General features: G+C 31.5%; 4 protein-coding genes, 2 long non-coding RNA genes and 1 pseudogene across 6 annotated transcripts; 5 read left to right on the top strand and 2 right to left on the bottom strand.

Moving 5' to 3' along the window:
* Positions 1-2,672: 2,672 nt before the first annotated feature.
* LOC11442270 (low affinity sulfate transporter 3) lies at positions 2,673-8,309 on the top strand. The gene is made up of 12 exons (XM_003614918.4): positions 2,673-3,527; positions 3,620-3,668; positions 3,915-4,122; positions 4,220-4,412; positions 4,928-4,993; positions 5,091-5,321; positions 5,434-5,560; positions 5,913-6,199; positions 7,097-7,290; positions 7,371-7,453; positions 7,558-7,634; positions 8,007-8,309. The coding sequence occupies exons 1-12, from the start codon at positions 3,222-3,224 to the stop codon at positions 8,148-8,150; spliced, it is 1,965 nt and encodes a 654-aa protein (XP_003614966.1). The 5' UTR covers positions 2,673-3,221; the 3' UTR covers positions 8,151-8,309.
* A 2,530-nt stretch (positions 8,310-10,839) lies between these two features.
* On the top strand, positions 10,840-11,340 carry LOC112422126 (uncharacterized). The gene has a single exon (XM_024784887.1). The coding sequence runs from the start codon at positions 10,840-10,842 to the stop codon at positions 11,338-11,340; it is 501 nt and encodes a 166-aa protein (XP_024640655.1).
* Positions 11,341-17,861: 6,521 nt separating this feature from the next.
* Positions 17,862-20,106, top strand: LOC11442269 (zinc finger CCCH domain-containing protein 15 homolog). Its single transcript, XM_003614917.4, has 2 exons — positions 17,862-18,019; positions 19,621-20,106. Exons 1-2 carry the CDS (start codon positions 17,930-17,932, stop codon positions 19,753-19,755), a joined length of 225 nt encoding a protein of 74 aa, XP_003614965.1. The 5' UTR covers positions 17,862-17,929; the 3' UTR covers positions 19,756-20,106.
* Positions 20,107-31,022: 10,916 nt separating this feature from the next.
* On the bottom strand, positions 31,023-31,612 carry LOC11433030 (uncharacterized). The gene is made up of 2 exons (XR_003012254.2): positions 31,480-31,612; positions 31,023-31,369 (listed from the first exon to the last, which is right to left on the bottom strand). It is a non-coding gene; the product is annotated as an uncharacterized lncRNA (long non-coding RNA).
* A 14,900-nt stretch (positions 31,613-46,512) lies between these two features.
* Positions 46,513-47,153, bottom strand: LOC25494791 (uncharacterized). The gene is made up of 2 exons (XR_003012296.2): positions 46,967-47,153; positions 46,513-46,857 (listed from the first exon to the last, which is right to left on the bottom strand). It is a non-coding gene; the product is annotated as an uncharacterized lncRNA (long non-coding RNA).
* A 5,768-nt stretch (positions 47,154-52,921) lies between these two features.
* On the top strand, positions 52,922-58,897 carry LOC11437074 (agamous-like MADS-box protein AGL104). The gene is made up of 11 exons (XM_024783311.2): positions 52,922-53,395; positions 53,965-54,018; positions 54,175-54,207; positions 54,354-54,372; positions 54,741-54,802; positions 54,923-54,950; positions 56,331-56,392; positions 56,489-56,588; positions 56,705-56,755; positions 57,059-57,159; positions 58,398-58,897. Exons 1-11 carry the CDS (start codon positions 53,211-53,213, stop codon positions 58,744-58,746), a joined length of 1,044 nt encoding a protein of 347 aa, XP_024639079.2. The 5' UTR covers positions 52,922-53,210; the 3' UTR covers positions 58,747-58,897.
* A 2,965-nt stretch (positions 58,898-61,862) lies between these two features.
* Positions 61,863-67,701, top strand: LOC112422125 (22.7 kDa class IV heat shock protein-like; annotated as a pseudogene).
* Positions 67,702-72,089: the final 4,388 nt, after the last annotated feature.

Genomic DNA, 72,089 nt, shown 5'->3' with positions numbered 1-72,089 from the left:
CCATCCTACTTGGAAGTGTGCATCACCAGATGTTCGAGTGAGATATATATACAAAATTGTCCCAACCTGTCTTGTGGACACCTTAATATTCTTATTTGTTTTACTTTAAATACTATACCTTTTCCCAAGTTTATTCTCACTCCTTAGCATGGCGGTTCTACGCACCAAAATCAAACACATTTCTATTTCAATGTACTACATTTAACCAATATAATAAGTTTATAACTTTCACGTTCTAAATAAGAACATAATTATGAGTTCATTATATAAAAATGAATACATTGTTTACAAATGCATTTCTAAAATATAGTAATATCTGTTGGTAGTATGCATTAGTGGATCCGGAAGCTGTTTTTAGTGTTGGAAAAAAATATATATAGTCCATAATAATATTCTCGTATAAAATGTTTATACATCATACACAACGTTAAGAACAAAACTCCCCGTAATAGTTTATAAAGTAGGACGATATTCCTTTTTAAAATATCATGTATTTCCTATAATTGTGAGTTCAAAGTGTTAAAAAATTAGGAGTTTGCTAATGAGTATCCCAAACAATCTGGATTTCAAAATAAGAAATTATTCTTTAAGAAATTCAAATATTATAATTTTTAATATATTAATTATAGAAATATTCATAATATGTTACTATTTAAATGTCTTAAGAGTGTTCCGAAGACATTCATAGTATTTTTTAAAATTGATAAAAATTAGAAGGATAAATGAATATCACTTTATTTTGTTTTATCTCTTATAACTACTTTCTACATTTAGTTTCATTAGAAAATTTAAATAAAAGGGAAATATCTATTTTGAGGAATGCTAGCAACACTCTCTTTATCACTCACTCTTTTATTGTGTGAAATCAATGTATGTCCTACCACTTCGTATGAGTTCTATTTTCAAAGTGTAGACCCACAATAATTTAAACCAATAAGAGAATGAATATTAAAGAGAGTGTTGCTATCACTTCTCTACCTATTTTTTATAGCGAAAAATATAACTTATTAGACATTTTTGAGCAATTTTTTATTTGGAGGGATAAAGCCTCCTACTAACTATTGCTATTGTAACTCACTTGAGTTGGTATAGTGATGAGTTTGAGACATAAAAGAGTGCTACTCTCAATATCTTATATCTGATTCTTCTCGGTGTCAATTGTTTTGGTTGACTAAGTATTCCTTACCTCCTAAAAAATATCTATTGCAATTGTATCGGCCACGGTTGGTGTGTTGAGTGTAAATTAAGAGTTCCACATAGATGAAAATTTTGACCTTAAGCATCGTATAAGTGAGAAAATCTAAAATCTATATATTAATGTTTTGTTGGTGTGGTGTCAAAACCACTTGTGTGGTTAATGTAGTCCAATTGCTTGTTAATTAAGTTGATTAAAAAAGAATTTTTTTGTTTGTTATTTTTTCGGTATATAGACGAAATAATAAAGTCGTTGTAAACTCACGTACACAAGTGTTGGGGTTCAAACCTTAGTCATGATGTTTGGCTGACTAAAAAACAGTTTTTATGTTGGTTAAAAGAAACATATTTTACAGTTAATTATTTCTTAAGTCGAATGTTCTTACATATCTTAAACAAAAATATACTACAAAATGCATTATGGTCCTTCAAAAAAAAAATGCATTATGGTATTTTTTTTTTGTCTGAAGTTCAAACCTCGGACCTTGCATATATTATGCATTGTTTTTATCAACTGAACTAAAATCGCAGAGACAATTTGATTGAGTACTTGCTTAAAAAAAACAAAATTGTTTCGTGTAAAAGCTCTGAGAGAACTTGTTCAATTTTTTGGTTAAAGAACATTCTCCAAATTAAAATAGGTTGTTTAATAAAAAAACAAATTTAAAAGGTTTATACTTTCCTCTTAGAATTTTTTTTGAAGAAATTATTTCTCTTAAAATTAAAAATTACTAGATTAGCAGGCAAAATATAATCTCCATGAGCCATTCTGACCACATTAGATCTAATTAACCCAACCAAAAGTCACACAAATCTCACCCTTTCAACTGATCACACAGTCACACATTTAGTTACAAATAAAATTTACCATATCAAATTACCAAGTAACCAACCATTCTCAATTAAAAAGAGCTTGAAACTCAATAAATTAAACAAAATATGTGTGAGGTCAACCTGAGCTGCATGCATCTCATTTTCATGGTTGAAAATCATTGACCCAGCTATTCCGAATCAGTTGTTTAAATCATCAATATCACTCAAAACAATGTGCTGCTGAATACCATGACATTGAAATTCATGTACATTTTAACTGTTTTCAAAGTTATTTATAAATAAAAAACAAAAAAAATATTAAATTTTGTTACTTTTCATAAAATTACTTAGCTTTATTTACAAGAGTCTTTTTTTTTAAGGGGTTTATTTATAATAGTCTCAACTATTTTTGTCAAAAAAACATAGTCAACTATTTATTATTCCATTTCACACTTTTCTCTCTTTAAAATTACTAACAAAATAATAATTAATACTACTTTTCCTTAAAAAAAAAAAAGTTAAGAAACTTCTTTTTCCTTTTAAAAAATCAATATTAAAAAAGGAACAAGGTAATTTAAATTTGACTTGAATAAAATTTTGACCTTCAATTTTACTTCATTGAATATTTTAGTTCCTCCAGTTTTTCTTTTTCGTTTCTCATAAGTTCTCTTCACCTAAGATAATATTATTTGAGGCGAGTCAAATATTAAACGTGAATACCACTCTTAGATTGAATTCAAACCTTGGACCACTAAGTTGTGGGTAGTCTATAGAGGAAATTTATTGCATTCCTAGAAGTTGATGAACCACATATAATTGCTTACATTTTACCTCAAATTACATGCAAATTTCTGTTAGAATTGAAATTTGACAAGACACATAAAAAGCCAATTTTTCCCTGTCCAGAATATATGCTTCCCAGTGGAATCATATTAAAGGGGTGTTAACGTGTTCATATACCATCTTATTATGGTATCAACTTTTGACACTAACCAATGAATGTGGTAACATAACCACCCCTCAAATAGCATACACACTTTTCTATTTAGAATTTAGAGCCCTCTTTCTGCCACCACCCCAATTAATCAATCATACACATAAATTGATCCCAATGCAAATTGAATGATGTTAGTGGTATTTATTAACCGATCATAAAGTTATTGTACAATATTAAGTACTAGTGTGACAAGAGAGTTCACCCAAACACTTCAACTATGAGAGATCAAAGAGTCCTTCATATTGAAGATAGTACTAGTCAAATAGAAAGGTCTAAGTGGGTTTTGGATTCTCCTAATCCACCACCTTTATGGAAGAAGCTATTTTCTTCATTGAAAGAGACCCTTTTGCCTCATGGAAACAAATTATGTTTCTCATCCAAGAACAAAAGTTTTCTTGCACTTGCTTACTCATTCTTGCAGAGTTTGTTTCCAATCCTTGTTTGGTTAAAAGATTACACTATCTCTAAATTTAAAGATGATCTTTTAGCTGGTTTAACTCTTGCAAGTCTTTGCATACCTCAGGTATGTACTAAGAAACATTATTTTTGTCTTGCATGTGAAAAAGCAACATTTATATTCATATTATTCTTCAATTTTTCATTTGAATGTTGCAGAGTATAGGTTATGCAAGTTTGGCAAAAGTTGATCCTCAATATGGCTTGTGTAAGTGTTTGCATCTGCGTCTGTTATTACTTACTCGCTCTCTCTGTAACAAAATATAAGCAAAATAATTCTAAAAAGTCAAATGTATCTGGTCTGAATTTCAGACCAGATACATTTGACTTTTTGAATTTTGTTTTTGCTTATTTTTTGTATCACACTATGTGCATGTTTGAAATCAAGATGTCTAGTTTTTGTCTCCGAATGTGATTCTGACATCGATGTTTGTTTGGTTTTGTTTCTATACAGATACGAGTATTGTTCCTCCTCTTATCTATGCTGTGATGGGAAGCTCAAGAGACATTGCAATTGGACCTGTAGCTGTAGTGTCTATGCTTTTATCTTCCTTGGTCACCAATGTCATAGATCCTGTTGCTAATCCTCATGCCTATAGAGATTTTATCTTTACCGTCACCTTCTTCACCGGAATTTTTCAAGCTGCATTTGGTATTTTCAGGTGCTGGTTTTCTCATTAGCATGCAAAATTTTTGTAAATTTTCTGTTTTGTCCTTATAAACCAAATAGTTTGTTTATTTATCCTTCAATATTTACAGGTTGGGTTTTCTTGTGGATTTTCTTTCACATGCTGCACTAGTTGGATTCATGGCAGGAGCAGCAATCATTATTGGTCTTCAGCAGCTCAAGGGTCTTTTGGGGATTACTCACTTCACCACCAAAACAGATGCAGTATCAGTATTGGTTTCTGTTTATAAGTCATTACATCAACAAATTACTTCTGAAGAAAAGGTGAGTTGGTTCCACCATTTTATTTATGTTCTGATAAAGTTTAATTAATTTTGGCTTAAATGTGTTCTTGGTCCATGCAATTTTTTTCTTTACTTGTTCTACATGCAAATATACCACCTTTTGCTTTTCGTCCTTGTTGTTTTATTTTAGCCGATGTAAACCGTGTTAATGTTGGAATCTGTCCCTATAAAATATGTCTGATATTTACTAGATGGAATAAAATCAAAGGCTTTACATATATTACAGGAATCAATCTAACATAAACAAATATTTTAGGGACTAAAATAGAAAAACAAGAACCAAAATCAAAAAGTGGTATATTTGCAAGGACTAAAAATATAGAAATATTTTTTACAATTACTAAAAGCAAATAATGATATATTTACAGGACCAAAAACATATTTAAACCGTAATTTTTTTCCTTTCCAAAAAGCATTACACAGTTTCCTATTCATAAATTGGTTTAGTTATTCTTGTTGGTATTTGATATTACTCTTTGTTTACTATTGTGACAGTGGAGTCCTCTGAATTTTGTCCTGGGATGTTCTTTCTTGATTTTCCTGCTAGTTACCCGCTTTATAGTAAGTAACGAAAATTCTGGTATTAGCATATGATTTACCTCACTATAGATGAATTTGTTATGATGTATTATTGTATAATGATATTATATCATTTCAGGCAAGAAAGAAGAAAAAACTTTTCTGGTTGCCTGCAATTGCTCCTCTTCTATCAGTTATACTATCAACTTTAATTGTGTATTTATCAAAAGCTGATAAACAAGGAATTAATATAATAAAGCATGTTAAAGGAGGCCTGAATCAGAGTTCAGTTCACCAGTTACAATTTCATGGTCAAAATGTCGGGCAAGCGGCTAAAATCGGATTAGTCTGTGCAGTTATCGCCCTCACTGTAAGTGAATATTAACCGTTTTCCTATCTTTCTTGAAATTATTGTTTTCTCTTTTTACAGTTTGTTGTCGTGTTACCGTGACTAGTGATTGCCATATGAACTTGTGATTCAGGAAGCAATGGCTGTTGGCCGATCTTTCGCTTCCATCAAAGGATACCAACTTGATGGGAACAGAGAAATGTTGTCAATGGGAATCATGAACATTGCAGGATCCTTAACTTCATGTTATGTAGCAACTGGTAATGTCTTTTGTTTAATCATTAATCTTTGTTTATAAAATTGCAATACTTCTCTTTTGTAACAACTGAATGACTGTTTCAGGTGTGTCTAAACAGCTTAATTAAGTGCTTATAGCATGATAAAAGATAATATAAAGTCAGATTGTTTTTGTATAAGCTATAACTATAAGCTGTTTTCATAAGCTATCCAAAAGGTCTTGTGAAAATAAGTTGAAAACAGCTTATAGACATGTCACAAGTTGTTTCTGTAAGCTCACCTAAATGATCTCACAAGTGCTTATGTTAGTAGATAAGTTCAAATAATTTAATCCAAACAGGCTTTAAGATTCTTCTTTATATTTTCTTGATGCAGGTTCATTTTCAAGAACAGCAGTTAATTTCAGTGCAGGATGTCAAACAGCAGTATCAAATATTGTGATGGCAATTACTGTGATTTTGTTCCTGCAATTATTTGCAAGGCTATTATACTACACACCTATGGCTATCCTTGCTGCTATCATCCTCTCCGCACTTCCTGGATTAATTGATATAAACGAGGCTCGCTATATCTGGAAGGTCGACAAATTAGACTTTCTTGCCTGCATCGGTGCTTTTGTTGGCGTCTTGTTTGCATCCGTAGAGATTGGTCTGCTAGTTGCAGTAAGTCATAGACCAATTTCAAATTGTGTTCCTTTATTGCACAATAACTAGCATCCCTATAAGCAGTAACTAAAGTAAAATTCATGAATATTTACACTATCAAGATTTCAATGTCATTCTGATATTTTAAATTTGGCCGCATTTTCATAACCTGTATGATTAAATTTGTTATGTTATTTCTAAGATTTTAATTGCTATCAATCGACAGGGTAAAAACGTTTTACACAAACGTGGTTCAATCATATTTCGCTGTGGCATCATATCATAATTGTATTTTCTAAAACATCCGAGTTTAATGAGTCGTTTTTGAAATTTAAGGGACTAACTTGGTAATTCACTCTTATACTTGTGATATGGATCTCATAAAGATCCGAGGTTGTTTGTTTTGGAGGAAGTTCTTCCTCGGAGATATGTCAGAATTTTCCTATTGCTCACTTTTCTTCCAATTATAGTAATTTATTTGTTATATTCTTAGGGTAAAACTTAGACGCAGTTCCTTACCTACTATTGGTATTGTGCTACACACATAAAAAGAAATTATTTTCATTTTACATACTCTCTCTGTCCTTTTTTATAAGCATCCATTTTATGGGTGCAAAATGGCGATTATAAAAAGGGACCAAGGGAATATAATATATATTAAAATATTTTACAATGCGCCTATTGAACTAGTTATTAACAGTTGTTTTGGGTTTTTAGTGTAGAACAATATGAACCGTAGATGAGGAATCACATATAAATTTTACCCATATTCATATGGCTAATGACTCAACAAAATGTTGTCGATGTAAACAGAACTAAAGATGAATTAGTTAACTGAGAGATGCATATTGTATAAGTTCTAGTATTCATGATTCAAACATTTCAATGATTTTTTTTTTCTTCTTGGATGTGCAGATCTCGATCTCATTTGCGAAGATCCTAATACAATCGATTCGACCTGGAGTAGAAATTCTAGGAAGAGTTCCAAGAACAGAAGCCTTCTGTGATGTTACTCAATATCCGATGGCAATAAGCACACCAGGCATCGTTGTGATTCGCATAAGCTCCGGCTCACTCTGCTTTGCAAATGCCAATTTTGTCAAAGAAAGGCAAGCACTTAACAAATGATCTAGAAAGGGATTTATCCCTTAATAACAGCACTGTATGAAACTTTTTTCACTTGTTCCAGAATACTGAAGTGGGTCGTGGAAGAAGATGACATTCAAGAAACTGCTAAAGGAAATGTCCGTGCCATAATTATGGACATGACAAGTGAGTTTTGTTACGATTTCTACAATTCAGATTTAGACATCTAATTTCTAAACATTCTTACAATTGGTATGACTCAAATGATCTTCCTAATTTCTGTTTAATAGACCTCATGAATGTTGATACTTCTGGAATTCTAGCACTTGAGGAATTGCATAAGAGGTTGCTTTCACGCGGCGTAGAAGTGAGGCTACCATAACTTTTCATTCATTCTAGTTGTGTTATTTGAACATATGAAATTTGACAACTTTTGTGATAGCAATGTAAGTGGTTATCACAGTTCAAATGTATGATAGATTACACTCACTAGATGGTATAGATATCAAAACTCATTAACCATCAAAGTAATTTCATTTACTACAAATTTGGACATGATTGATGAAGTTACGCTGGTGCTTAATGAGTTTCGATACTTGGTATATCCATTAACCACATATTTGAACTGCATTAACCACTTACAAAGTTTGTACAAAAGCTATCTAAATTGCTTGTAAGAAAAACATTTCTCTATATCAAACGCGTATGGTGTAACACTTTTGCTTTATGATTTTTACAGTTAGCTATGGTCAACCCAAGATGGCTAGTAATTCACAAGCTCAAGCTTGCACATTTTGTGGACAAAATTGGGAAACAATGGGTTTTTCTGACTGTTGGAGAGGCTGTAGACGCGTGTCTCTCTTCCAAAATTGCTACTGCTTGATATTGTATGTCTCTGGATTTACAATAGTTTTGCTTATTGTTACAACTTTAATACATAATTGCATATCTAAGCACATAAACTTGTATGCTCTTAAGGGATTTTACTGAGTATCTTATTATAATATATCAGTTTTGGAAGTTAGTGATGTTTATATGAATATATGGTCACCTTTCACTTATATATTATTCCAATACAAATTAATGTATAACTCAACTTTAAGTTTTGATATATTAAAAGAAAATGCATGATCCTTACAACAACAAACAGTTACACCAGAAGCTTTTCCTACTAGGTGGGATAAACTACATGCATAAATCAAATGAGGTCAAATTGTTTTATCGTTTTCTAGGCCTCCCTCTAGTGTTAATCTTCTGTACAGATATTCTAATCAATCTCGTTAAATGGCGGCCATTGCGACTCCATGGCAGATTTTTTGGACAAACAAGATAATGTAATTTGTGAAGGGATGTCTATCATGGCGTTGCCATTGTCCGCAATAGTGTTTTTATAAATAATATGGCAGATTTTTAGCCTTCTATCATATTCTGCAATCAACCATCCACAACATTGGTCCAAAGCACCTAGTTATAGCAAATTTTCTACAAATAGAACTATCCATACTTTCTGTCAGTGATATTATTCTGAATCCTCTCTTATTAGTATTCTCATTTCAGCAAAAAATGATGTAATTTTTTTTGTTTGTCTTTAACTGTCTAGACCAGAATCCAATTCCATAAAGTATTACAAACTATGTAATACTGACACGGTTCTGATAGAAAGCTTGTCCGGACATGAAAAATGTGATTCCGTTCCCTTAATTTATTTTCTCATATTTTTATTGATATCGATTTGTTAACGTGTGTCCATGATTGTGTTTGTATATATGTAGGTGTTTCACGTATCATAAGTTTTTTTTTGCTTCATTGGCCTATTGACACATACTCAAATAAACACACACGAGGAAGTGTGGAGACTTGGGATTCCACATAAAACGTCTTCCAACTCCAAGTCAAAGTTCTAAAAACATTATGTTAACGTCAAAATAGCTGCAAAATTGGTTATAATTTGTTTCCGTTTTAACAGAGTAAACAAAACAACGGCGACAAAAAGTTGTTACACACCGAAATGCCCTTCCGCCTATGACAAAATGCGTTTCCTAAACAAAAAGAGCAAGAATTTATGGATAAAATAAATTTTTTACTAACCTTATCTCTCTCTGGTTTTCTCTCATCTGTTGTTCTATGCGTGCTTGCTTATTCTTCCTATTTGAGTGTTTTATGGAATCTGTGTGATAGTAAAAATAATTTTCTTCTATTAAGTAGGACGTGAAAGAACAATCACACAAAATTAAAACAATATGTTCCTTCTCCATAAAAAACTAAGTTGTTCCTTGCTAACCAAAAACCCACACAATTTATAACCATACGATATGCTTCCACTTTCTCCACAACAACTTCTATTGAACAGGCTTATTAAAAAGGTTGAATGAATTTGGGATTGAGTCTAATTACCAATGAACTGACAAGCTTACACGAACAATGGCATTGTGCCTTGGCCTTTAAGAAATCGCTGGATCAACTGCATGGCAGATGAAATATTTTCAAAAAAGGTAACCATTGTGCATATAGAGTGGCTATTTTGGATCTTCATTTCAATGGACTTCATTGGTGGAATCAAATTCCTACTTAGACGGGTATGAAGGACCATACCATGCAGGGGCAGAGCCAGTGGCGGAGCCCTTCATGGGCTGGGGTGGGCCACGGCCCATCCGGAAAAATTAAAAAATCAACGATTATAGATCTATTTTGCAAGATTTTATGTAATTTTGTATCGGTTTTATGTTTTGGTTGATCTAAATTCCTGCAAAGTGGTGTAGTGGCCCACCCGAAAATTTAAATAATTCAATTATAGGTCTATTTTGCGAGATTTTATACAATTTATGTCGGTTTTAGGTTTCGGTTGATCCAAATTCCCACAAATTGGTGTAGTGGTCCACCCGAAAAATTTAAATAATTCAATTATAGGTCTAATTTTTTAGACTTTAAACAATTTTTCAATAGTTAATTTTAGTGGCCCACCCTGACATTTTTTCTGGCTCCGCCACTGGGCGGAGCTACACTATGTTGAGGGGATTCAAGTGAACACCCTGAACTCGAAAAAAAAATACCCGTAAATCTAATATATTTAACTTTTTGAACCCCCTCAAATATTGTTCTTGCACCTTGACTCAAAGAACCTAAGAGAAGAAACAACACCAGAGATGGTAAACAGAGGATATGCAGGCAATGAAAAAAAAAACATCCCGTAGATGCAGGCAATGAAAAAAAAAGGAAGTGTGAGCGGTGGCCAGTTAGCAAGAAGACTATTTAGGGTTTTCTATAGTCCACTTTGCTTTTCAATATCTGGCCCATTTCTTTTTTACCAAAATGTGGCCCACGTGTTATGTCTATTTGTGTTTCTTTTAACCGAAGAAAACAAAACAATGTATTTTTTTTTTTTTTTTTACCTAAAACAACGCTTCATGATGCTGTTGTGGGGGCTTTGGAACAATAGAAACGATATGATTTGGAACCAAAAGCATTTAAGTGCACATGATATATGCTTGAATGTTAACCGGTTTTGGTAGGAGTGGTATGTGGTCCAGGATTTGCGTAACAGTGGCAGACAACGAGCTAATATTGACTCTAATATGAGGTGGCAAATTCCAGAATATGGCAGACTTAAGTGTAATGTCGATGCTAGTTTCCACCGAGCTTCGGACAGAGCCGGGATAAGTTGTTGTGTTCGTAACGATGCAGGTCTATTTGTTTCAGCATTAACCTCTTGGATGCGACCGAAACTGTCTCCACATGAGGGTGAGGCACTGGGGTTGTGGCATGCTATGTCTTGGGCTTTGAGTAGCGGCTTCCATAATGTGATATTTGAAACAGACTCCAAGATGCTTGTGGATGTTGTTCATTCGGATAATGCAGGTATTTCTGAATTTTATGTCATTGTTTCTAAGATTAGAGGTTTGTTAGCATTACATTACAACTTTGAGGTCAAGTTTGTTCGACGTCAAGCGAATATGGTTGCTCATACCTTAGCAAATGTAGCCATTTTAAATGCTAGTCGTCATATTTATGATTATGCTCCTCTTTGTATTCAACATTATTTAAGAAATGATATGAGCTGCGTTTTGTTTGTTTAAAAAAAAAAGTGTGTTAATTGCATTTAAAAAACATACTCTTGATTAAAAGATAAAATATTGCTGGATAAGGCAGATTATTTTCGAGTATTTTGTGAAAATAGTTAAACTAATTGCTTGAATCATTTAGATTTATAAAAGAACGATTTATTTAGTCTTCACAATATCTTTTTTTTTTTTTTTATATTTGATTATTTGTTATTATTAAATTTGTAAAGATTATATATGTGAATTTTTTACACATACATGTAGGGATGATATTGAGTATCTATGGGTAAAATAATATGATATTTCTGCTCATTTCGTTGAATAAATCTAACTTGTGTTTACTTCATATCCTTGTGATTATCCGTTAAAAGGATAATCAACAAATTTAGAGGTGCGAGATTATGAACTTTCTAATTTCTTAGTTGTTTTTGTTGTCGTAGAAGATTATGAAGAAAAAAAATTAAGAGAAAAATACTGTAGTATGAGCATGAATTTATTTATCAACATCATATTCATGAAATTATCAGTGTTCTTTTTACATGAAAAGTTTGAACCCCCTAGACCGGGGTCCTGGCTACGCCACTGATACCATGTGGACTCTACTATATACCGACTATTCAACGTGTACAACTTAACTTGATCGTTCAGGTCACAAGAGCTCCACATTATTCAACATGCATAGCTCGGCTTGATCGCTCAGGTCATATGAGCTCCACCTACAATATGCCTAGCTCAGCTTGATCATTCAGGTCACATGAGCTCGACCTTCAACATGCGTAACTCAGCTTGATTGTTCATGTCACATGAGCTCGATCTTCCACATGTGTAGCTTGGCTTGATCGTTCAAGTCGCATGAGCTCCACCTTCAACGTCACCTGCTCTTTCTCAAGTTATTGTCCAAGTAACATTACGATCCTTTTCTTGAAGGTATCTCATAACGTCCCACACGTCTTTCATGCATGTACAAGTGACATGAGCTGCATGCCCTAACTCCACGCGCCTTGTACGGACAAGCAGTGCAAAGGAAAAGTGACCGGCTCCACGCGCCACAGTACATGTACGAACGAGCTATGTGGATCTCAGAGGGTTAATGGGCCTGAACATCGAAAGAGAGGTCCATTAGATCAAGGAAGTGAGGCCTATAAAAGGAAACATTTAGAGAGCAGCAAGAGGGATCAAGATTTCTCTTGAACAACGTATGTTTCATCTAATTCTTTTTCAGAGTGCTCTTAGAATTTTTCTTGAGATATTTCAGTGGGCAGTTCATCTATTGTTATTATATTGTGCTTGCATATTTGATTCCATTTTCCTTAGGGTTTTAATGGAGTCTATATACTTATATTAAAAGAAATGTCCTTTGAATTTACCATTTTGCCCCTATTAGGGGCAATTTGGTAAATTAATTATTGGTTGAGTTTTTTTTTTGAAGGTTGCCTATGAATTTCCATTTTTGCCCCTAATCAATTTTTTTAATTATTTTCTAATTTTTATATTTTTAATAACGTTTAATTATTTTCCAATTTTTATATTTTTAACTATTTTTCAATTTTTTCTCCCAAATTCAGTTGTTTCTACATTGCCGTTGTGGGAGATTAAGGTATCGTTTGACCCGACTTTTTTCAAACTTCTCTACATTTTTAAGGAGAAGTTAGGGCAAACACAATATCAATTAAGTACTTACTAAAAAAAGAACATTTTTTGAACGCATAAAATTGAATGGAATGAGCTTTGACCAGAAGTTGTTGAATGTTACTTTAAAAAACTACTTCTCCACAATTTATTTCACAAACACCTCTTTTCAACTCACGCTTGGAACCTTTTCTTTATTTTTTAATATTATATTTCAATATCTTTTTCTTATTCAAAAAAACTAAACATATATGTTTCCATGACACCAACAAATATAATATTATATAGTATAAATTCCAACATTTATAATAGTAATTTTTTAAGAAATCATCGGGCTTCTTCATGAGATTGTCAAGATAATTCCAATTGGGACTAGAAAGAAATTGTGTACGAATATTGTGTTGAAAGATAAAAGGTATTATTTTCTTATTTGTCAGCATAAGATGATAGGATTTTGTATAAGTTTGATAATGACCTGAAAGATGTATTTCCTTATGCGTTAGAATATAGTTGATGTAACACTATGAGAAAAATATTTCGTAGCTTTATCATTTACCATCTATTTACCTCGAGTTCTTTGCTTCCATTGTGTAGTCAATGGCAACCTAAATATATGTAACAATTGGTCAGGTTCGAGGCTGCTCATCAACCTACATTATCCGGTTGTTGAGAAGTTTAAGACTTAGTAAGTTTGCATTATGATTTCACAATACAATGTTAGAGTAAATTATTATTTCACAATCTAATTTGATTTTTTTTTACCATGTTTCTTGAATTGTTGTCGTGACCTTAACACTTCTCAAGCTTAGAGTCAAAGCATCAGTCAGAACTTAAGTCAGAGTTCGGCTTCTTCTCAATGTACTTCGTACAACGATTTTTTCAATCTGTCTCAAGTTAGGCCAATTGTTGAATTTATAAACTTAGTCAAGGTCTGCTTTTTTTTTTTTTTTATGTACGAACATGCTTTGAATTTTTTACACACAAATTAAAAATACATATTGCATTATTTTTTATTTCATGTGCATATTTGTGTTAGGATACATATTGCATCACCATTTGGAAAGCAACTAAATTCAATCTTAACCAATTTGGATAATATTACGAGAGTTTCACCAAATGTTCGAAGACATCATTGTAAAATGGTGCTAGCTATAGATGCACATGCGGGAGTGATGCTTAATTTCCATCTGTTTCAACAATGTTAATTGGTCAACGGGGTTCATATAATGCACATGAATGCATTTATCTAGCCTTTTTAGGAAGATAAATTAGAAGTCATGATACATTTTCTTTAGCTTAAAATCAGTTATGCTACCTTTATTTTATAAATTATATGTAACTATATTCGCATACGTCTTATCCATGTTAATATGCATTAGACTAATATTGTTGTTATTTTCCTGTTTAGCATTTCCCAAACGAGGTGTCAAGAACAATTCTAAAAGGAAAGCGCAAAACAATCACTCTCATTAGTTCCAATTGTTTTCATCCTAAAAATTATGTCAATTCCTAATCTCATAAACTGATTATATGATCTCTAAATCAGCTCATACATATTTTAGGATGAATCACAATGTTCCGTTGTTTTAACATCTTTTCTTTCGAAGAATTTTTTTTATGCCGTGATTATCTAAGGTTATTATTTTACCTTAGATAAACATTAAATGTAAAAGTCTAGAGGGAAAAATTAGGTTAAAATTAGAGCTGACATTTTGCATAAATTAAATCTAGGGTTAATATAGTAAAGTCACGCGAAAAAATACGTTAAATCTAGGGTTAATATTGCGTCACGGGTTAACATTTAGAAATAAGAGATGACATTTTGCATAAATTAAATCTAGGGTTAATGTAGTAAAGTCACACGAAAAAATTAGGTTAAATCTAGGGTTAATATTGCATCACGGGTTAACATTTAGAAATAAGAGATGTCATTTTGCATAAATTAAATCTAAGGTTAATATAATTTGTTTAGTAAATTTTAAGAGAAAAATTAGGAGCGATTTGTTTATTTTGATTTCCCTAACAATTAACGTTAACATTTTATTTAAATTAAACATGATTAATTAAATAGGGTTAATACAGTAAAATTAAGCAAAGAAATTAGGTTAAATCTAGGACAAATTTTTGAGTTCGGGTTAACTTTAAGAAATAAAATAGGTTAAGTATAGCAAGACGGATTAACATTAAGTAAGAGATTAGGTTAAGTATAGCAAGACGGGTTAACGGTTATTCCTTTCCAAAAAAACAACATATAATTGGGAACATCATTTTATTTTACTTTAGATAAACATTAAATTCAAAAGTGTGGAGGAAAAAATTAGGTTAAAATTAGAGATGACATTTTGCATAAATTAAATCTAGGGTTAATATAGTAAAGTCACGCGAAAAAATATGTTAAATCCAGGGTTAATATTGCATCAAGGATTAACATTTAGAAATAAGAGATGACATTTTGCATAAATTAAATCTAGGGTTAATATAGTAAAGTCACATGAAAAAATTAGGTTAAATCTAGGGTTAAATATTGCGTCACGGGTTAACATTTAAAAATAAGAGATAACATTTTGCATAAATTAAATCTAGGGTTAATATAATTTTTTTAGTAAAATTAAGGAGATAAATTAGGAGCGATTTGTTTATTTTGATTTCCCTAACAATTAACGTTAACATTTTGATTAAATTAAATAGGGTTAATACTGTAAAATTAAGCAAAGAAGTTAGGTTAAATCTAGGGCAAAATTTTGCGTTCGGGTTAACTTTAAGGAATAAGAGATTACAATAGTTGTTATATTATTTTTTATGTAGTGTTTTAGGCTATGTGTGTAAAATTTTGGTTTACGCAGTTTTGATTTTCACATTGATAAATAACAACAATTTTCCGTAATTTATAAGATTTCTCCTTCGAAACTAAATTTTTAAAAAATACGTTATTCAACCCGTGCGAAGCACGGGTTTGTAACTAGTAAATGATAAATTTCATAGTCTCCAAGTGTTGTATCTATCTTTTATCTTTGCTATTAATAACATTTTAAATTTTAAAGTGTTGCAAATGATATGTTGTTAATATGAGGTGACAACATATAGTTGAGATGTTGTTATGGTAGTAATGCGATGTTTTTACAATCTCATTATATATATATATATATATATATATATATATATATATATATATATATATATATATATATATTTTAAATTTTGAATTATTAAAATATATTTTGTTTTTAGTAAATAATAAATTAAGTGGTAATGGTGTGGATATTAGGTGGACAATGTGTGTTGATATGTAATGTGCCACACCATCCACGGATAATTTAACAGAAGAATTCAATTAAAAGAATTTAAGGTTAATTATATTTTTGATTCTTATAAATATTCATAATTTCATTTTTATTCTCTATAAATAAAATCATATTATTTAGTCCATAAAAATCTGATTTTACTCCGTAAAAAAAAAAAAAAATCTGATTTTATAAAAAGAAAATAAAAAAAATAGTTCCCTCAAAAAAAGAAAAATAGTAAATTCAAATAAAGGGCAAAATGATAGGCCATGAGATTATGGACATTTATTTATGGAAAATGTTAACGAGTGCTTCCGAGGCACGTTTTAAACACTTTAAATCGTACTTCCTTCTAAGGATGACAATGGGTACTCAATGGATATGCTACTATAGTACCTATTCATACCCTCATTTGTAAAAAAATGTCTGTACCCGAGCTCGTATCCTCGTGAGCAACAACTTTAGTGTCCTTCCCCATACCCTATAGGCCCGCACTTTCTCTATGAAAAGACAATAAAAAACATCACAATTGAAATAAAATTGTGATCTAAAATTATTTAAATCAACTAATAAAATAGTACGAATCGTAGTATTTAGCCAAATAAAAAACATCCAAAACATCACTCAAAAATTAAAATAAAAAAATTCAAATAATCGTAGTATTTTGGTTTAAACTTAAATAGCTTAGATTTTAGGTTTAGGTTTAGACTTAAATAGCTAAATAAATTAAATAATTGTACACCAAAAATAAATAAAGTATTTATTATATTATATAAATATATACATGGGGTTGCGGGGCTGGGTAGTATAGTACCCTTACCTGTGTCTATGCCCATTACAATTTGCGGGTAATTACCCTACCTGTGCCCATACCCATGAAAGCGGGGTTTTATCCTACCCATTGTGGGTATTTTTTGCAAGTGCCCATCAGGTCTAGGTCCAATTGCCATCCCAACTCCCTCCGGTCACTATTATAAGCAAAAATCAACTTTCTAGGTTCATTCATTAAATGATGTATTTGGTCTATATTATTGACAAAATACATCATTTAATGAATGAACCTAGAAAGTTGATTTTTGCTTATAATAGTAACCGAAAAGAGTAAGTTTTTATAAAAAATTGTGTATTGAATGAATTGAAAATTGTAGACTTAATTGCACTTTTGGCCAGTCAGCGAATACTAAGTCAAAAGTGGCATTGAGAGCCAAAACTGCCAAAGATCCAATACATAGGGGCTGTTTTGTATTTTAATTAGTTAGAGGGCCAAAATCGCAACTTTTGAAAAGATAGGGGGCCAAAAGTACAATTAAGCCAAAATTATAATAATTAACTTTTTGAAAGAATAACTACTAAATCTGGGATGCTTAAAAGTGTCTTGGGCACTCAAGAAGACCCTTTGTTTATAGTAATGCTAACTTGTATCTTTAGGATACATGTTAAGAAAACTAAAAGAAGAGATATTCTTTTAAATTTTGTGAATTCAATTTATTAAAAAGTTAAAGATTAAATTTAATGCACACATTATTCCAATAAATTATTTTTATATTTGAATTATTAATTTGTCCTTTTAGGGGCACAAGTTACAACTCAACATTAGCCTTTATTTATTTATCTTTCAACTCAACACCTTATAATCTTAATTAAAATAAAAAAAAAAAACGAACACATCGTTGGGGGTGGGAAACGAGAACGCGATGGGAGCAGAAAGTGAAAGGAAAGAAGAAGAGAGACCAATAAGAGCTTCTATCACACAAGACCAATTCCTCTCATGGAAGCGCCACAAGGTTAGTCACGCCTCTTCTTTTCTTCTCCTTTTCCCTAATTATATCATTTTAAATAAACATTAAACTTATATCAAATTATCTAATTTTTGTTTATTGAAGAATTCTTGTTATGATTTTTGCATAAATATTAAAAAATCATGATTGTTATGAGGTTCTGAATTAGGGCATGTTTGGATTGGCTTGTTTGAGCTTTATCCGCTGACACATGTTTTGTGATATGATATGAAGAATTTATGAAAACAACTTATGACACTTTTCAATTGAATTTGTCGCAACACACGGGAGGAGGAGTGGGTGAAATAGGAACCAATAAGCTGTTCTTCGCATCCTTTGAAGGATTGTTCGTAAAAAACAACAATTTCCTTTTAAGATTCAGTTACAAGAATGAACCAACATTTCAAAATAGTGGATTCTCATAAACTGCACATGTAAGGTTAATTTACATGGACAATCCATCCCATTTAATGTCGTTAGTTTATACAACTGTTTTATTTTTTGTTATATTGATTTACCACGGAAAGCTTGATTTGACGGTTGATACTTTAACTGCAGACAAAGATTTTAAAAGTTAGCTACATTCTACAATGAATAAACATGTTAGTGCCCTGATGGCTTCCTGGAATATATGGATAACTTGACATACTACGAGCAAATACAGCAACAAAAGCCTTATTCCACTAAGTGGGGTCGCCATGCTATGAGCAAATATATTCTAAATTAGTTTTCAACTTTTATTTCTAGTAGCTCTGAGATATTCTGGATTTGTTTTGAACTTTTGGTTCTGGTAGCTCCTTAGATCCTTGTTAACATATTTTAAAATCAGGGTTGCATTTGATAGTTAACTTTGCGTAAAAAGCAACAGACCAAATATATAGATGGATTCATTGCAGAAGGAACATGCTTCCTACTTTAACATTTTAACTTATGCAATAACTTTTTATCATTGAGTAATTAAATGGCCTACACAATTATTACTAGTGATCATGCCGGATCTAAGATCATGGGTTGATGGCGTTGAATGACCTCTAATTGGGGTTGTTTCATTGCAGCAGCCTTTTTCTCCGGGCGAATGAGGGTGGTGTACCTGCACACTCTCCGACGGTCAAGTCAGTAGGCGCCGTTGAATGATAGGTATTTTAGGGTAAAAGTGAGCGTACCTAACCCAGTGTCCATGGGTTAGTATTTATAGAGTAGGTTTAGGGCTTTTCTCATAAAACCTTTACCTGGATAACTGTCCTTGAGGGACAACTGTAGTCCTTGAGGGACAGCTGTGAACAGATCAAGAGGAATCTGGACTGAAGGGTCCAAATTGCTTCCAGGGGTCATTTTTCCCGTATGTCCTGGATGAGGTCCATACCATGGTCTTTATGGGCCTTGTACAAAGAGCCTCTTAGAACATATGTTGGGTTGGGTCTTGGCCTAAACCGGAACAGCTACGGATAGTATTGTAACTTGTGACCAATTTAATGAGATGGACTTGGTTGATTGAACAGATTGAGTCGCTTTTAAGATGATTTTTTGAGAAGTTTTTGTCTATTGCAGGGGGTCACCTATTTAATCCTTTCTCTAAAATGCTACTATGATCTGTATTGCTTTTGCAGGATGCTGCTGAATCAGCCAGAAAAGCTGAACAATCCAGGAAACGGGCAGAGGATATTGCCGCCGGAACAGTCCAAATGAACGGCCGAGAGCTGTTTCTGCATGAGCCATGGGTGTTTGATGACTCACGTGTTTGAGGTTTCTTTTCATTGGCTCAAACAGCTTTTCATAGTGTTGCTGCCAATGCATCCTTTTTATTGACGCGGGTTTCATCTATGATATATCATTATATTTCTAGAAATATACTTTTGGAAATACAATGTTTGTGCCTTTGGCAAATCTTCCTTATTCAACTTTTACTTGCATGCTTTTTGATTAAGCTTGATCTGTTTCTTTTTAATACAAGATGGAGTCAGCATGTTTCTGTTCATGCTTCTCTAAATAGACTGTTACTTCCCAATTAGGGGTTTAGGGGTTCAGGAGTAGCATATTTAATTAGACAATAACCTTGTTCATACGTTCATATACAAAAGAAACATCACAGACAAGCTCATATAACTGTTATTCCTACTGGTCTTAGTGTTGAATTGTAGTGTCACTACTCCTACTTTATAGCCTTAAGCACCATTGAGCTAGTAACAAACAGAAACAATAAATAATAAGATTAATTAAATGTGGAATTTCCACTGTATGCCACATTTTTTATAGGAGTCTTCAGAGTCATGTCCTTGTTATCGTCATAGAATAGAACTGAATGCTGACTTTGGTAGCATATGAACTCATGTTCGAGCTACCTCTGATCTTTAATATTTATCATGTTCGTCATAGAATACAAAAGAGAACAAGAAAGGGTTAAGAATTTGTTATTATATATAAATAAAGAAAAATAAAACAAAAGATATTTAGACATGGAGAATTACCCCCTCCTTATTTTTAAGTCCCTCTAGCATTATTAAGGTACATATATTTCCTTTAACGGACAATATATCCTTCTGGAGGGCGTCTCCGTCAGATTCAAGAAAAAAAGGAAAAAGAAATGTGTGCAAGTGTTTCCAAGGTACTCCCTCCGTCCCCTTATGTTAGCCCCCTTTGCTTTGTTCACATTTCTTAAGAAAAGTTGTCGGTGTAATTAATGTGTATGTTTTGTGTGTTAATATAGTTACAAATTGTCCTTTGTTTGTATGTGTATTAAATTCAACTTTTTTAAATTTCAAGACAAGTTAGTTGTATTAATTAGGGGTATGTTTAAGAAAAAAATAATAAATACATCTAGTAAGTTTTTTTTTTTGACAAGAAATGCATCTAGTAAGTTGAAAAGGGGTTTACATTTAGGGACAAAAATAAAATCAAATGGGTGCTTAGATATAGGGACGAAGGGAGTATTTGCCCATATTTTTATTTGAACTTGATGAAAAAGGCCTTCAGAAATGAGGAGCTTTCCATTTCTGAGGTATTTGAACTTGTTTATGAATTATTGACTCATCAAAATTTATGGTGATTTTGTTTATGAATTGAGTTAAACTCTGGTTTCCATTTCTTGTCCTCGTCAATCCTCTCTGCTTTCGAATTTGTATTGTTGTTTGTCTAGCTTTCTTCTCTTTGTTTGGCTTTCTTTTCGTCCTCAATCCTTTGCTTCTCCGTCTGTATAGCTGTTTGTCTGGCTTTCTTCTCGTCCTCGATCCTCGATTCTCTGTATTTTCCCTATGTATTGCCGTTTCTCTGGCTTTCTTCTTGTCCTCAATCCTATGTTTTTCCCTTCATATTGCCTTTTGTCTGGCTTTCTTTTCCTCTTCAATCCTTTGTTTTTCCCTTTGTATTGCTCCTTCTTCTCATCTTCAATCCTTTTATTTTCTATGAGTATTGACTTAGATCTCTCCATAATCTCTTCTCTTGTGAGTTCACTTTGTTTCTAAAGCACAAGTTCCGCATAAATATGAAACTATGGTTTCTCAAAATGTTTAGCGTGTATATTCATATTCAAATTATGCAAGCCTCTATTATTTATTAAATACTATTTTTTTATTCCATTGTTGTTTTGGATCGTGTAAAAATATTAGCAGATTTTTTTTGAATGATAGTAATTAGTTTGAAAACTGAACATATAACTTCTTATTTATTAGGTCAAACTAGTTGAACTGCTCAACCTCTCAAATATCATCTGATTCATACTCTACTTATATTAATTTCCGTTTATGGAAATCTAGTTGAAAAAAATAGTTAAATTAAACGCACCTTTTCTTGATTAATCATCTAAACAAATGTGGCCAAGTATGTTTTCGTTGGAAAATAGTATTTTATTTGGTAGCCAAGCTAAAGTTTGCATTATCGTAAATCTATTTTCTTCGAAGCAGAAACAACATTGCAAATTGCAACCAGCACATCTTTGGAACGCATGTGTCGATTTTCCGAGAATGCGCATATAATGGCATTACCAATGTGTTGTTTCTGGATTTATAGAAGACCTTTCTTTAAAAGAGAATTTATCATCGAAGAGATTACAGGTTGAGTCACGACCATATCGTTTTCTTTAAGATGTTTCGCGGCACTATTCAAATTTATGCAAGGTCGACTATCAACCGCGTCGTATCTAGGATAACATAGTTCAGTTCAAACTGTGTGATTACCTACTGCATTGCAAATAATTGTTCGAGAATTAACACCCTCAAAATGGTACATATACTGCTCTAATATGGTACAAATACCAATCAAAACCGAAGAGACAGAAGGAGGGGAAGAAGGACTCGTCAACACAAATCGAAAAGGGAGAGAGAAGAAAAGGATTTGAAGTTTCAGAATACTTTTCGGTGAGTCAAATGAACTAGGCGAGCTCTCCTTTTATAGGTAAAGTTTGTAACAAATCCGTAGAAACTTAATAATTAAGTAAACTTAAAAGTTAAGCAACCCACAAATCAGGTTCAAGTAACAAACAGATCAAAATCAGAACACGCGATTGGATAAGACCGAAAATATCCAGATAGTTCAATCAAATTTAATCGAAACTTATTCGTTAAAAAGAACGCTTTCGAATAATGATTAAATTAGTAAAAATAAATTTAATATTCTCAAGTGATAAAAAAAAATATATATCATTTTGACCCAAGCCCAAGTCCAACTAGACCGGATGACAATGGTGTGGTCGTCGCACATGCGATATATATATTCTTGAGCGCTCACTCCGTTCACAAAAATGGATACCTGAAGGGCACACGAGCTCACTTATATAAACACTACTTGTGTGTGTCCTATCTTATATGGGACATTTTTTTTTGAATTGACACAACACTAGATCTATCCAATGAGACTTTGTGTTTACTCTTTCCACTTCCACTCAATTTTGACTAATGCTTCAATAATCCCCCACTTGAATTCAAAAAATTGTTTTCAAAAATAATGTACAAAAACATTTTACAAGGTTGCTAATAAACAAAGATGCCGCCTACAACTTGAACCTTTGCACAACAAGTAAAATTCTAATTAACAAGAGTTGCTCGTAACATTGAACTCTATCTCAGATATGGAACCCGCACACAACCTTGCTAAAATCTAGTGCATTTATAGCTCTACACGTCTAACCCAATTTTATTGAATGTTGTAGATATTCTGTCTCAAAATCCCATAAGAACCAGCCTCAGTTCCACATTCATATAAGTGAGTCTATTAAGAGTACTCATTTAGCTATGTACTCCACTTCATATAGAATATAGACCTCATTAAGAGTTTCCATTATTTCATCCTTATGTCGCTGTATGAGTCATGCTTCATTATAGAATGTTGTATCACCACTTGACTTGATATTACCCATTTAACCTATTTCTTGGGATCTCCAGTCATTTAGGTCGGGTTACCATTACTTTTGAGCTATATGCATTAGTACCATAATATTGTATATATTTAGGACTTTCTCTCTTGCTAGTCCTTTTGTCGAAGGGTCAACTATTTTTCACAGGTACATACAAAACCTACTCAAACTGCTCCATTAGAGAGAAATTCTAATTGTGATGTGTTTTCACCTTATCTGACTTCTCTTACCATTGTAATAATGATTCTCAATCTCTGCAATAGCCGCGATACTATCACAATGAAATAACACAGCAAGTAACAATTTTTTCCCATAAAGGGATATCAATTACAAAGCATCTTAGCCAACTTGCTTCTTCATTAGCAGTAGCGTTAGTGCTGTCATCTCAGATTTCATTGTGGACCGAGCCAAAATTGTCTGTTACTTAGATTTCCATGAAACAACCCCTCCAACGATGCTAAAGATATAACCACTGGTCGCTTTGGAATCATCTGATATGGTGTTCCAATCTACATCACTATATCCTTAAACTACAACATGGTATCTTTGATAATGCATTCCTAGATTCATGGTCCTTTCAATAGCATGAAAAAGCTCTTTGCATGGCCTATTTGTAAACTTGAATAAGAGTCCCACGTCATAGCAATGTCGAGGCTAGTACAATCAACGACATATCATAGGTTGCCAATGATGCTCACATATTCACTTTGTCTAACATCATATCCGGTGTTCTTGAAGAGTTTTACATTTGGATCATAAGGTGTGCTTGTAGGTTTACAATTAAAGTAATTTTATTTCCTTAAAATCTTCTCAATATAGTGAGATTGATCCAAGGAAATTCCTTTTTTGATATAGTAATCTTGATGCCAAGAATTACACCAGCTTCTTCTAAGTCTTTCATGTCAAAGTTGTTGCACAACAAAGATTTCACATTGTTTATGGCATGAATGTTTGAACCAAATATGAGCAAGTCGTCAACATAGAGACATATGATTGTGCAAATGTTATTTTCATAATTGCAATAAATACATTTGTCATTTTCATTCATTTTGTACTCATTCGAGTTCATTAGATTGTCAAGTTTTTATATCATTTCTTAGGGGCTTGTTTTAGAGCATACAAAGATTTGTCTAACTTATAAACCTTGTTTTCTTGTTCATGGATCATAAAACCTTCAGGATATTCCATATAATTTTCTTCTTCTAGTCCACCATTAAGAAAACTGAGTTTCACATCCATTTGGTGTACTATCAAGTTATGAATATCAATTAAGGAAATTAGTATTCTTATGGACTTGATTCTATTGACCAGTGAATAGGTGTTGAAGAAATCTACATTTTCTCATTGCCTAAACATTTGGCTACAACGCAAGCCTTATATTTATCAACTATTCCATTGGGTTTTAGTTTCCTTTTCAAAATCCATTTACAACTATTGGTTTTCAACCATTAGGAAAATCAACTAAGTGCCACGTTTCATTATACACTAGAGAATCCATTTCATCTTTTATAGTGTCTTGTTAAAAGTCAGCATCTAAAGAAGACAAAGCTTATTTGAGACTAGATGGATCCCCCTTTAGTGTATATGCCATATAATAGGGTCTATAATCTTTAGCAATTCTTGCTCTTACCTCAGGAGGGTCTATAACATCTCTTTTGATGTTTTCATCACTATATTTGATTACAAGAAGGTGATCAAGTTTAGTGTTTCTACTAGCGCCCCCACTAGCTCCCTTACTATCTATTGATTTAAAGGGGATTTTTTTTTTTCCTAGAAAACAACATCATTTGATTCTAAGATCACTTTAGTATTTAGGTCAAAAAACCTATATGCTTTGCTGTTTAAAGCACACCCGATGAATATGTTGAACAAGTGACTTCAAACACACACGGGGGAATTGTGATATGTGAAAACGATTTAAATAAACACTTATAAATTATTTTAACCAAAAGAAATAAAATGCTTATAATTGTTTTTAATAAAATGAAAACTAGGTATGTTGAGGTAAAACAAATAAGAAATAAGTAAAAGAGTTAAAAGGATGAGGGAAAAGACACCGAAAAGTTTATCCTAGTTCTGCCCAAAACACCATGGTCTACATCTAGTTCTTAAAGAAAAACCTATCGAGATTTCACTATCCAAGATTTTAAACAGGATAATCTAGTAACCTTTACAAGATAGCGAGCACACTCCAAACGAAATTATCCTTTATAGAAAAGCCTCTAAATCCAAGAGATATCACCTCTCTTGAAATCTTGGGATCACACCAAATGCAAATAAGAAATACAATAATTAAAAGATTACACCAAATATGTAGATAAAACAAATTGAAGCAAAAATGATGCAATTTTTCAGAAATAGGTCTAAATCGGAGGCCGTGGTAATACTGATATATCTAAAATTAAGAGATAAGAAAATAGTCTAATTATAATATTCTTTAGTGTTTTATTTTTTATTTTTTCTGGTCAAATCTTTAGTGTTTTATTTTATTACCAACATTTTAGAGTACAAATTTATAAATGCAAGGACCACGAAATTATAAAAGGAAAAATAGAAATAAATAAATACAACCGTTGGGAGTGAGCACAATAACTAAATGTCAACCGTAGAGTTTTCTAGCATAAGGTATATTGCATAGACATTTTGCTAGTGTAAGAGCTCATTCTTCCTTGAAATATGTAAGTGTACTATTAGACTTTTTTTTTTTTGAGGGAGTGTACTCTCAGACTTGGATATCGTATCATACAATATATGGATTTTAGTGTATAAACATAGGTTTTTAATGCACTTTATCACAAAAGAATTTACTTGACTTTTTGGACAATCAGCATCAACTTCACATTCAATATTCTCTGATGAAAAAGAGAATAAAATATTCAATAAAACAAGATGAAATATTGTGTGTGAACCAAAAAAAATAACAACAAAGTAAATAAGGAAATTTGAAAGGCATAAAAATTTCTTACCTGCAGCATTCAAAGCATGAAGAAATAGAGAAATAAATAAAATTATAGCATACACAAACTTAAGAGTTGTAGTCATATTTTTATCTTTTTGTCTGTAACAAATAGAAAATGGTCTGATCAACTTATAATATGTAAAGAGTGTATAGTATTAAAATAAATAAATATTGTTAGCGCTTAAGGAGTCGTAAAAAACACCACATAAAATTAGAATTATTGTTATTGAATGTTTTGTTTAGCACACTAACCGAAACGGTAGTGTAAAAAATTTACTAAGCATTATATTTCATTCTTTTATAATTAATTTTTTACTTTTAATAAAAGAAAAGAAAATTTTAAAAAATAGAGGTTTAAAAACATTTTTGATCCTATTATTTACATATTTTTTAACTTTTAACCGCCCTTTTTCTAAACCAACTTTTTGACCCCTATATTTAAAAAGTCAACAAAATGTTTTAGTTTCTCTTTCCTTTAAGTGACGTGGCACACTCAATATTAACGTGGAGCCTACTTGGCACTAGTGGATTGACAATGTCATTAGCACTGTCATTTCCATGTTCAATTTATTTTATTATCGATTTAATTGATAAAATATATTAAAAAATAGAAAACATTAAAAGTTTATTAGAAATTAAACTAAATTAGGCATAAATAGAAGGGAACTTCTATGGTACACTCATAATTTTGAGTGTACCGGTACTCTTGTTTCACAAAATATATAAATTAAAGATCACTTTAATGAAATAAAAAGGTATTTGTCAATATTTATATTTTAGAAAACATCATTTCATAAGAAAAACCATCATTTCATTGTTTATAAGGATCATATTACAAAATTTACATTTTGTCATAAAAAATAATCAATATTCATTGTTATGAGTAATAAAAATTCTTAAAAATTAAATTTTATTTTTTGGTATATAAAATTTAATTATCTTAGTTGTCAATGATAGAAAATAATTATTTTTCTTCAAAAAAACAACTCATTTATTATTAATTTTACGATTTGGTGTACCGATACACCCAAATTTATTGGGTGTACCATAGAATTTGCCTAAATAGAAACCATGGTTTGAGTTTTCCCCCGAATTGAAATCGAGATAACAAATAACCTCAATCTCTTCAAATTGATTAAATTATCTTCATTTTTTATGTTATCATCTATCTTCGTATTCGTCGTTCCTTTCCATCATTGTTTTCATTCTCTCAGTATATCATCCATCTTCGTATTCTTTTTTGGGTGTAAATTCAGCTGTAGAAGGATGAAAATAGACAAATGATTACCTCGTGAAAATCAAAAGAGAAAACGAGGTTTTGTGTCAGGTGAGTAAATTTGCCATAGTGTTATTGTTGTTATTTTAGAGTAATGAAATTTGTACAAACTATTTTGTGAAAATTTTTGGAACATCCTTCTCCTATCTTTTTATTGATCAAAAACAATAGAGAAAAAAAAGAAGAGAGACTAAGAACAAAGTGATAATGTGTGTGTGTGAGAGAGAGAAGAGATAGAATGTTGTTTTAAAATTATTGTACAAATATTTGTCTCAAAATTAATGTACAAATATGATTACTCGTATTTTAAAAGCTTAGGGGACCACCATGATTGATTCGTTTTTCTTAGTTTAATACCATATCCGTTTCAAAATATATGTTCAAAAGGAATTGCAATAACCAAGAAACCAAATAAATTTTGTTATTTTTGATAAAATTATGTGTGTGTTTTCTATAATACCCTTAACCATTTATTATTTTATTCTATTTTTTCTCTCTCTACAATAAATATGTAAGGGTATTATTGACAAAACAATAATTAATGTTGCATTGAAACTTGAAAGTGACAAGTTTTATGAAACAAAATTATTCTCCAAAATGGACAAGTATTATGAAACGGAGGGAGTAGTTATGAGAGACCACCGTGTCTACTTTGCAGTTGTTATGAGTCACTAATGTTTTTCGTTCAGTATACTTGGGGTTTTGATTTCATTATTTTAATCTAACTATGTACATACAACCACAAACATAAACAGTTAGATTAAGAATTCACCATATGGGTGATCATGTTCATACACTTGTTAAAATGTTAAGTATCTAAGATGGAGTAGAACTGAGATATGGACGTTATATCTCATATGCAATTAGAAAGTTTGATTAAAAGTGATAAGTAAAAAAAGATCAAATACCCATGGTTCTGGAATCCTAACTCTAGGTGTGCATGTGGCCTAATATCATTGAACAATGATGGGAGCGTACTGAAATTTATCGATGATATCAAATGTTTTAAAGTATCTGATTTGTCTGTTGATCGTATAATTGACAACTCTAATGTTTAAGATGACATTAATGATTTTGAGAAAGACCTTAATGATGGTGAAAAGGGTGTGGGGATAAATGTTGACATTGATATGATGATTGATTTTGACATATAGAGTGATGAAATTGATGGTGTTGATAGTTTAGATGATGTTCAAGGAGATGAAACAGTGGATGATACTAAATCTAAGTTTCAAAATGAAGGAGGTGTGAGAGTCAATGATGATGATGAAGTTAAGGTCTAGCTAGGTCCAGAACGAAGGTGTGAGACTCGATGATGATGATGATGATAAAGTCGAGAATATTTTCAAAAGGAAGGTGTTAGAGTGGATGATATTGGAGTTGAAGTGGATGGAGATGATGTTGATTTTGTTGTTAGTGAGGATGGTGATGATGCTTGGGTATTTTGACGTTAGGGTTCATCAATTTTATAGACATTTGATTTATTAAAGACATGCAAGTGACGTGGTAATGTCAAGTAGGCGCCATGTAACTAATGAGTGCACCACATCCCTTAAAGGGAGGGGGACCAAAAAATTTAATTGTCTTTTTAAATATAGTGACCAAAAAACGGGTTTTAAATATGTAAATAGGGGACCATAAGTGCACGAGGGACGAAATTGGCAAGTGCACTAAATCGTAACAAGTAATAAAATAGTAATTTTATCGTTCTCCACGTGGATTGTAGTTCAACTCGGTAATTAGAAAAACTTATTAGAAAGAAAATAGAAAAGAGATGCAAAAGAGGTTTGCAGGGTTTAATTGCCTTACCCAATACGAGATTAGATTTGTGTGATTCAAATGTGTAACAATGATTAGGGAATCCTTGAATCCCCTCTTCATTCTTTGTTGGATTAATTCTTAATACCTATTAATTAAAACCTAAGAATTACTTAAACAATGGTTTACTATAGAAAGAATATTCCTACAGATGCCAGATTATCCATAACCTCCATAACTCAATTATGAAAGCCATGAACATGTCCTTTGACGACAGTATCTCGTGTGACTCCTAAATTGTCACATAAAGGAATTGCACTTCATGAGATATCTAACCTTAATACCCAAAAGGTCCCTAATGAATTAAAGAAACTTGAGCAAAAGCCATATGTAACGATTCAATTAAAGTGCAAGAATTAGTTTATGAACCCCAACCTTGTTTGCAAAAGATTGAAACGACGGAATATATGCAAAGCCAATATAATTCAAATCATAATTGACTCGGTAAAATAATAGTTATGTGGTGTCTACTTTTGATTTAAGAAAATAGTTTCTAAACTCCATTAAATCTTTCGACAACATGTGCTAGAAGTTAACCTAGTTAAAACTGCGGCGTTCCCCAAAGAAGAGAATAGAAAACCCTAAGTTTCATACTTAAATTTCATTAATAATAATGAATAAATAAGAAATTAAGACTGTCATGAACGGAGAAAGAACTTCAGGTTGTCAATCCTACTAATCTTCAATTGTTCAATTTTTAAGATTACCGATACAGATTCTCAATTGAAACAACATTAAGAACAGACAAGTACAAATAAAATCGAACACAAGAAAAGCATAACTGGATGGAAACTTTATTAATTGAATCGAACAAATGAGAAGAGGTTCGTATTAGAACCCTAATCAAAGAGGTTCAGTAGCACAAGATAGAGATCATGTGCCTTGAAACCCTAATGCTTGACCCTTGCCTTGAACCACTAGCTTTCTGAATAATTAATAATGTGTGCAAGTGTCTCTATTTATAGCAAATGATTTCTTAGGGTTTAAGAGAATTTTTTTTTTGCTTTTGGCACTGATCCAACTTGAAAAACAAGCAAACTGTCCATTTTGGTTGTAGCTGGGCGCATGGGATTGGATGCTGGGGCGCATGGGGCATTAGCCATTGCTGCCTCAGGCGCAGGGGTGTTTGAGGCAGCCCCTTCTACGTGACTTCTTGCGTTTTCGTCCCGTTTTCGATTGTTTTTCCGTCTGGAAACTCCTAGAAACCTGAAATGAATTTTCTTTACTTTGTATTGTTTTCTAAAACCTTCTAAGAACTATTGGCCTTAAATTTCTTATCCTTGATCCTTCACATGATTTCTTGGTTTGTCGATTTACATGAATTCTTACTACAAAACACCTATGAAGTTGCATGATTTAGAATAAAATTGAATTACAACGACTCGAGTGAAAACAATACAATATGTTCCTCAAACCATTGAAAAATCCAATAACTCTCATCTTTTTTGTCTTCAGGTTTAAAGAAAATTACTAAAAGACATAGCTAAAATGTCGTATGATGCTCGGTCATCAATGCTTTTTATGGGTTTATTAATTGAGAATATCGAAGTCATCAATGAAGAGTATAAAATGTGATAGGCCTAAATTGAAGGCCATGTAGATACATCCAAAATTAAGAGAGAAATAAACAAGCTAATTATAATATTATTTAGTGACTTATTTAATTTATTACCAACATCTTAGATAATAAAGCCATAATTTCAATGTTTGTGAAGCTACGAAAGGAAATGAAAAATACAATTATTGGGATTGATTGTAATAACTAAATAGAAACTATGAAATAATCAAGCATATTTTATATTGCATAATATTTTTACTAGTGTAGGAACTGATTCTTCTCTGCACGAGGTTTATATGGATCCAAATCAACATATATACATACATTTTCACGACACTTGATCGCGAAAAATCTTAAAGAGAGTTGTGGACATTCCTCATCACTGCGACATGGACCACCCACTGTAATGAATAAAGACAATAAACTAATGTTAATAAAACAAGACAAAATATTTTATACAAACAACAAGGTAGAAAATGAAATTTGAAAAGTATAAAAAAAAATAGCTTACATTCAGCGCTCATTGAAACAAGATATAGGGAAACAAATAAAATCAAAGCAAACACAAGCTTGCAAGTTTTTGCCATTTTTATCTTTCTTTGCATGTAAAAAATTGAATTTTTGTTGATCGCTTTATAGTGTCTAAGGCACAAGTTGTACTAAAACAACAAATAAATATTTTTAGCCCTTGGGGAGTTGTAAAAACCACTTCCTAAATATAGAATTATTATTAATATTATTATTATTATTATATTTTTTTTTTTAAGAAATCTATTATTAAATCTCTCTTTATAACACTTACTAAAGGGCAGCATAAAAAACTTGTTAACCATTGTAATTTATTATTTTATGATTAACTTTTCAACCTTTGATCATGCATAATTATGCACAATTAAAGTTATCAGTACGAGTAATCCACAAGTAAAGTGACATCAGACTTATGTAAAAGTTGAATGTATTGTAGGATTCGTTTTATTTATAAAATCATTTTTAGGATAGGTAATGAGGATAAAAATGTGTAGTTGTTGCATGACTTCTTCAATATTCTGTTGCGTTTAATTTTTATATTATTGTAATGTGAATATCTATTGATCTGACTGGTAGGAATGGTTGAGTCGCAACAGTTTTAGAGAATGCTACGATGATCGGTAACGGCTTTTGGTGCAGCGGCGAAGTCAGTAATGGAACTAAGAGAAAAGTAATAGGAGAGTTGTGAAAAGTGTTGTCTAGCTTGAGGGTGAAGCAAGTTCACCCTTATATAGGTGCGCTCTTGGCATAACCGTCTTCGGGTTATGCGGAGTATGATTAGGAGCAGGAGTGGACACGTTTAGCGTGATCCCGGTAGTGAGGCGTGCTCTAGTGTGGCATGGCACATGCGAGTTGGCATGCCCCTTTGAGTGCAAAGCCCTGAGGTTGCGTAATATTGTACACGTGTAGCCGTGTGAGTGGTCCAGAATAGTTTCCCCCCAAGTCGTTGATGTCTTTATGACTCAATGGCTTTAGTAGAGAAGGAGGCACTTGATCAAAGTCATTCGTTGACGACTTAGTCTGCAGGCCTTCGATGTGTTGTGTCAGGAACTGAAGCCTACCCTCAAAGAGTGTGACAACTTAGACAATGTCCTGTTAGTAAAAGGGATAACCTCTAACTTGATTAGCATAAGCCAGTTGTGTGATCAAGGGATGGATGTGAACTTCAACAAATCTGAATGTCTGGTGACTGATGAGAAAGGGAAAGTTCTAATGAGAGGTATTAAATCTAAGGAAAATTGTCACTTGTGGATTCCACTAGAAAAAATTCAGATAGGAAAACAAACTAGGATGTTGCACACAAGGTTGGAATATCAGGAAATCTCTAAGGGACTTCAACTCCTACACATGGTTAGTACATATAATAGGGAAAGTACTTCTGAAGGACGGTTCGCCCTGGGGAATAATCAGATCTCTTTGTTTGGTGAAAAAACTTATTGTGGGGTCCTTCCTACATCTGAAGCAGAATACATAGCAGCTGGAAGAAGTTGTCCTCAATCTGTGTGGATGAAGCAAATGTTAAATGATTATAATGTTGAACAAGATGTTCCAACATTCCGTTGTTTCAATTTGAGTACAATTAATATTCTCAAGAGTACTATCCAGTATAGTAGGACGAAACACATTGATGTCAAATTTCACTCTATTAGGGATCTTGTTGAAGAGAAGGTAGTGACGCTTGAACATGTTGCTACAACGAACAATTGACAGACATTTTCACCAAATCCCTAGATGGTAAGTAGTTTGAAAAATTAAGAGCCAAATTGGGGATTTTCTTGCATGAGGAGATATAAAAATCTGTTGTGTAAGACGTGCTTTTCTTAATTCCTTGTTGCATGTCTTTGTGTGAGGGCTAAGCCCTGGCTATTTTTGAGCACCAAGTGTGCCTATGGTCTGTAATCCTATGGTACTCAGCACTTTATGTTTTTCTGCACATTATGTTATTCTGGCACTTCCTGATGATCATATTCATGAAGATTTTATTTTGGCATTTTTTGTGGCTAAAAAGAGTGAGTAGATGCATGCTGTCATACCCCAATTTTTGACCTAAGGTCACACCGACACATGTCATTTAACCCTGTTCGGTCTCCAACCTTTCAGTGAAAATTTCGGCAGGGAGGTATTTTGAAATACCTCATTTTGATTCCGAGTCGGACCCTCTTCTCTCAATTTTTTTATTTATTTTTAAGGTTTCCATCTTTTATTAAATTCTTTTTAATTAATTAACTTTAATTTCGTTTTAAATCTTTTTTATTTTATCTAATCATTTAGTCCTCATCCTTTTATTTTATTATTATTGTTTATTTATTTTTCTTTTGTCCATAAGACGGTCCAAGTTTGCGCATCAATCCACACCGCCTGTCACACGCCTCAGAGGCGGATCCAATCCCAAACGCGTTTCGTCATCCAAATCCGATTCATTCCAATCTAGTATTTTTGTCACGCGTATGCCATTCCAATCCAGATTTCATTCATCCTAATCCTCTGCAAAAACTCAGGAACTGATACGCGTTCCCCTTTTCTCCTCCCCAAGTTACTGATTTTCGGCTCAGCACCAACAAACCCAAGCATCAGCCTTGCCCTATAAATACCTGCAACCCACAAGAACAGAAACAGACAGCAGAACACAGCAGAACAGAGGAACACGCAGCAGAAGAACAGAGGAACACACAGCAGAACACAGGAAATAGGCACAAGAAGCAGAATCGCACAACACAAGAACGGGACAACAGGGAAACACACGGAGAAGAGGACAGAGACACAGAAAATTCCAGATCGCACAACCACAAAGCAGCCAGAATCAGAACCAAATCGGCCCAAGCCTTCAAATCCGTACACAAGAGCAGCAAACAGCATCATCATCACAGAGTCCAAATCGGATCAAAGGAAAAGCGGTAGTATTTTCTTTATCTCATAGATCTAGGTCGTTACAATTTAATTTTGGGTTTGTCGAGTTTGAAAACGAAAAAGAAGGAAGTAGAATAAGAATGAATAGGAGAAGAAAGAAGCAAAAAATAATAAATTAGGGTTCCGGCGCGGAGGTGCCGCCGTACCGGCCGGCCAGCCGTCACCGGAACCCCTCAACTTGCCGTCAGAGAAGAAGAATAGGAAGAGAGAGGAGAGAGCAATTTTTGAGAGAAAATAGGGAAGAGAGAGAATGAAGGTGTTAAAATAAAGAAAAAACCGGCACACCACATATATATAGTACCCTGAACCGGTTCGGTTCTCCTGAACCGAACCAGGCTTGAACGGAACCGGTTTAAGCCCAATTTCCCCAACCCGTGAGGCCCAACGCGCGCCTCTGAGCACAGTTTCCTTTTCTTACTATTCTGCACAACCCATAATACTGCTGCACCCCACCTTGTGATTGAACCCATTTTATTTTAAGTTCTGCATGCATTTTAGAATTAAATTCATTATTCTGTTCTTTTATTTATGTCATTTATTTTTACAGCAAGGATATTAGAATGTAAATATAGGCTTAATGTAAATTATTTATTTTTCCGTCATTTACTTTTCGCAGACCATAGCATGTATCCTAGGCTTTAATGTAAATCATGCATGTGTGGGTTTATGCTCTATTTTTATGTTTCATAGGTCAATGGTCCTTGTGGTGGTCCAACGCCACCATAAGGTATCTACGTTTTATTTTTATGCTCCGTTAGTTTAATTTAGTCCAATTATTCAAAATCACAAAAACATGCAAATAACAAAAATCACAAAAAAAAAAAAAAACATTTTCATAAACAAACCTTGATCCTAAATCAAGTGATCGTCTTTTTTTATTTTATTTTCTTAATTAAATATCAAACAATTTAATCATACTTTGAGTCATCTTTCTTTTAATAAAAAACACAAATCAATTCTTATTTTGCCATTTGGTTTTTCCTTTTAAAACCTTTTTCAAAACCATTAAAAAACACACAACAAATCAAACGTCAATTTTTACCCCGAACTACGAGGTTTTGATCCTTCACGGGTACGTAGGCAGAGGACCATGTCCTTCCAAACAATAAAAATGTAGATATTTAGGTCTTTATTTTTCCACTTTAATTCCTTCTTTTCAAAATAAGCAAGCAAGTTATAGCACGAAAATTAAATAAAAACCAAGAGGTTCCCGTAGAGTACTACGAACATAAAGGGTGCTAATACCTTCTCTTTATGTAACTAACCCCCGAACCCAAAATCTTTTCAATGGGGTAGTTTGAACTTTTTCCCTCTTTTTCTTAAAAAATTAAATGTTCAGTCGTGAAATAATTAGTGAGTCAAAAGCTAATCAAATAGCATTGATCTCTAAAAAATGACGCGACACATGCATTAGATGTATGCATGTTCTACTTATGCATGTTCTGCCTGTAAATGTATGCCTGATATTTGCATTTATTTTGCAACTTCTGGTTTTGTATTGTTGAAGTTTTCACTGATGCTGCAACATTGTGTTTGCCTGTGAAATTTTTCCCGCAATCTCTTGTATTCAGGGGAAGTAAGATTTTTCTGTGCATATTCCCTGATTAATGTTTTATTTAGTGTTGGAACATTCTATGTGTGACCTTGAAGTATTCCTTTATTCTTGAATTAAGAGTTTTGGGTTTCAATTATTGTATATGCATGTGTTCAGGGGGAGTAGCAGAGTTTCTTGTGTTAGTATTCACTCATAGGTTGTTATTTTCAGGGGGAGTGATACTATGAAAAGTGTCTGGAGGAGCTCAAGATATTTGGTAGGATGTGTTAGAGGATGTTGAAACATCTAATTGATAATGTTGGGAAATTTAATGTTTCCTTGCTGATGCGAATTTATATCTCCCTTTCTGATGTGGTATACGATGTTGGAACATCCATTTTCATGTGTCTGAGGGAATTTATTTTTCCCTTGTTGTGTATTATTTTCTGTGAGGCAAAGTTTTCTTAAGCCGCTGCTGTAGGTCTCTGATTTTTCTTTAGTGATACCTTATCTCCTGTCTACCATGTTCAAAGGCTTTTTATGAGAAGCGTCATATTATCTTCATGTCTGTTTGATTAAGTTGAGTGACAGAAGATTTATACGTGGTATCTCCATAGTTTTCTGCATGTCTCTTAAGTTTCTTTAGTGATATTGTTTTCTGCTACTTTTCCTTGAAAGAATGTTCTGGAAGTAGTTTTTGAAAATGTTCTACTCTTCTTCATGGCTGCGTGTTTATGATGATTTGAAAAAGTGTTTATGTGGTATCTCTTTAGATATTCTTTTTGACGTGTTGTCTTTTCTTCATAAGATATGTGCTCAAGATGATTGAAGAAATGGATTTTTGGTATCTCTGTACCATGTTTTTATGGCCTCAGTTTGTTTTAGCCAAAAATTTACCAAACGAGGAGATTGTTGAGTATTTGAAGTATTGGCCTCATTTTTGCTAAAACAAATACTCATGTACGATGTTGGACTTGTTGTTCCAACATCTTGTACGATGTTGGATATAATGTTCCAACATTTTGACATGGTTCAGTGTGCCTTGTTTATATGCTTAGTTGTACACGCGCTTTATCTTATTAAGGAATTGTAACGTCCCGGATTTTAATCCAAGACATTACGCCTAAATCATTTTCATTTTTCTAAAAACGCTATTATTTTTTTATCATTAATAATAAATTCTCAATAAAAACCTATACAAAAATTCTTAACATAAATATCCTTCAAATTACTTTTAAAATTACAATTCGATCAAAAACTCAATTTGTCCCCATACGCACTTCAAGTATAAACACCATGTCTTCTTTAGTACCTAAAATGTTGGTGTAAGGGGTCAACTTCCATAAACCACAAACCATACAAATCAAATCAAACATACGGTACAATATTATAGAATAAATTGTACAATACATAAGCTGCCAAAAAGAAAAGAATTACTCAAAAGTCATCATTATTTCACTATTTTTATTTTAGTTTTTATACAATGCTATGTATGCTCCTAAATTAAATGATCCGGATATAACCCGCCCATAAGGCACACATAGTTTTTATTATTTTTATCCGACACTGAGACAACTAATGCATATATCATTGTCATGCTGATGAAAATAGAAATAAAATCCCACCGCTTAAGCAACTACAAAGAGAGACTCCCACTATTTTGACACCCATGTGTTAAAGATTCAACTTTTGGACCACAAAGCTCTCACAATCATACAATTTCATATGCAGCACTACAGAAACCAAAACTTTGCTCATAAAAATCACATTGTAGCTTATAATCATGTTAAGAATTATAACCTTAATCACACAGTGTTAGAGATCAAAACTAGCATCCTATAATTCCTAAAAGCACATATATTGTTGCAAGAGATACAAATTAAAATGAAGGTCAAAATCATATAATATAGTCATAAAACTTGTAAAATAATATACAACTACATCAAAATTATCTTTCCATATCATCTATGTTATTCTATCATTACATGAACTAATATTGAAACATGGTAAGAGAAGTTAAAGCTTTATTTTCGGGCTCCATGATATCATACACAAACACCATATACCCACTGTAATTAAATTTTACCTCATAGATTTAACTTTACTGACTACAATTATATATGAATTTCCACTGTAAAAAAACAAAATTTAGTGAGGGAAATTTAGTGACAGAAAACATGAAATCCCTCTCTAATTCCGTCACTGAATTTTGCGACCAAAGAATTTGTAGGAGTTTTATTTTTTCCGTCACTAATTTTCCTCCCTAATTTTTATTTTCCTAGTAGTGTTCTTTTCTTTTTAAACGGTTATGAATCATACTTTCTACTCTATAATATCTAACCATTAGTCTAATATGATAAGTATGAGGAAGTGCCCTTACCTTGTAAGCTTTATTCCTAAATAAGGCTTCTAGTTCCACACATCCTAATGAGGCTTCTAGTTCCACAAAAGAGCTTGCAATAGAGAAAGGACTCAAAGCTTGGTTCTACATGAATTTAGAGGAGAATAAGATCTGGAAGTTTATTTTAAATGAGCAAAGTGGATCATTGAGAGGATTTTTGAGGAAACCGTCCGTGTAACAGGTGCAGTTACTAGGTTTTCAATAAAAAAAGACTTGGGATAAAAAGGGAGTTGTGCGTGTACTAGCAATGGGATATTTTCAATCTGACATGGGAAGCTCTTGGAACGTTTTCCTATTTCCTTGGTCTGATGTTTAATTAATATTTGCTAGGTGTGGCTTGATTTTAGGAACACAATAGCTATTTTATGGGTGCTGCAAACCAGGACTCTGAGGACAGTGGATAAGAAATAATAAATAGACAATAAATAAATGAATCTCAATTGGTTTACCTAAATTAAAGTGATATATAAGTCAACTAATTAAAATAAGATATAGTTGTATTTATTGTTTGTTTTTGTAGCACAAACATCATCAATTATGTTATTTATCATCTACAAATAAAAACGATAACATAAAAAATAACATAAAGACAAGATGTAAAAAAAAAGAACAATTTTTTTTTGAATAATACCTAATAAATTGAACGTAGCGTAAAAATAAAAGATTGAATATTTTATTTTTTAAAAGATAAAAAAAAGTAAAAATTGATTATGGTATTGATGATGGCAGAGAGATATTAAATATAGCATTTATTAATTTTAATTAGTTGAAATATTTTACACTTTAATTAATATAAACCAAGTGAGATCCATTTATTTATTGCATATTCATTGTTCCTTATCCGATGCCCCGGGGCACCGGTTAGCATTGCCCCTATTTTATTTACCCCACAAATTAAGGCAGCAAGGTGGCATGTAGAGAACAAATTCTGCACTTTGTATGACACTCCATTGGCAACTAAAAACTCTAATTAATATTTTTATAATATAATTATAATGACAGTCAGGAGTGCCTATCATTTGTTGACTTTTCAGGATAGCCCTCAGGTGGATGGTGCTGATGCTTTGGTTTGGCACAACCATGTTACGCTTAAGGTCTCTATTTTTGCTTGGAGGTTGCTGAAGAACCGTTTGCCTTTAAGGCAAAATCTGGTGCATTGTGGTATCCTTCCAGCCACTGCTGCGGGCTGTTTGTTAGGGTGCGACGCTTTGGAGTCTTCTCAGCATTTATTCATCTTTTGTGATTATTATGGTTCTTTGTGGTCTCGGGTTCAGTCTTAGCTTGGTGTCTCAGGTCCGGATCCCTTATTGGTTTCAGAGCACTTCTTTCAGTTTACTCATTCAGCATGAGGGGTGCGGGCTCGACGCTCTCTTTTGCAGCTTGTTTGGTTACTTTGTGCGTGGATCATTTGGAATGATCAGAATCAAAGATTGTTTACTAATATAGGTAGTTCCATTGATCAGTTGTTGGATAAAGTGAAGCGACACTCTTTGTGTTGGCTAAAAGCTAGTAATATCGTTTTTGTTTTCGGTTATGATTTGTGGTGGTCAAGGCCCTTGGATTGTTTGGGTCTGGCCTAAGTTTTTGTTGGACTTTGTATATCTGTAATTTTTTGGGCTCTCCTTGGTACACCTTGTACTACGGAGAGTTTTTGGTTTGTTAATATATAAGTTCCATTTTTGTTTGTTAAAAAAAAAAAATTATAATAACCACAATAAAATGAAATGGTTTGTTATCAATTGTTCCTCTCAAGCGAGACTACAAATCCAAGAAATTAGGGTTGTGGTTATGGTGCATAAGGAAATCCTTATGTACCATGCATAAATTCAGAAATGGTTTCTATGAATTGTATTCCAAAACTATTAGATCTACTTAATTATTTCCAGCACCCTGCATATATCAGTATGTTTTGTGTAAAATTATGCCAAAACTATTTTGCCGTAGAAATGGTTTCTATGAGTTGTATTTCAAAATCATTTATGGATTTATGCAGGGTGCATAAGGACGGAAATTAGGAGGTCATTTGCAACGTATTTAATTGGGAAACTGTGCAACGTATTTAATTGGGAAACTGTGCAAGCAATATAACGTGTTTATTAGACCATGTACAATGGTTACAAATTTTCAATAACCTTCAACACCCACTTTTTCAATTCCCAACACTCCACATCATTTTCTCTCTCATAATTCAACACTCATTCAATTTTTAACTCTCCAATGGTGTTTTCATTCAACACCCTATCCCACCACCTTTTATTTCTTATTCTTATTTAATTTTATATTTTTGTTTTTATAATTACCTAAAATTATCGATTATAATTAAATTAAAATAATACAATTAAATATTTATTTTTTAGTTTTTTTTGGAAAAACAAAATTTTGTAAAATAATTTATTTTTATTTTCTTAACTTAAAATGTGACACACAAATAACTTAAAATGCAAGACAACAAACTTAAAATGTTGATAATTGTTGGGATTTTGGTAGCTAAATGGGTAATCAGAAGAATTTTGGGTGTTGAATTGATTATTATTGGGATCCATTTCACTAAACAAAGACTAAAACTTCAAAAGAAATGCTAATAATAAGATTAAGAGAGTGAAAAATTTATTTTTTTTATGTGTCCAAATGAAATGATCCAAGTCTCTATTTATAGAGAAAAAAAAATCATGAATTTTGGTAAAAAAATAAATAAATTATTTGCTATGAAATAATTGAGTCCAAATTATTAAGAAGATAAAAATCCAAGCAGCCAATCGTAACAAGCCACGTGTCACTGCCTTTATCCATTTGTCTTTCTCTCTCCGCGGTCTGCTTCTCCCACGCGCCCTGTCGGCGCGTGCGCGTGCATCACACGCGCCTGTTTCAACAACTCGCGACACGCCACGTGTCCCTGCGGGCTAGACTTTCAACATGTTGAACCTATACAACACCTCTTTTCTCCAACTCAGATTTTTTTCATTTTCAATAACCCATTGGAGGTGGTCTTATACGGATAACCATGTCAACATAAAGACTAATTAATTCTTTCAAAAACAAAAACAAAAAGACTAATTAATATAATTCAAAATCAAATCACAATTAAAAATACCACCACAGAGAACTAGAATAAAAAGAAGAGGCTTCTACGGTGCAGTCATGAAACTGATTTTTTTGAAAAAGTTAATTTTAATTTTAATGTTTGATTCATTTTTAAATTGTTGATTACTGATTAATGATCAATAGTAATTCATCTAGTAATGCTTGCAACATTTTAGACTTACATGTACTATTTTATCGTTGACATCTTTAACATGCAAACAGAGTTGATGATATCATGTGAGTGTTACACTTGTGGAGTGTTACACTTAAAACAAAGTAGGATAAAATTAGATTAAGTGTATTCTGGTGGCGTTTAATATGCACAAGTAGGTCTTGTTGTGTATGGTGCAAAAAGTTTATTTGACCTGTAATAGCAGGTTTTCTAATCATATTAGAAATATTAAATATATCCCATAATCATTTATAAAATATTATGTTATGCTTATCCCCTTTTATTTCATTAATTTAACAACCATTCTTCAGCTCCTTCATCATGTTCTTCCAAAATTCCATTAAAACTAAGCTCAAACCATTATCAGGTTTTAAAACTAACTTCTTCCAGCCGCACCACCAATTGGATCTTCAAACCATAGTAGTGTCAATCTTCACTGTCTCTTTTTTCTTCCCCCAAACTATGTAGCAAACCCTCCCCAAATTGAACAAATATAAGATATTCTCTATCTACTTCTAGATCTGAAATTTTGTCTAGAGTGTTAATTAGTCTCAAAATATTCAGATCTGGGTTTAATTTTGGATATTTTGATTTGATGAAATTGGTTTGAATATTTTTTTATGGTGGGATCCTGGATTTTTTTCATAAATTTTTTATGAAATGGAATGCTGTTTGTTGATGAAAGAGACACTAAAAAATTAGTGTTCATCATCTCTCAAGAAAAAACAACAATGGTGTTCATCACGTGGAAGAGATTTTCAAAAAAAAAAAAAAAAATTGATTATTAAATAAATCGTATAACAAAAATTAGAGTCCCATACATTTTACTCATATATTTTTTAGATCGACATTTTATGAACATAAATTTTTAATTAACATAAATATAATTGCATTATTATTAAAGATTCTTTTTGAAAATATCAAACTATAACATCAAACCTACTACTCAAATTGCCCTTCTTCGATCTTGACCGTTGAATATTTAAATAATAAATCAATGGTAAAATACTCATTTTTGTATCATACACAAAAAGATGAACTTTGGTATCCTAAATGCCACCGTGTATTCTTGTTAATCTAATGAATTGATGATACTAAGGGGACTGAACTTTTGATGCCACTGTTCAAACAGTGGGGTGTTACTCACAACACTTTTGATGTTAAGTGTTAACTTCACCATAGAATTTTCTTAAAAAGAAATCATGCAAGATATAATTCTCATATTTTTATGACACCAAATTGATTAATAAAAATGAAGTAGATGGGATAAAAATCAAGTTCTAATTGGTTAATTAATCGAAGTAGAAAATGTCAAGATTTTCTTAAATATTTTACGCATAAAATAAGTTGTAGAATAAATTATAACTCAAGAAGAATATTACGAATGACATATATAATGTATAAAAATTATCGGGATGTTACAGGAATCCACGCCTTATTTCTTGTTTGTCAAACAACGCGTTTTTGTCCATAATCAACTGGGAGATTTGTTTCTAAAATATAGAAAATATTGTGCCTTTTATTTTCTTGTCCTTTACTTTTACGTATTTTATTTTAGTTAGCACGATGTTTAAACATTAAACTCAACATTCGTATTTGTACGTCTAGTGTTGGAACATCGTTTAGAATATCTTAAAACTAACGTGCTAGAATTTCACTTGATGTTTAATCTTCCAATTTTTCTTCCAACACAACACCAATGTTCCAACAGGACTTGTGTTGCACCTAAATAATTTTTGAAAATTAATAAACATTTTGTTCCTCATTTTCCAAATATCATAGTGGAGTGGCACAATGAGGTACCAATCAAAGTTTGGTTAAGGGCGAACCTTGAGACATGGTCTTTATGAAAGGGAAATCAAGGAAATATCAAGTTTTATAAAGGGTGAACCTAAACGAAGAAGAAAACATGGTGGAAAGACATGGAAGAAGAATTTCAGTTGTGAAGAAAGAAGAAGTAGTAACTAACATCGTCATTAATAATGAAAACAATTGACTTCAAATTAAATAATGGGAAAGTAACATATTGACAAATATGGAAACACATAATGTTTAAAAGTTACTATCAGTTCGTAAATTACTAATAAAAGAATTAAAGTTAAATTTGATTTAAGAATTGAAGAGATAGGATTTTTTTTTTTTTTTGCTCAAAAAAAAAAAAGTTTTGTTAAAGTTAGCCAAAGAAGAATTGATGATAGGAATGTTGACTTGAATATTGTTGATAGTAACCTTTTATTTATTAAGGAGTTGTTTATCGGTGTTTTTTTGTAAACAAGAAGGGCTGGTTTTGGTTATTACAAGCAGGATCAAACTAAAAATCTTAGGAGCTGTTGTGCAATGGTTTTTTCAGAAAATGAGTGAGAGTTCATCAAATTCATAGGTTGCTTTATGAACAAGACGAATCCGCGTGGTGTCTTTTGGCAGAAAAAAGGATAAAACAAAAGAAAACGTAGTAAATTCAGATAAAAGACTAAAAGTTTAAAACGCATAAACTTAAAGAAAAGGTAAACTGCATTGCATTAAAGTATAGGTGGTTCGACAAAACAAATTACACACATTTTGTATGACTCTTTTCTCTAGACTTCGGCACTTCGAGTGCTTAGAATTTCTATAAATGATTCGGGATCCATTTTTCATATGGAAAACTACTATTTATACATAGTAAAATAACTGAAAAAAGGCTAACTTCATGATCAACACTCCTTCCATCGAGAAATGGCTTGTCTCCCACGTTTTCATCAAGAAAACCGCTATTCTTTGAATTCAAATTCTTCTCTCCTCGCCAATAATTGCTTGACTTCGATGAACTAGCATTCTTGGCTTACATCTTGTCGAATTTCGGAGCTTTTAGACCCTTCCAACATGCTAAGCCCAAATCTCGTCGAAATCTTTATGTTGAAGAGAAAAGACTTTAATTCCTGAAAAGATGAAAGTCAACCAATGTTGACCGCATTAAATAAGTTTGTCGAAATTACATGCTAATAGTAACCTAATTCCTAGAAGTTTACCAATTAATATGAATAAGTGGATAATTTTGGTTCAAACCCCGCCCTTTACATAACACAATGTTCCTGCCATGTGAGTTACGCTCACAGCGACATTGTTGATATTAACTTTAATATAAGTAAATAATTATATGTAAAGCAATGTTGAGGTGGAATTTAAGCTAGTTAATAATATATTGGACATGATGGAAGATGTCATCAATAAGAACAAAGACATACATTACAATGTCAAAATGTCTTTTGTGAGTTTGTATTTAGAGACAAGGCGCTGAAGGAACAAACAAATGACAGAGATATCCCACTTGACCAGGGTAAGACGTCCTTAATTTAATTTTTTGATTTAGAATTTCTCTAAGATTAGGTGATGTATGGTTCAACATATGTTTAGGTTTTTATAGAGTCGTTTTCATACAATGTGATAAAACTATAGAGACAATATTTTTATGTGCAAGTTTAATTGTGTGATGTTGTCAATTCTTGCAAGTGTTTTACATTGAAGGAAATTTTGTCGTATTTTTCAATCGAGTGCTGTTATTTTAACAACTAAAAACCAACAACTTTCTCCACACCGTATCCTTTTCATTGACCAAGTAAGGCTGACACGCATCCCAAGATTATAAAGAATGATTAAAAATGTGATTTGTAGCCTTAACCGTAGTAAAATACGGTGTGGACAACCTAAAAGGTTGTTCATTTATCATTTCCCTTTTCAATCATATTACATTTCAAACACTTTCAGGGTAGAGGGTGTCACATGTCGCATGGCACTTAGGTTTCAACGAATATGTAAACCATTGTTTGGTGATTTTGTTAATAAAAATTGTATTCGTTCGATATAGTTGTTAAGGAACTACATTAATTGTGTTATGTCATGTTCACCCTTCAATATTATTTGTAGGGACCAAGCTTAGAAAGTATATAGTGTTTTAGTAACTACTTCTTGTTGATGTCTACACCTTCTTCAAGCATAAGAGACAATAACTTAGTCAATACTTTCTTGTTTAGATTTCAGTAATCATATCATATTTATAGTTTAGGCAATAGATCAACAATTTGAATGATTTCCTCTTTATAGGTTAGATATTATTTTACAAGTAGTGTTATGTTACAACAATGAAATATGGTGTTATTTTATTGTGGGATAACATCACCGACAATTGTGTAGGCTTAATATCTTTAACAAATAGAATAAAGAAGACTTTCATTGATGCAGTAGAAAAATCTAAGAATTAAAGTTCATCTACCAATTGCATATTGAATAATGTAAAAAAAACTTAACTCTTTTTTTTTTTAAGGATTTTTTAACTCATTATTAACCAACATATAAATATTCATTAACCATATTTTTTAAGAAAATTTTTTAAGTAAAGACTACGAAGAGTATTTAAACCCTAACATTCTAGTGATTAAACATGACTTTCTATTGGTAATTTTTAAGCAAGACCTATGTTGCACTCTGACGTACCATTGGTGAAAATTAGTTAACAATTTAACCTCATATTATTAAAATAGTAGAATAAATTAAACGCTTTAAACAAAAAGAAAGTATGCAAAAAAATATTTACGTAAACTTTAAATCCCAATTTCAACATAGCCAATAAATTTAGGGTGAAATCAAGGAACGCATCCAACGCCAAAACTTTCTCTAAAATGATATATAAGTTGGATGAATGGAGTTCAATCTTTGTATCTTGCAAGAATTCCTTGTATAATCATTAAACCAATAACTTCTACTTTTAATACAGAAATGAAATATTGGATTCTTTGTTTAAGAGAAATATAAATTGAATTATTTGTAAAATAACCAGTCTTTTGACATAAAACTATTTCTATAGGATTTGAATTCAAATCTATTTTTTTTTCAACTTACAACTATTGGAGACATCTTGATAGATGCTGGGAATATTGAAATAAAATTTGATATTCCTTAATGCCTTAATTTATTTGATTACCAACATGTTAGAATACAAAACCATAATTGAAAGGTCCATGAAATTATAAAAAGAAAAAAAAACATAATTATTGGATGCAAGCATAATACTGAGTATAAATAATGGAATAATTTATTTAAGGTATATTGCATAGATTTTGTGCTAGTGTAGCAACTCATTCTTCCCTGCAAAGTCTAAGTATAATCTATTAGGTTTGGTACTTATATGGTTCTATATCAAAATATACACATCGTCGTTTAATGCACTTCCACCCAAACCCTGTTAAGGGACTTTTTGGACAATCAGCATCAGTTTCACATGTAATATACTCTAATGTGAGAAAAGATATAAAAAAAATATTGTTAATATAACAATATAACTATTGCATACAAACAATAAAGTAAGAAGGAAACTTGAAAAGTATGAAAAAATAACTTACCCGCAACGTTCATTGCAAAAAGAAATAAAGAATTTAAGATAATCATAGCATAAACAAACTTGATTATTTTATACATATTTTCAACTCTTTGTATCTGATAAATATGATATTATTTGATCACTTTATAATGTTTAAAGAAATATTTCACTAAAATTTTTTTAAAGAAAAAATATCTCTTAAGGAGTTGTAAAGAAAGGACTTCCTAAAATGAAAACTATCATTATTAAAATTGTGTTTAGAACGATTATGGAAAGGGTAACGTAAGATACTCGCTAATCATTATAATTTATTCTTTTATAATTAACTTCTCAACCTTTGATAAAATAAAATAAATGAGAAATTTAAAAAATAAATAGTTAGAAACATAGCAAATTTAACGCTACAAACGATGCACGATCAAGATAACAACATAGTTTTGTAGAAGTTGATAATCATATATAAATCCTAAAAGAAAAACTAATTCTTACTTTCTTTGATAGTAATTTTATTTTTATGTTGTCATCATAAAGAACAAATTTTTCATCGCAAAACACCATAAAACATCGAAAGAAGATCATTTCTAGATAAAAGGCATAAGATTTTGTTATTTTGCATTATTGTAAAACGAACTTCAAAATGCTTGGAATATCTTGCAAAAGCATAAAACTCTACGTGCTCATGTATAAATGCTCCTTGTTTTAACAACTTGAGCTTCAAGCTCATGTTCCCCCCTTAGTCACTTTCAAATTGTTTGGACATCTTGCATGCTCCTTCATATTTCAACTTGGTTCACAATTGTATCCTAGGCAAGAAGAAGAGTATGCTCTATTGAGAATAATTACATAATCTTTCATAAGTTGATGTTTTAATAATCACAAAATCCTTTTTAAGTTGATGTTTTAATGATAACAAACTTAATTAAACAAAAAGACCAAATTGCTTCTAATATGTGCTGTTCTCCAATAAGTTTCTTCGAGTCTTCTTTCGAAAAGGATACTACAAAAAGAAGAGTCAACGAGTCTTTTATCTCCTGCAATATAGGTCATTTTCAGTTTTGTAAAAAAAAATTGTTTTGATTTACCCCTTAATAGACCAAACAAAAATGAAAGTTTCTTGAAAAAAAAAATTGGTTTTTGTTTTGCCTATTTAGGGGGGATAAATCAAAACAATTTTTTTTACAGGGGGTAAAGACCTATTAACCCCAAAAAGAATCATACCTTTTTTTTACTATCAATATTACTTACACATAAAAAGGAGGCAAACGAGCAACAAGCTGCGTCGTTAGACCTTTTTGGATGACAAAGCCAATCCTCGTAAACTCAACATTCATGGACCTAGGGGACATAACATTGATATGCATAACCCTTTGGACTCTATGTAGAAGATCAACAACTTCTGATGCTAGGAAGCTGAAAGTGTCAAAAGCAAATGGTATAAAAACATGTTGATTATCAGAACACGCTTTCTCATGTTTGGCCACTTTGTTTGATGCAGCTTTTAGGGCTACCAGACACGCCTTACGACAAACAGGGCACACCTCATCAATAGGAAATAGTGGAATCATAAGACGATATCGAAGGATAGTACGGTATTCCACTGGTGACATATGCTGACCTAACCCATCAATTGGGATAGCTAGAAGAAAATCTTGAGCAAAAATAAAGATTACTTGAAAAATATCATAATCACATTAAAACTTGAGATTCATTCTCAAATATAAATATATATATATATGTCATTATAAGATCAAATTGATCATGATTAGATCAAGATCGCAAACAACTATCGTAAATAGTTGATAGGGCATTAAAAATCATATTTAAGGTGTTAAAGGTGAATTGTGGGATTGTCAAAGTCTAAAGAGACAGTCCAAAACTTGTATGGACAGGCAAACCAATAAAATAAGAGAAACTAGTGCAATATTTAAGAGGTTATCTCTAGCACTATATTGGATAATATCACATATTGTATGGCCTAGACTAGCCTAGTTAGGTTGAACGAGCATACCATCATTATGCCATCTTCTGTATCTCTTATCTCTTTATTTGATAGCTCATAAGCAAGCATATTATTGATGACAACTCATCTAATGATGTTTTAGCTATGCTTTTTAGTCATTTAATAAGCATTTGAGGTTATTTTTAGAAGAGTTTTAGATGAGTTGTTTATGGTTTAAAGGACATTTTGTATTATTTTCATTTGGGTCATTGTAATTCTATTTGTTCACAAAACTAACAACTTAATATGCGTTTTGAGTCTTTTTATTTGATAAATCATGTAATTCGATAAATCAAGACATCTCATGAAATTTATAGAAGTTAGAGAATGATGGCCAATGGAGATTTAGAAGGTTATAAAAATAATATAAGTTGTGGAAATTCTGTCTCAAATCTCAACAACATATCATGGAAGGAAAATACACAGAACTAATAAAAACTGTAAAATTCGCACTGGCCACATGTATAAGCCAATCTCAATTGATGCACATGCAAAATTTATCATCAATATTCATCCAATTTCTTCAAATATCAAATTTATTTTGATACATAATTAGCAAACTTGAATCTCTTCTCAAAATTTGAGAAACAACCCGAATTTAAAAAGGGTTACAATTCAACCCCTATTCTTATAACACATGTTTTTACTTCAACAAATAGAATCATAATGGATCCATACCAAAAAATAGAGAGCTGGTACACATAATTAAGACTCGTCTCCCATTGCCCTAGCTTCATATAATATCTCAAAATGAGAAACATACACACGTAGAAATTCTAACATTGCTAGATCATAAAAGTATAACTTTGTGGAATTATAGAAGTTTGTAGAAGGCCAAGCCATCACAAGAACTATAAGAACATAAAGAACAAATTTTTCATCGCAAAACACCATAAAACATCGAAAGAAGATCATTTCTAGATAAAAGGCATAAGATTTTGTTATTTTGCATTATTGTAAAACGAACTTCAAAATGCTTGGAATATCTTGCAAAAGCATAAAACCCTACGTGCTCATGTATAAATGCTCCTTGTTTTAACAACTTGAGCTTCAAGCTCTTGTTCCCCCCTTAGTCACTTTCAAATTGTTTGGACATCTTGCATGCTCCTTCATATTTCAACTTGGTTCACAATTGTATCCTAGGCAAGAAGAAGAGTATGCTCTATTGAGAATAATTACATAATCTTTCATAAGTTGATGTTTTAATAATCACAAAATCCTTTTTAAGTTGATGTTTTAATGATAACAAACTTAATTAAACAAAAAGACCAAATTGCTTCTAATATGTGCTGTTCTCCAATAAATTTCTTCGAGTCTTCTTTCGAAAAGGATACTGCAAAAAGAAGGGTCAACGAGTCTTTTATCTCCTGCAATATAGGTCATTTCCAGTTTTGTAAAAAAAAATTGTTTTGATTTACCCCTTAATAGACCAAAAAAAAATGAAAGTTTCTTGAAAAAAAAAATTGGTTTTTGTTTTGCCTATTTAGGGGGGGTAAATCAAAACAATTTTTTTTACAGGGGGTAAAGACCTATTAACCCCAAAAAGAATCATACCTTTTTTTTACTATCAATATTACTTACACATAAAAAGGAGGCAAACGAGCAACAAGCTGCGTCGTTAGACCTTTTTGGATGACAAAGCCAATCCTCGTAAACTCAACATTCATGGACCTAGGGGACATAACATTGATATGCATAACCCTTTGGACTCTATGTAGAAGATCAACAACTTCTGATGCTAGGAAGCTGAAAGTGTCAAAAGCAAATGGTATAAAAACATGTTGATTATCAGAACACGCTTTCTCATGTTTGGCCACTTTGTTTGATGCAGCTTTTAGGGCTACCAGACACGCCTTACGACAAACAAGGCACACCTCATCAATAGGAAATAGTGGAATCATAAGACGATATCGAAGGATAGTACGGTATTCCACTGGTGACATATGCTGACCCAACCCATCAATTGGGATAGCTAGAAGAAAATCTTGAGCAAAAATAAAGATTACTTGAAAAATATCATAATCACATTAAAACTTGAGATTCATTCTCAAATATATATATATATATATATATATATATATATATATATGTCATTATAAGATCAAATTGATCATGATTAGATCAAGATCGCAAACAACTATCGTAAATAGTTGATAGGGCATTAAAAATCATATTTAAGGTGTTAAAGGTGAATTGTGGGATTGTCAAAGTCTAAAGAGACAGTCCAAAACTTGTATGGACAAGCAAACCAATAAAATAAGAGAAAATAGTGCAATATTTAAGAGGTTATCTCTAGCACTATATTGGATAATATCACATATTGTATGGCCTAGACTAGCCTAGTTAGGTTGAACGAGCATACCATCATTATGTCATCTTCTGTATCTCTTATCTCTTTCTTTGATAGCTCATAAGCAAGCATATTATTGATGACAACTCATCTAATGATGTTTTAGCTATGCTTTTTAGTCATTTAATAAGCATTTGAGGTTATTTTTAGAAGAGTTTTAGATGAGTTGTTTATGGTTTAAAGGACATTTTGTATTATTTTCATTTGGGTTATTGTAATTCTATTTGTTCACAAAACTAACAACTTAATATGCGTTTTGAGTCTTTTTATTTGATAAATCATGTAATTCGATAAATCAAGACATCTCATGAAATTTATAGAAGTTAGAGAATGATGGCCAATGGAGATTTAGAAGGTTATAAAAATAATATAAGTTGTGGAAATTTTGTCTCAAATCTCAACAACATATCATGGAAGGAAAATACACGGAACTAATAAAAACTGTAAAATTCGCACTGGCCACATGTATAAGCCAATCTCAATTGATGCACATGCAAAATTTATCATCAATATTCATCCAATTTCTTCAAATATCAAATTTATTTTGATACATAATTAGCAAACTTGAATCTCTTCTCAAAATTTGAGAAACAACCCGAATTTAAAAAGGGTCACAATTCAACCCCTATTTTTATAACAAATGTTTTTACTTCAACAAATAGAATCATAATGGATCCATACCAAAAAAAATAGAGAGCTGGTACACATAATTAAGACTCGTCTCCCATTGCCCTAGCTTCATATAATATCTCAAAATGAGAAACATACACACGTAGAAATTCTAACATTGCTAGATCATAAAAGTATAACTTTGTGGAATTATAGAAGTTTGTAGAAGGCCAAGCCATCACAAGAACTATAAGATCATTATAGGTTCCAAAAACAATTATATCTCCTTCACTGTCCATGAACTGTAAATGACGAAAAACTCAGTAGGATAATATCTACACATAATGTCTGAAGTGGTGAATTTTTAGTCAATAGGCTACTTCACAAAAAAAAAATCAATATCCATCTCAATGATTGCATTCTAAGCATCTAGAATATAAAGCTCCATAATCACATATTGCATCATCATTCATCACTCAATTGTGTTTAGAAAATATATGAAATACAAATTAATATTATATTATATTAATAAGTGTTATGAAAAAGTAACAACACAACGAATAAAAAACAAATACAACATTTCATGCTGATTAAAATGTATATATGCAGTTGAATTGAGTTTTAAAGAAATAATCAAATATACGATCCGAACAACTTTCACAAAAATGATATCTAAACAAAATTCAGTTGTGTTTTTTCAGTTTTTTCGATCACTTTGAGATTTTTATTCAAACTGAGTTGTATATAAACCTAGGTATCTTTTTTTTTTTTAACCGCAATATATAAACAGTTTTTTTTTTTTGTCAGGTAGCCTAATGACTAGAATTCTCATTTTTAAACGAGAATAAGTGGGGTGTCTGGGGTTCGAATCCCGGCCCCTGCATATAACAATGCATATCCCTGCCAACTGAGCTATGCTCACGGGGACGATATAAACATAGTTATCACATACACGTATGATAGGTCTAGGGGCAATTATACCCTTTCATATTCATTGAGCAAAAACAAATTATTACAAACTAATGGTTAATTTGTTTGGCTCAATTGTTCTCTATTCATCAACAGAGAGATGAGCCAAAGCAACTGCGACCCTTTCCCTTATAAACTCAAATCTCTCCGCCTACCTCCCTTTTCTCCTCTCACCCCCCCTTTCTCTCCCATCCAAAGGTTCCTTCTTTTAAGGTTCTTCATGCATGTCTTCATTTATAATTTTTTTTGTTTTGTTTTGAGACCATCTTGATTAGATTCATTTCCTTTTTTTTGCATGAACACAAACAATTTTGAATTGATAGATAATCAATCATCAACATGGGTCGGGTTAAACTTGAAATAAAAAGAATAGAGAACACAACGAATAGACAAGTTACGTTCTCAAAACGTAGAAATGGTCTCATCAAGAAAGCTTATGAGTTGTCAATCCTTTGTGATATTGATATTGCTCTTATAATGTTTTCTCCATCAAAACGTCTTAGTCATTTTTCCGGTAAAAGAAGGTATATACTAATTGCATTCTCTTCATATATAATTTGTTTCTTATGCAAATTAGGCATGGTTTTATTTTATTTAGTAATAGCCAATGAATTTATTATGTCTCTTTTCTTCTTCAGAGATGATTGCTTTTGATGGATTTTGAGAAAATTATGATTATTAATTTGTTCTACATGTTCAAAGTTAATATTACAACTATTGATTCGTTTATGCTTTAGATGCAATGATTTGTGACTCGTAAAATAATAATTTGTTTTTTTGGTTAGTCAATTATATTTTTTGTGTTCTTGTTTTCTGTCCTATGGGTTAGGATCTTGACCAATTGTTACGGTAGAATATTTCCCTTGAAACCATTGCTGTCTTTTGAAAATTATAGCAAAACAACATCATATGATTTTAACCAAAAGAACAAAAATATTTAAATTTCAAGTAATGAGTAACACAATAGTATTTTTCTTTCTTAAAATAAAGGAAAGGCTCATGAAAAATTATTTTTTAAATGGTGCTCATGTAAAACTTAAAAGCTACTATATACTAATGCTCATAATGATATTTTTATTATTGTGATAATCAGGATAGAAGATGTTTTAAGTCGTTACATTAATCTTCCTGACCAAGAAAGAGATAAGTATGTTCTCAACAAATAACTTCATTTTGCATGAATTATATATATATATATATATATATATATATATATATATATATATATATATATGGTGGTTCTAAACTTCTAAACACATTTGGCTTTTTAATTTCATTATTTATAGTAATTTGTTTCTTGCAGTGCTGTAAGTTTTCCTGAGCCACCCTACCGCAGGTATACTCTCAGGAAACCTTTGTCTCCCCAATTTTTCCAATAAATTGATTATTATAGAATTTAATTTATTTTTCTTCTACAACAAAAAATTACTTAGTATTTTTTTTATTTTATTACTAATTTACTTCTTTTTCATTTATTTGCAGGGGTATTCAGAACAAGGAGGTAATTTTACTAACTATATATGTAAATAAAAAATGAATATATATTTCTTTAAAATTTGAGAATCCATTAATCCCTTGAAATTTACAAAAATATTCCAAGCTAGCTCAATCAAATATTGTCCTCTCAAGCTATATATTATTAATAAATTCTAAAAAAATTAAATAAACTACCAACAAAAATTGGAGCAGAAAAAAATAATTTTTTTTTTGAAAGGTGGAGCAGAATAAATAAGCTAATCTCTAATTTTATCATTTCTAGCATTTACATAGTAGAAGTGTAGAATATTTTCTATAACTAGTATTTGTCATGTAATTTATTTATTTTTCATATGAATACTTTATAATTTTAGTTTATTTTGTATTTTACAGTATTTTCTCAGGATTCTTCAGCAGTTGAGAAGTGAAAATGACGTATCCCTTCATATGTCCAAGTTCGTAAATATGCTAAATCTGTGAACTCTTTATAATAGAATTTTGGATGATCAAATTAATAGGGCTAAACTTGTGTTCTTTTGCTTTTCGATAATGTTTCTTCTACTGCTTCAATGAAGTCCGGGAGACATCAACTCTGAGATTGAGGTAAGAACATGTCACCATGGCATACTGCAATTTTTATTTGAATATTAAAATTTAAAAAAATTATAGAATAAACCATCGATTTGGTCCCTAAACTATATAAATATAAAAAAAGGGTGTGGTTGTGGATAATCTAGATTCAATTTTGTCGTCGGAACGCTCTGCGAACGAGAGCTGATTAAGAGGGGCGAGAGCTGATTAAGAGGGGGTGGTTGATGTTATTTAGGTAGGGATCTGATTTTAGTGGGTGGGGAGCTCTTGGTGTATCCGTTGTAGGCCGCCTCTGTTTTCAGGTTCATCTACCGTCGCTAGCTCTTGTTGAGTTTTGGGGGCATCGAGTGTGTGTGGCTTTGAGCTGAGCCTTTTCCTTTCTGATACGATTTTATGTTTGCATCACCTTACATCATGTTGATTGTCTTCATGTTTGTGTCATGGATTCTGGTGGGCTGATTAATTTTGCTTCGAGATTGGAAGTTAATGTCTAGTTGCAACCTTGTCTGGCTAGTTATGGTGTCTTCTTCGATGGATCGAGTGTGAGGGGTGCCTTGCTGATTTGGTTACGGACTCTAGTGGGCCGATCGCTTTTGATTCTAGACTGGGAGTCAGTTCTTTAATTCAAGTTTTTGTTTTGGGCTATTTATGGTGTTCTTTCGGTGAAACGGAGGGTGATAGGTGGCGGAAGTTGTATTAGTATTGGATTAAAACTTTTTTGAATGTGGCTCAACTCTAGAGATGTGTGGAGGATGCTTTGACCTTTACGGGCGTTGTTTTGGGGTGAGTAGTGGCAATGAGTGGTTATGAATTCGTTTTTAGTGGTTGTTTACGACAGTCTAATTTTGGTGGTGAGGTTTCTTTTGGTGGTTGTTGTCCTCATGAGTATTGAAACCTTGTCTTTGTTAGGTGTTGTGTATATGAGTGTTTTTTATGGTGTTTATTTTAGGTGTTCTGCCTATATACGGCGCCTGTAGTTTGTAATCTCTTATTCACCGATTTATGTTCGTTTTGAGCAGGGATATGATTTCATAATAAATTTGCTGTGTTTTTTTATTTTATTGTTAGATATAAAGTTGTGCTTAAACATCAAGAAATTTGACAATTCAGTTTATGCCATTAAGATGTTAGGGCTGAATATTTTATATGTTAGTGTATATAAATTGAGGGATTTCATATAGTTTAGAGATTATTCATTTTATTTACATAGTTTGGGGATTAAATTGAAGAGGGAGTGATAAATTAGAGACTAGATTGATGAATTATATTTTTTATTCAAAATTATATGTTCACTCCTAGATTGTATTAATTATTAATTAATTATGTAACATATTTAAGTATTTAGATGAATCACATCCTTTCTCATGATCATTAAATTTTCTTCTTAACTAGGAACTCCAACAAGAAGTTTGTAGATTACAACAACAACTTCAAATGGCAGAGGAACAGATAAGGTTCATGATTAATCTTTGTATTAAGATTGTCCAAAGTTTTTCTAATTTATTTTTTCCAATAATTAATTATTCTAATGTTGTGGTGGATGAACTCAGGATATACGAACCCGACCCATTAAAGATGACTTCTATTGCAGAGCTTGAAACAAGTGAAAAAAACATTGTAGAAACCATGTCACGTGTCATGCAGAGAAAGGTTTAATAATATCATAATCTATTTTTCTTCATTTTTATTCTTGGTTCTTTTTTTGTTGCAATTTTCTTTGTGTATTTATTTATATTAAAAACATGCATGTGTATTCATGGTTGCAGGAAGTTTTGTTGAACAACCAACTATCTTCGTATGATCCATCTAGTATTCAGGTAATTAAATGAAAATATGTTTAAATTAACATCAGCTATCATTTTTTTTTTTGTAGAAAAATATGTTTATATGTGTTGATGGAAATCATATCATAATTTTTTTTATCAAGTTGTAGGGTGATTAGAATTCATATTTTTCAATATCAATAAGAGGGGTGTTCGGGGTTCGAACCCCAACTCCTAGATATAACAATGCATGTTTCTACCGACTAAGTTATATCCACGTGGACGTATGTGGTAGTAAAATATTATATAAAGACTTTAGAATTTATAATTAAATTAAAATCACAAAAATTATGGCAGGGAATGCCCACCACTTTCGAGAATGTAGGTTGGCTACAAGATAGTGGACAGAACCATTCTCATAACATTTTTGACGCATCAGCTCCTATGGATCCTCTCAGGTTTCAATTTCTTCAACTTATCTCTATTTCTGATTATTTCCTTTTATCTCATATATAAGAATAATTCTCTTGCAACTGTGATCCAATTATTAAAAAAGGAACTCATTTGAAAGTGCATAATTTCTCTGATTCATTTTATGCCCCTATTTAATATAATGTATGAGATTTTAGAAATTCACATAATAAATATAAAACACTTGATGCTAAAAATATATTTGAAATAAAGTTAAATATTTTAAATCATAACATTAAATACAAACTTTTTAATTTTAGAGATTTTTTTAATTTATTTTTGTATGGAGAAGATAATGCAAGAGGTGGAAAAAAATAAGAAGTGATTTATCATTTTTTTTTTTTATTTCATTAGATGTATTCGCTCAATTGGCAAAAAAAAAAAAAAAAAAATTGTCCACATGTTGACCGGGTAAAAATCAAGAGTGATCATCTTATAAAGTGAATTCTAGCAATCAAACTACTTGACCCAGAAAAATCAAGACTGATCACCTTAACAAAAAAAAAATCAAGAGTGATCACACTATTAAACTTAGGATATTAAACAAAAAAGAGGGTTCGAGAACCACTTGTATTACAAACAAGGCCCCCCTTTTTTTCCGCTAAAACCCACATGCAAGAGGTTGTTTTAATCCTATCCACAATATAATCTTCGACATCCGGAGATTATGAGGAGAAAATTATCTCATTTCTAACTTCTCAAATCTTCCAAATTGTTGTGTGCCAGATTAGAATTAATCATTTCCGGTGTTTTTTATTCAAAGAGGATGATGAAAAATAGTCTAGAAGAGAGACCATATCCCAGATAAAATCGCTCTCATTCCAATCCACTTGAAAATTGAATACTAAACCTTTCTGACAAAACTACTTTTACAAAACAAATGATCTTCATCCTCATCAACCCCAAACACCACATACAATTCCATCCACCCTCCTCCAAAAGCATATATTTATGCACAATACGATTTCATGTATATTATAATTCGTTTGCTTAGTAGACAAAATGTGGTTTTGAATTGTGTTCCATTGATCCTTCAATTTCAAGCTATGCAACAATTTTATATTGTACAATTTTAAAGACACGCTAAAACATTTTGATGGACAAGTAAAAAATTATTGTATTTAATGTTTTAAAAATCATAAAATTGTCCGTTTTAAATATTTTTGTGCATAAATATTTGATCTTTACTAGATAATGATGATGATTATTATGATGGCATATTTAGGGATTTGTCCTCTGCTGTGTATGGTTCATTTTCACAAGGAACAAGTTCAAATGTTGTTGATCAAAGAAATATAGGAGAATGCCACGTGGCAAATCCAAACGATGGAAACATGCAAACATGGCCACAAGGATACACATTATATCCTCAACAACATCATCAACATATTCAACATGACATAGTAGGAACTGATCATCAACATCATCATCATCACAACATCCAAGATATGATGCCACATGGACAAATGAACATGCCAATCACTGCCTCACAAGTTGAACCACCCAAAAATGAATCATTAACAGATCAATATGATCAATGTAAACAACCTAATCATCAGCTTCATGCTCAATGACACAAACTAATATAAATATATGCTATCAAGATCAAGAAGCTATATTCTTAAATTATTTTGTGTTACAAATATGATGTTAGTTAACCAGCTATAAATTTTCATATTAGCTGGATATCTGTAAAATAATTACGTATCATGTGCATGTAAACTATACTCACCATTGTCCTTGTATTACAATTTCAAAGAAAAGAGTTAGAAAATAGTCTGAAAGATACAAAAAGGGAAACAATATTATTTTGCATTTTTTATATTTTAAGAAGGGGGCTTCTATGGTGCTGTCAATAAATGACTTTTTTAGAAAAGTTATTTTGTTTAACCAATAGTATAATTGTTGATGTATGTCAACTAGTGTATTATTGATGGACCACTCTAAAACTAAACTTTACCTTATTACAAATCAGTCTTTGTACAAACTATTAAGGGGAGTCTATGTGTTAAGGCGTAAAGCAGTATGGAGGAGGTGGAGGAGGATGTGATGATTGTTTAGAATTTTCATTATTTTGTTTGTTTTTCGAAGAAATTGAAGAACATTAGTTTATAAAGATTTAATTTTTAGGATATCTATGAAAAGGGGGGTTTGTTAATTGAAGGATTGGAACCTTGCGAAAATCGGTTTATAACAGTTCAATTTTAGGTGTATAATATCACATGTTTTTTAGATTTTTTCACCGATTATGTTTCTTTTCCCATAAATTGTAGAATTGGAACCTTGAGAAAAGTCAGTATACAAAGGTTCAATTTGTTAAGGTTTTTAAGAAAAGTGTCATTTTGTTGATTAAATTGAGATATAATATAATTTGAGGGTTTTAATTTTTGTGTTTAGAAGAAGATTTGAGATGAACATAACATAAATCCATGATATTTGGAGACATATTTATGTAGAAATCAAAGGACGGAAGTGATTAAAGGTATGGATGGTGTTGGACCAGATGAATTTTTTGAGTAAAAGGTATGAACAAATTTGAACTGATGAAGATGATAAGATTTTGGAGTGAAAGGGAGTGAAATAATGACAAAATAAGATGATAAAATTTTGGAGTTAAAGGAACTGATGAAAATGAACAAATTCAAACTGATGAAGATGAATGAGATTCGAAAGATTTACGATTTTGATGATGAAAAGATGAAGGAGATGAAAAGCTCAGAGATGAAAGGAACTGATGAAGATGAACAATTTTGATGCATACGTTTTACAATTACAAAATAAAATAATAATAAAAATGTTTAATTTTGATTTAATCAGGGAAATAGTTGCAATAAGTAAAGATATAATGACACACCTTATGAGCAAATGTGCAATACACCATACAATCTGACGTGATATGAATTAAATACACAAATACTCAATGATTGATCATAGAGTTAACTTTACCAAAAAGTCATTAGACCATGTCCAATGGTAGTGTTGAATGCAACTTTCAACATGTGGTTTTGTTCCAATGGGGTGTTGAAGATTGTTGAATAATGATGTGGATGAGAGAGGTGTTGAAACCATTCAACAATGTTGAACCAACAAGCATAGGTACGCGTGGCGCGATTTCGTTGGGCAAGCAAGACGCGTGTGCAACACACGCCGACAGGCGCGGGTGGTGCAGCAGGAGGCGGAGAGAGAAGATGCTTTGTGGATAGTGTAACACATGGCTGATTCTGATTGGCTGTGGTTTTTTATCATCTTAATAATTCCAACTCAATTTATTTCACTCGAAATTTAAAAAAAAAAAATTACCAAAATTCATGATTTTTTTTTCTCTATAAATAGAGACTTGGTTCATTTGATTTGGACACAGAAAAAAAAACATAATTTTTCACTATTTTAATCTTATTATTATCTTTCTATTAGCAAACTAAGTGAAGTTTTAATCTTTTTTTTTTTTAGTGAAATGGATCCCAATATATAATAACCATTTCAAGACCCAAAATAAATTATTTTACAAAATTTTGTTTTTCCTAAAAAACTAAAAAAATAAATTGTTGATTGTATTATTTTAATTTAATTATAATCGATAATTGTAATTTTATGTAATTATAAAAACAAAAATATAAAATTAAATAAGAATAAGAAATAAAAAGTGGTGGGGTAGAGTGTTGAATGAAAAACCATTGGAGAGGGTAAAAATTCAATGAGTGTTGAATAAGAGAGAGAAAATGATGTGAAGTGTTGGGAATTGAAAAAGTGGATGTAATTGAATGATGTTGAAAGAAAAAACCATTGTAGATGGTCTAACTTCAACATAGAATTTTTCTTTTAAGCACTACTAAAAAAACAAAATTTGGTGAGGGAAATTTAGTGAGGGAAAATGTAAAATCCCTCTCTAATTCCGTCACAAAATTTTGCGACTAAGGAATTTGTGAGGAATTTCATTTTTTCTGTCACTGATTTCCCTCGCTAATTTTGCTTTTTCTAATAGTGAAGAAACTAATAGAATTTGTTATATATAAACATATGTGTTAAGAAGGAACGAATGGAATAGCTTATTATTAAAAAAATATAGAATGGAAAATCAAATCAGAAAGCATCAACTAGTAATTATTTTCAAAAAGATAAATAAATTATGAGCATACATACACACTCTAAGTTTTAAGTCTTTATGAAGCACGAACACTTTTTAGATTAGATATGTTTTGGTATTAGACATGTGTTAGTGTTATACACCGACACATATGATTACACTAAATTATGTCATTTTCTTGATGTTTGTGTCCGTGTTTGTGTTTGAATTCAAGCTTCACTCTTCAGACATGTTTTCAAGCAATTCTTCTCTATGTCAATGTTACCAAGGATAGTTGTATATTTTTTTATTAATCACTAATGAATGCATGGCTAATTCTATAATCACTGACAACATTGAGATGCCATGACTGGGTCAGACCCAGACTCGGTCGGCCGGTATATGTTAATAACATTTAAAGATTATTTGTTCAAAAAGTAATTGTTTTTCAAAATCTTTCTAGTTATAAAAAAAAGTGAGTACAAAAAATAAGTGCAGGATCGAGCATGGTATAGAGTGCTAATTAGCATGAACACTCAAAATCACAATCATTTTGTGTCTCAACCAAACACTCACAATCATCTTGTGTGTGGTACCAACACAAACACTTCTACTTGGCAATTTAGCATGAATCTCAACTCACATCAATCTTCTTACTCGTCTATCCAGCAGTTGAAACTGCCTATGAACCATGCTACATTACAACCTATATATGTAATGCAACAAGACCAGTAATTCTATTTGCACCAAATTGAATAAACAAACATCAGTACCTTAATATACTAGAAATGTGGCTACAACAACTCAACATGTTACTAGCTAGTACCATTTTTCTTGTGTGTTCTTGCTGGTAGTTTTCCTACCAGAACCAAAGGTTCACTATTACCTTCCATGGATTCTCCCAATCCTCTCTTAGCTGATCATTTCCCAAACCCATTTTGGGTCGCGGAACAAACCCCCTTTGGAATTGAGAAAGACCAATCAGCCATGACAGATATAGTAGATTGGAAGGAAACTTCAGATGAACATGTTATAATGATGGGCGTGGTGAGGTTGAGAAAAGATGAGATAAGGATAGGAGTGGAAAGAGAACAGCGTGCTAAGAGTTATTGGAGAAAGGAAAAAAGAACAGGAGAACAAAAGTGATCGTTGGCATAGAGTTGAAAGGATGTGTGGAAAATTCTGGAGACAACTTAGATTACCAGAAAATGTTGATTTGGATTCGATTAAGACAAAGATGGAAGATGGTGTTCTTACTTTAACATTTTTCATAATTTAAAAATATTAAAGAAACAATTATTAGAAATATGGTTGTAGAACTTGAATGAGTTCTACAAGCCATATTGTGAAAATATTCATAATATATATATATATATATATATATATATATATATATCTCAAAATATTAAAATACAGAAGAAAAAAAACAATTAAAGAACCTCACACAATATTTCTCAAAAGTGTGGGTACTTCTCTGTAAATTATTTTGAGAAAAATGGTTGTAGAACTTGAATGAGTTCTACAGGCCATAGTGTGAAAATATTCATTATTTTAATATATATATATATATATATATATATATATATATATATATATATATATCAAAATATTAAAATACAGAAAAAACAATTAACGAACCTGACACAATATTTTTCAAAAGTGTGGGTATTTCTGTGTAAATTATTTTGAGAAATATGATTGTAGAACTTGAATGAGTTTAATTTTTTTCTGTAATGTTGAACGATTGTTGTAATTTTTCGTTTCTTCTCTGGCACACCTTGTGCTGGAAAGATAGTCTATTGGTAGTAATATATTTCATTTTGATCTCTTAAAAAAATATAAAAAAAGTATGTATGTACTCCGTAAAAAAAACATATATGTATATGTATGAATTAAATTAAAGTACATAAAGAAAGTTTATTTAAAAAAGGGTCATGTGGGCTTAAAATGGAAATTAAAAATAAATTTTATATTAAAAATATAACTTTTGAAACTTTCAAAGACATTAAATGCACAATTTCCAAAAAAATTATTTTCCAAATTTGTTTTCTTAACTTATACCTCAAGGCACAAGTTAACATTTCTATTTAAAAAAAATAAAATAAAGATAAAAGAAAGCTACTTCGGCGAAAAAGAAGAAGAAATTACCTGTGTTAAATAAAGATAAGTAAATAAAGGTAATCTACATATCACCACCGCAAAAGACATGTACATAACTAGTGTGAGACCCGTGCCGATGCCACGGGCTCATAAATAATTGTAGCGGTCGTCAATTAATTAAGCAATAAAACTAAAAATATGAATATGAATCAAAAGTCTACGTAATAAATATGAACAAAAGAAAAAGGTTTGCAAATCCAAAAATTTATTAAAAAATAACGACCCCGCAAATCAGGTGACGACTCAGTGCAGTTTCAAAACAAAATAGAGGGAAAAAAATATTTCAAACAAAAAAATTCAAGCATCGTGATTACCACAGACATAGCAAAAAAATTCATGCACTATAATGTTTGTAAATAAAATTACTTTTTGATATTATATACTAAATTGCGATGCCCTTGCACGGGTTACGGTTAATTGCGATCTTCATCATTTAGTCAATCAATATCACTAAACAGTAAAAATATTTTTTCCGAACGTTTAAAAAATAGATCAAATGAAATATGACACAAACATTAAATCAAAGAGGTTGAAAAAATAAACATTTAAATTCATTCGGACAAACAAAATCATTCAATCACATACAATTTAAAAAAAAAAAAAAAATTGCATGGAGAAGAATTACAAAGAGCAAAACGCAAGGAACAAAGCTATATACAAAATGCATAAAAATATATAAAGTACGAGGTTCAAACCCGGCCACCACAAAAAAAAAAAAAAAAAGTTATAGATTAGAAATTGTTTTTTGCTCAAAAAAATAATTGAAATTGTTTCATTAATTTAATAATAAAAATACAATTTTAGACTTATTATTATTTGCACACCTGTTTTAGACATACATCCATCACCGCACTATCCAGAACTGGTTAAGCCAATATATTTCTTCTCCCTCCCCATTTCATTCATCCAGAAACCCTAAAACCACGTTCTTCATTCTCTCCCTCCCATGAGCGCAGCTTCCATCCTCTGCACCACATGCACCGTCGAGCTCAGCCTCCTTTAGCTTAAAGAACCTCATTTTTTTCATCTTCTCAATTTTCTATACCTTAACATACATACAGAATCATGAAAAGAGCAAAGTACAACAATGGGTACTTTAATTTGACAGAGATTTCAAGCAAACTCCGACCAAGTTTGAACCATGGAGAAACTATTCTTCCTGCTTTCCTTCTCCCGTTCAATTTTTTTGTGTAAGTTTCCTTTGTTCTATATTCTGCTGAAAGTCCTTATTTTTCTGAAACCCTAATATTTTTTACTTCGAAATTCATCGTATAATTTATCAATGGGTTAGATTTATTTATCGCTTAATTTGATTTTTTGAACCAGGTTATCTTTTTTTTTTTTTCACATATCCCCCATTTCTATTTTGAACATATACTTCCTCTCATTATTAGAATACCATTTTTGTTGATACAAATTATGTTTGCTGCCATAACTAAAAAATGTTACAAATTTTGTCCAAGAGTATTTCTAAATCGTCTTTTGTGAAACTGTTGGCATGTTTGCAGGTAACAAATACAAAAGAAGACAAATAGTAAGATAAGGTTATCAAAGTTCAAGAGAGCATGTGTCTTTGTGGAAGTAGTCCTGGCAGGAAGAGCAGCCATCAAAATGATTCCATTGAACTTGGAAATGAATTAGGTATATATTAATAATTCAATATTCTTGAAAAAAGTTTGTTTTTCCTGTTTTTAGTGGAAATGGTTAAACATTAGCATATGACATATTGAATTTTCTAATTCCTTGTAAATTTCAGTTGGGTGAGTCCCTTTTTTTTAAAAAAAAAATATTATTAATGCATCGTTTTGCCTTTGGATTTGTGTTTCTACTCTTATCAAATTTTTATTTTATTTTAAAAGTCTTGTAATGTAATACTTTGAGTTTTGTTAGTGCAAAGCCAAAGGTAGCAAATTATCCCTTTACAACATTGCTTCTGAATCTGGTTGTTGTTTCCTTCGACTATAACTCAAATTCTTTGTTTTACAATTCAAACTTCACATGAAACCACATGTAATAAACACACTCACTTGTTATGATCTTTTTCATAACCACAAGTTTTCAAAAGATGGTTATGGAGAATACTTGCAAGTCAATACTTCTTAATCAAATCGTGAACATGAATTCCATTGCATGCCTCTAGGACTTGTCATATCTTCCTTTCATTTAACAGTTGAATAAATATTATTAATAATATCCCCGTGAGCTTAGCTCAGTTGGTAGGGATATTGCATATTACATGCAGGAGCCGGGGTTCGAACCCCAGACACTCCACTTCTCCACAATTAAATTGTGTGAGCTCTAGCCACTAGGCTACTTGACAAAAAAAAAAATATTATTAATAATAATATATGAATAAATCACAGAAGCAAAAATTAATAAAATGGCAACATGATATGTTATAATTCCTTGTTGAAGCTAATATCTTATGGCTGATGCTAATATATGATTTACTTGTTCAAACTTCTCATGAAACCACATACTTTTTTAATTTTAATTTAAATTATTTAATTGGACTTGCCTTTTGAATTTGTTTTTCGTTTAATACAATTGTAACCAACATAGTCACTTGTTATGCTCAAAAGTTTTCAAATGTTTGTTATGGAGAATACTTGCTAGTGAAACACATGACTTATAAACATGATTAACCATTATAACGGACTTGCAAGTCAATTTTTCTTAGTAAAATTGTCCTAGTAAAAGTGTGAACGTGAATATCATTGTATGCCTTTTGGACTTACAAGTCAATTTTTCTTAGTTGTATATGATTTAAGTAGACATCGTTTTATCAATTGAGTGTTCTGGACTTCAAGAAAAATGTGAAGGAAAAATAATCATAACTAAGCTAGCAAACTGTATGAAAGGCTTTAACTTTATGAACATGGCAAGGCTTTAAATACCACTTTCAGTAAGAATAAATTGTTAAAATCCTATAGGCTTTATCTGGGGAAGGTAAGGGAATTGAAGTACAATGAATACTTGTTTTTTATGGGAAATGTTGAACTTGATATGGGAAGGCTTTACATTCCTGACCTACATGGAAGCATTTTGTTTTTCTTCCCACATTTTAAGGCTTTTTCTGCTTTAGCCGTAATTTTTTTGCTGCCATATCTGACATACAATCTGGCCCTTTTTTCAAACTATATTTGATCCCTTAGCTAAAAAATTTTACAAAATTTGTCCAATTGTATTTCTAAATTGTCTTAAAATTTTGGCAGGTTTGCAAGTAACAAATACAAATGAAGACAAATAGTAACATAAGGTTATCAAAAGTTCAAGAGGGCGTGCATCTTTGTTGAAGTAGTCCTAGCAAGAAGAGTAGCCATTGAACTTGAATATGAATTTGGTATATATTAATAATTCAATATTCTTGAATTTTTTTAATCTGTTTTTTGTGGATGAGGTGGAAATGGTTAAACTTTATGATATGGTATATATTATTAATTCAATATTATGTTTTTTAATCTGTTTTTTCATAACATGTTTGTTATTTGAAACTTTGTCTTTCTCTATTTCTTGGAGTTAGTATCTAGCAACTATTTGATTCAAAAGACGTGAATTTTTTTTTTTTTTGTTAAGGATGAGTAGTTTTACTCACATATTTTTAATGTTAAATCTATCCTTTTTTTTTTTTTACATAATGTATCAAAGTTTTGGGTTGTTTGTGGTGATCCCTTTTTTTTTTTTTTTCTTGGTTAATTCAACCCTTCTAACTCAACTGTTTTTTAGATATCTATGGTCTTTAACCATTTATCATTTCAAACCTTTTAGGCTTTAAAATAAAATACACTTTTTTGCATTAATATGTGCATCTAAGTTGTACATGATCGAACTTGTGCATTAATAGTATACTCCCTATACCAGTCACACGGTTCTTTCTTTGGGAGGCCATCTATTTTTTTTTCCCTTAAATGCTGGGTTATTTTTTTGTGATGGCAAGCCTGCTGTCCTATTTTGTTCTTATTTTTGTAAGGATCTTTTTTGCTTTTTTGCTTGGCTTGTGCTTTTGGTGTTTGTAGCTTTGTATTATAACTAAGTTGCATCCAAATAAACTATGAAACCATGAGAAAGTGGTATTTATTAGTAACAACTTTGTATTGTCAAAAAAAAAAAAAAAACTTTGTATTTATTATTCGTTAGTTTTGAAAGTTAAATTTAGAGGCTGAAAAAGTGTTATTTATTATTGGTACCAAAGCACTTAAAAAAGAAAATAGAGAGAAATTGATTAATGTAAAAAGTATTTAGTGCCATAGTTAAGTTTCAAGTATGATGGTGAAGTTTAAATGTAAATATTATGAAGATACTCTAAACTATAGAAATATACATATTAGTGTAAGTAAAAATACGAAGATTACATCTATGCATGATGTTACTTTCTTAAACTACACAAATCTGCAGGTGATCTGTTGACATGCTTGCTTGGCTCTATCCAAACACTTAGAGATACTGTGGGATGAAGGAGCTGTCAAAGTGTCCCATGAGGACTTGTTAACATGCTTGCTTGCTGCTGTCCAAATACACATTATCGCTGTAAGTAAAAGTAAATGAAAACAAACAATTGTGTAAGCTGTTTCTGATTTGAAGAAAGTTCAATATTTTTAGTTTGCAACTGGTTTCTGATTGTTTTGTACAGAACAGGCTTTGTATGTCATGTTTTTTCATTTAATAATATTTGTAAACACTCACAAACACACATATTTAGCCTTATAACCCTATTTTGCACTAAGAATGTTATGAATGATGAGACTCTGCATAAGACAATGTTATACCTTAATGTTATACCTTAAACTTGTTTATTTAGAGAAGATCTATCATTTGCTTTCATATTAAGGGCTTCAAGCTGAAAAAATGAAGAGGATAATAGAAACTTAATGAGTACCATGAAAAGATATATCCCTTAAATTTTATGAATACCTATGATTTGGTGAAATATTCTAATTATTGTGTTCTTTTGGATTGCCTTCATGCTGCTGGTGTGGTTCCTTCAAGAATTCCATGATTTGGTTGTGGAAACCTATGGAAGGGAGATAAAGAAGAGGCAAAAATATGCATGTTGAATATACAAATGGAGAATGACAAAAAGATATCCATGTACTTACACATATCTTGTAAAAAAGAATAAATAAAATGCATACCAATGAGATTAGCCGCTTGTTTTATCATCTAATACCACCTGCATCATCAATTGTAGAGTATGTTTATGTAAGTTTATAAAACATCATGAAAATGTATTACAGTATAACATTAAGGAAAAAGAAGCAGAAACTTACTTTGCTATGAAGGATTTTTGGCATGATGGAGATGAATGAATGAGATAGGCAATGGTTTAAATACACTTGAGGGAAGAGAAAGGGGAGAGGAGCGTGAGAGAGAGAAAGAGGGAGGAAGATAAAGTAACAAAGAAATAAGGAGCTTGGCGCCCAAGAAAGCTTAAATGCTGCACTTCACACCTGCACTGTACACCTGCACTGCACTGACACCTTGGCTGCTTTTTCTTATATAATGTAAACCATTGAAATGACCAGCAAAGTGTGGAGAAGAGCCCAATTCACTGGTAGTGTATCGCACAGTAATTTCGCAGACTTATCTATTGTAAGATTTATAAATAAATAAAATAAAATAAAACAGTCTTTGAAAAAAGGGAACAGCGAGCATTGAAGTGGTGACATATATGTTGTAAATTTTGATTATATTTCAAAAAAATTATACTATATTGTTAGAAGAAAATTATTATTATTATTTTATTTATAATTAATACCACTACAAGAAAAATTGCATTTTGCGACTTTTAAAATTGTTGATTGCGACTGTTCGAAGGGTCGCAAATGTACATTTGCGACTGTTCCCCAACAGATGCGGATGATGGGGTCGCAACTGTCTTTTGCGAGCCTTCATAAAACAGACACACCAACTGCCACAAAAGGTACTGCGACAGTTCCCAACAGTCGCAATACAATATATGCGACCCTTCAGAACTGTCGCAAAGTAGGTGTTTAATTTACATTAAATGGACTTGCGACCCTTCAAAATAGTCGCAAATGTTGAGTTTTTTTAAATTTAAAAAAAATTAACGGGGCAATTTTTGTTCACAATTTAAATAAATATATTAATAAATACTTAAAATACATAAATATATAACTAAAAATTTCTAGATCCCATAAATATAATTCTTTTAATAGTAACAATCAAAACAATAGATAAAGTACATGGTTTAAACATTCAAAAGGATCAAGTTAGAACACTAATAATACATATAACTATTGAGAAAACTAGCTAAAGAGAAAGAGACACGTATTTTTCCAGGATCAAACTAATTGTTTTTCCTATAATTTGACAAATGCAAACTCTTCAGTCACTTTCAAAAATATATTTTAAGTTAAAATTACTTCATGCAGGATTGCCTGAAACTACATTACCCAAATCTATATTCAAGTGTGCAGACACACGATCAAGGGATCATGGCAGTTGAATGAAGATCAAAATTTGTATTCTAACTCCATCAAATTGAATGAAGATCAAAATATGAATAGTCTGATCTTCATCCAAAAGTCGAGATTCACAAATGCGTGATAGCAGTAACCCAATATGCCTAGGTACATAACAACATTGCTATCACAACTTCAGAGAAAACAGGCAAAAGATTAAACCCGAATTTCTATTCTCTCTACACACCGGAAACAATGAGATCTGAGCAACATAAAATGAACATAATGATTATACAAACAACTCAGAACAATGATAAATTTCCTTATTGATTTGCGCTATCGATTCATGATAAACCAAATCAAAGAACTAAGAGCTGCTAATATTACAAATGAATAAATCGGTTACAAAAAATTGACAGATCCATCAACAACATAACCAAAACCAATATATAACAAAATTAAAAAAATAGCAAAGATCCTTACATATAATATTCAAGATTCATCTTCACCTATATGTATATGAGTCCAATTGTCCATACAGATCAAGAAATTAACAAAATAAAAAAAGGAGCAATTAAATTTTTTCAGCATTAGGTGAATCACCACAGTACCAAAATTCAACAGATCTGAGATCAGAAATCGTTACCATTACCAAATCAAACGCAATTTTTCAAAAGCAAACAATATCTAGCTTTTGCAAAATCACAGTAGCTCACCTGAGTTCGATTTCTTAGTAGAGCAATTCTTGGTCAAACTTTGCCACTGAACTCCAAATTAGAAGACACCTTTTCCCTTAAGAACCGAAAGGTTAACACCCAAAAAAAAGTAGCTCAACGTGATTTCGCCGCGACAAACCAACATGATGCCAAACAGTTTCCTAGTTTTGCAATCAATCAGAAACATCAAATATTCACAAGCTTGATAAAAAACAATCTAGCTAGGTTACATATTAAACTTAACCCAGCTATTCAATAATGATTTAAAAAAATAGACACAAATTAGAATGATTAATCATGATAAACAATAATAAGACCGCGTTTAGGTAAATGAAAACACTTAATCACATCAATTCAACAAAAAGCACTACGATCTAATCGTAGAACTTCAACTCGTACGAAAAACCAAAGAAATCACATATACTAGATACTTCATTAATATGTCTTTACCCCCCTGTAATTTGGGCGAGTTCCGGTTTATCCCCTATAAAAAAAACGTTTAGATTCCAACCCAGTAAAATAAGATTTTTTGATTTTAGCCCCTCACCTATGTCACTGTGCTGGTGAGCTTATGTGGCATGCTGACTGTATAATTTTTTTAAAGGGTACATGTGGCATTTGTATTTTTTTTTATAAAAAAAATCATAAATAATTAAATAAATTCGGGAAAAATGAAAAATAATTAAAAAATTAATTAAAATGAACAAAAAAAATAAAATATATTTTCTTATTATATTCATAAATTTCCAAATATTTTAAGCCCTTAAGTTCCTTATATTCATAAATTTCGAAATATATTAAGTTCCTGAATTTTTCAGAAATTTGAATTTTTTGAAATACATGAATTTTTTTCATATTTTTAACTTTTTCCAGATATTTTTATTATTTTTTAAATTTTCTAGAAATTTTTTTATTTTTATTAATTTTTCCAAAAAATTTTCATTCTTTTTCATTTTACCAAATTCTTTTTCATTTTTATTAAATTTTTTTAGATTATATTTTATTTTATTAATTTTTCAAGAATTTTTTAATCATATTTTTTATTTTAATTATTTTTTTCCTTATTTTTTATTTTTCAGAATTTATTTTCATTTTTATTAGTTTTTCCAGAATTTATTTAATTTTTTATGATTTTTTTCGTTTTTTCATTTTTAAAAAAAATCACAAATGCCACGTGTACCCTTTAAAAAAATAAAATTAATTACACAGTCAGCGTCCATTACACACGTGTCAGGTTTTAAAAAAATAATTACACAGTTGTGTGCCACGTCAGCGTCTGGATGAGTCTGGGGTGTTTTGTGGAGAATCTTCATATTATAGGGTTGGAATCTAAACTTTTTTTTTACAGGGGGTAAACCGAAACTCGCCTGGATGGGTCTGCGGTTGTTTTTGAGGAGATTGTACCTATTTATGCTCACAAGCTAACTGCCAATTTTAAGAGAGTTTTATGTTCCTTGTACGTGCTATCAATTTCAAGATGAGGAACACCATTTTTCTTTTGGTATAAATACTTATGCACAGACCAAACAAAAATCCCTCCTTTACTTTTTATGCTT

The sequence above is a fragment of the Medicago truncatula genome, chromosome 5, assembly GCF_003473485.1.
Source record: "Medicago truncatula cultivar Jemalong A17 chromosome 5, MtrunA17r5.0-ANR, whole genome shotgun sequence".
NCBI lineage: Eukaryota > Viridiplantae > Streptophyta > Magnoliopsida > Fabales > Fabaceae > Medicago > Medicago truncatula.
This window is presented reverse-complemented; position numbering and strand designations above follow the sequence as displayed.

Bases quoted from the DNA above. Each gene is read 5' to 3' on its own strand.
- LOC11442270 (XM_003614918.4), top strand. From the start codon at position 3,222: ATGAGAGATCAAAGAGTCCTTCATATTGAAGATAGTACTAGTCAAATA. The intron at 3,528-3,619 runs GTATGTACTAAG...TGAATGTTGCAG, and splicing joins CAAGTCTTTGCATACCTCAG to AGTATAGGTTATGCAAGTTT. The intron at 7,291-7,370 runs GCAAGCACTTAA...CACTTGTTCCAG, and splicing joins GCCAATTTTGTCAAAGAAAG to AATACTGAAGTGGGTCGTGG.
- LOC112422126 (XM_024784887.1), top strand. From the start codon at position 10,840: ATGAGGTGGCAAATTCCAGAATATGGCAGACTTAAGTGTAATGTCGAT.
- LOC11442269 (XM_003614917.4), top strand. From the start codon at position 17,930: ATGGGAGCAGAAAGTGAAAGGAAAGAAGAAGAGAGACCAATAAGAGCT. The intron at 18,020-19,620 runs GTTAGTCACGCC...TTGCTTTTGCAG, and splicing joins TCTCATGGAAGCGCCACAAG to GATGCTGCTGAATCAGCCAG.
- LOC11437074 (XM_024783311.2), top strand. From the start codon at position 53,211: ATGGGTCGGGTTAAACTTGAAATAAAAAGAATAGAGAACACAACGAAT. The intron at 53,396-53,964 runs GTATATACTAAT...TGTGATAATCAG, and splicing joins CATTTTTCCGGTAAAAGAAG to GATAGAAGATGTTTTAAGTC. The intron at 54,951-56,330 runs GTAAGAACATGT...CTTCTTAACTAG, and splicing joins ACATCAACTCTGAGATTGAG to GAACTCCAACAAGAAGTTTG.